General features: G+C 38.6%; 1 long non-coding RNA gene across 1 annotated transcript; it reads right to left on the bottom strand.

Annotated features, from left to right (window-relative positions):
• Window positions 1-16557: 16557 nt before the first annotated feature.
• LOC115275166 lies at window positions 16558-58193 on the bottom strand. Its single transcript, XR_003901416.1, has 4 exons — window positions 57886-58193; window positions 26275-26378; window positions 25670-25735; window positions 16558-16788 (listed from the first exon to the last, which is right to left on the bottom strand). It is a non-coding gene; the product is annotated as an uncharacterized LOC115275166 (long non-coding RNA).
• Window positions 58194-72089: the final 13896 nt, after the last annotated feature.

Genomic DNA, 72089 nt, shown 5'->3' with positions numbered 1-72089 from the left:
AATATACACAGGGTCTTGGAGCCTTATTATTTTAAGAGGGCTTGTAAATATTTTTTATTTCCGTTTTCTCTTTGATACCATGATGTCCAGTATTATGATCACCTGGTTCATATCGCTACCCAGGCATCTTGTAAAGTGCCTGACACAAAGTAGTTTTCAGTGAACATTTTTTTTCAGTGAACATTTTTAGTCTTAATTGCTCATGATATTCATCAGAGTAAGTAACTTCTGTGCATTTGGCAGATGGTTCTTGGGAGTGGATACATTGCTCAAAGAAATAGGTGTGTGTGTGTGTGTGTGTGTGTGTGTGTGTAACATGTGTAACTATTTTGATGGATGGACAACCTTGCCCTCATCTTATGATATCCTGGCTTTCACTGATTCTGAATGATCATAAAGGTGAGCATGTCTAGCACTATTTTTCACATGAACTGATCCAAACCACTTTGGACCTACACAGAGCATAAATAAAACAACTGAAGTCACAAGTCAGTCCAGACTGAAGCTGAGAAGCTACAGCTAGATGACAAACTGGCCAATTTCATGAACAAATTGAATAACAATAAATGAGAGCCCACTGCATACGAGACCCAGTTTCTACACTAGATATACAATCTCTAACTCCTACCACAATGCCACAAGCAAGAATCGTTATCCTCATTACTCAAGTCACTCAACTTACAAGGAGAATAAGGGAGTGGTTGTCCAAGACCACCTAGCTAATAAGTGACAGGGCTGAATATAAACTCGGTCTGTTTGATTCCAAACCACTTGCTATTACTGCTATATCTCAGTGCCCCACAATTATTTATTTAGTGTCAGGATAGAAAATTAGGAGGAAAAAACAAAGCATAACAAAATGTTGAGACTTTTAAGACTGAGCAGGGATGGAGAATACAATGCAAGGTTTCTCCCAGGTGAGTAGGCCAGCTAGCAACCCTATCGTGGTACCATGGCAACATGCAGCATCCTTAGCAGAAGCACCTTAGCTGATAAACGCCTGCTTTCTGGTTTGTGGCATTTTTTAAACCAGATTTAAAAGAAAAAAAATTTTAGCATTGGTGTCTTTATTTGAAAATCACGCTGCACATGGACCTCTGGGGAAATGCTGCTCCATCTTCCAAAGGCAAATTTGCATTTTTTCACATGGACAAGGGTTCTTTTTTTGTGATTTACTTTTTCCATGGGAGCTCTCCAAGGCCCCTTCCTTATTTGAAGTTTTAAAATGCTATGATTCTACATCTCATCAAATATAATAGAAAAGTTCAAGTTTAATATATCTTACAAAAATTGCCTTCCTGTAGATTATGCCCTTCAGCTATCATTTTACATTGTAATTTGCAGTTTTGAAATTTTCCCATAAAAGAAGATGTTTTCTTTAGTCAAAATAGAAGTAACTTGATTTTTATTGTCTGGCTAAATTGATCCACTTTTCTTCTTTTGTTTGAGAGGGTTGTCATGAATTTGTAGAGTTGCCCCATTTTCCAGGGAAATATATGGACTATTTGGGTCTCAAAAAATAAAAGAAATGTGACTTTTAAAAGCACTTAGGATAAAATAGCTATAATTCTACTGTAGTTTTATTATTGAATCCAGGTTTTAAGGGACAAAAGATAATAATTAGTTCAGTCAGCTTTCAGTACTATCCAATATATATTTTGGAGTATGTAATAAATATGAGGTTCTGGAGACATAGAAATAAATATTTTTTAAAAAGGACTAGTCCCTTAAAGGGCTTACAGAGGAGCTAAATTATTTTTGAAAGCCAGTTAGACCAAAAAAAAGGGCCAAGGAGGGGTTGCTTTGAGGCAAATTAAATGAGTACACTGAAAATTGCATAAATTGCCTACCATGGTTCTGTAAACTCAGTTCGGTATCAGTGCTTAAAAACTGTATTGAAAAAATAGATGACCTTGTGACAAGTACCTGGAGACTACTTTATTTCATTTATGCCTTAGTAAGCTCTAGAAAACCTAAAAATTATGTATGTCTCATATGTACCTTCTTCAGATCGTCTCTTCTTCTTAGATGAATGTCAAAGACATTATGGAATTAAAAGACCAAAGCTTTTCCTGTGATATTGCAAAGTCCTTGTAAAAATACTTTTAAGTGGTATTTAAATGGCAACTCTAAAAGGCAACAAAATCATTTTCAGTTTGAAGAAAAGTAAGGCAGATAGGCAACTCATATAGATCAATGTAAATGATGTGCAATGAAATTAAATTGAGAGGAGAAAGATACTTGTCAGACAGAATTTACATCGTTCATTTTAAAATTCACCCAAAGGTAGTTAGAGTTTCACTCACTTGTCTTGAAACATTTTTGACTGACTGACAGAAGAATGCTCAACGATACTAGCATGTGACAAGGCACATGAAATAGCCATGCTCAAATTTGAGAATTGTTGCTGTGTGGGAATATTGGTCTTCTCAAACTGCCACAACAAAATGCTGCATTTATTGTCTCACAATTCTGGAGGCAGGACATCCAGGATCAAGGTGCCAGCAGGACTGATTTCTTGTGAGACTCTCTTCCTGCATTTTCTCCATTACTACCTCGCCTTCTCCTGTGCAGGTAGACTCCTAGTGTCTCTTCCTCTTCTTCTAAGAAGAGGTCACCAATTCTATTGGATTCGGGCCCCACCCTTATGATCTCATTTAAACTTAATTACTTAAATTACTATCTCCAAATATGGAACACTAGGGACCTCAACACAGGGATTTTAGAGGACACAATTCAGTCAATAAAAGTGGGGTTCACTCTCAATCTCAGCATTGAAATCTCTAACATCTTACAAAATCAACTTTGTAAATTAGCCAAAGTGCCTGGGGGCTCAGAACCTTGAGAAAGAAAACTTTCTTTTTTAATTTTTTGTTTATTTATTTATTTTGCAAAACAGACAGCATGAGTGGGGGAGGGGCAGAGAGATTGGGAGACCAAGAATCCAACAGGCTCTGCACTGTCAGCTTGGAGCTCAATGTGGGGCTTGAACCTATTAAACCATGAGCTCATGACTTGAGCCAAAATGATGAGTTGAATGCTTAATGGACTGGGCCACCCAGGCACCCCAGAGAAAGGAAACTTTGAATAAAAAGTGTTAATCCAAAAGGTTAGCCTCTCTCATATACCAGCACAATTTCAAATGTAACGGTAACATTGTAGGAGCAAATCTGCTGAGTAAGGCTCTATTTACTGTACCCATTAAAAACTGGTTTAATTTACATTTAGACATAATTGGTTTTCTTCATTATCATCCAATTCATAAGACTCACCTAAATTGTTCCCCCTTTCACTGGAACAATTCCAGCTTCAGCAATGCTTTTCTGTTAAAATGGAAGCTCATAGGGATGCAGGTATGGCTCAGTAGGTTAAGCTTCTGACTTCAGTTCAAGTAATGATCTCATGGCTCATGAGTGCATGATCTTATGGTTCATAAGTTCAAGTCCCATGTTGGGCTCTGTGCTGACAGCTCAGAGCCTGGAGCCTGCTTTGAATTCTGTGTCTCCCTCTCTCTCTTCACCCTCCCCCACTCACCCTCTGTTTCTCTCAAAAATAAACATTAAAAAAATATTTTTTTAAATAAAATCAAAGCTCACATAAGCAATTATCAACATTTTAGCTTTTGACAGTAACTTCCTTTTTTCACTGGGTACATAAATAGGAAGCAATTATTACTTCTGCTACAAACTATTTACAATACTGTACATCAGTATTAGTATACACTGCACACTAAATTATCACACTGCTAACCTTATGAGTCAGGTTTCTTTTGGACTCTTTGTGCCCTTTTCTCACAGAAAAATTTCCACCCACCCAGTTTTCTCAGTGTGATTGTATGAGCCCTGGTAACATACTAGCACACTTTTTCCTTTGATGTCTCTTGTTGTTGATGTTTATGGGCCTTTGCTCACTGTAAATTCATATGCAGACATTTTGAAGGTGCAAGTAAGAAATGTGTTTCTGAAGGTACATGAGAGTCATACATTTTAGATGAAGAAGGACCCAGTTCCAATTCTGGTTCTGCCAAAGACTAGGTGTGTGCCCTTAGGAAAGCTATGTCTTATTTTCTCATCTACTAAGTGTAGAGAATAAAAGCAGCCTTGAAGAGTTGTTGTAAATGCCATCAATTAAAAAAATATACTACATCTTGGGTGTATAAAAGGGGCTCAAAAAATGGTCATTATCATCACATCTTCAGTCCTCATCAGAGTGTAGGTAATAAAGCTGGCCTGTTCATAGCAATAATACAGATTTCCCTGATGGAAACATGATGGCATAACGTTGGTCTTAAATTCCTCCCCTGAGCCTCAGATAGTTATTTCCGGTCTTCCCTAGGGTGGGTCTCACTTGAATTCACACACCACTTCTTTCAGTATTCCCTGTTAATCCTCCTGGGTTGATAGCCTCCATCTGAGAAGCAGTTGCCCTCATTATTCTCTGCCATGCAGAGAGGACAGTACTGACTGAGCTTCCTCTGTGAGCGCCCCAAGCTCAAAATTGTGGGTGGAGCTACTCAGCCTTCCTTGAGCGCCCCCGCCCCCGCCCCAGGCTGCAGAGGGAAGACAATGCTTCTCTTGCAACCTTCACCACATGGGCACCTAGGCAGGGCCCCTGGGTCATGATATTAAGTTGGCCTAGGCATCCTTATAAAACGCCACCCTTTTCCACTTCTCTCCAAACAAAAATAAAATAAAAATCCATTATGCAGGTTGGCTCCTGGCAGCATAGCCCACCATTTTCCAAGACTGTCCTTCTGGGTCTAAATCCTGGTATCAACAAATGTGGGACTTGCATCCCCCTGATAAATATAGACACCCAGCTTTGTATTATTTAATCCTTATGACTACTGGATCTTTCACCCATCGTTTTTACATCAGTTTGTCATGGGTTATCAAGAGCTTTTGTTATTTCAGGCAATTTTGTATTCTTTCAAAAATTAAAACATTGTTTCTATATCCTGCTCCAAAGGACACTTCTATGCACCTCCCTACAGGTGTTTCCCCTCATAGAGATCATGATACCCGGTTCAAAATTTTCTGTTCTACATAGAATGGGCAGCTATTTTCCATATATAAGATGTAGATAAAATGACATAATTCAGGAGGCTTCTAATGTCCTCCTATCTCACTGCTAATCAAAATAAACTCCCATTAGCCACTTGACTATGGACAGCCACAATTTCCAGAAATAGGGTTTACTATTTTTAATGCTTATTCATTTTTTGAGAGAGAGACACACACAGAGTGTGAGCAGCGGAGGGGCAGAGATAGAGGGTGACACAGAATCCAAAGTAGGTTCCAGGCTCTGAGCTGTCTGCACAGATCCAACATGGGGCTCGAATCCACAAGTCTCAAAATCATGACCTGAGCCAAAGTCAGACGTTTAACCAGCTGAGCCACCCAGGCACCCTTAGAAACAGGGTTTAGAAAGAAAAACAAAATCAGAAATTTTCCACTCAGTTAGGTTTTTAAAAGTAACTTTTTTTTAATTTAAAAAGGTTAAATAGAAGGATGGAGACACCCTAAGTACACCATAGCACTTTGTTTTTACAATAACTTTCTTTCCAGTCACTGCTTATAAGCTAACCCGTTTTACTCCTAGGCTTGAGTAGAAGCTATCCACTAGCTTGGGGTTTGAAAGTCAGCACTGGTTATTAGTTACTGTGTTAAATCTCTGAAAATACATCTTTAATATTTTCCTCAGTTATCAATGGCTTCATAGAGTCACAGGTTCAAATAGTCTTCTATACACTGTGCTTCAAACATTGAAGCCAAACACAAAAGGTGCTCTTAGGGATCAAAGGAAAATAACCATAATAAAAGCTAACACCTATATACTTACATGCTTATAATACTTACAGTGTATGCCCACACTCTTTGCATTTTAAGCACAGTGATTTACAACATGGGTGTTTTACTTTTGAGACACCTGAGTCTGATTAAGACTCTGTAGCTGAGGGGCACCTGGGTGGCTCAGTCGATTGCAGTGTCTGACTTTGGCTCGGGTCACGGTCTCATGGTTTGTGGGTTCGGCCCCGCATTGGGTTCTGTGCTGACAGCTCAGAGCCTGAAGCCTGCTTCAGATTCTGTGTCTCCCTCTCTCTCTCTGCTCCTCCCTAACTCACGCCATTTCTCTCAAAAATAAGATAAACATTAAAAAAATTTTTAAGTAAAAAACCTCTCTAGCTGAAATGGTGAAGCATGGATTTCAGTGAACCCACTCTCCCACAAATAATGAAAATACAAGAAAAACAAAGTGAACAGTTTCAGAACTCTGCAATTTAACCAAGGGCATAGAACAAACTAAATCTACTCAAGAACTCTACCGAATCTCATTAAAAAACAGTGGAGCCTGTGTCATTTTCACTCTGGGATATTCCCAATCCCGATCACTTCCCAGATCAGGGGAGAGGTGCACGTGAGATGCCTGCAGTCTCACAGCCCGTGGAGAACACAACCTCTTTGGAGCTCCAGAAAAAGTTCCATCTGCAAAGGACACTAGATCTTTCTTTCGATCAAATCAGCTGCTCTCTGAAACTTTCTCATGCTCAGGTTGGTGTTTTTATTTGATTTGACTTAAAGCGCAGATCGGGTGAAACACGTTCTCATTCCAGGCCATTAATAAAAACAATAGCAATCTTCTAAAATGACTTTAAAAATTAAAACCTTCTGTTTCTATATCCTGCTCCAAAAGGCACCTCTAGCTGCCTCCCCACAGGTGTTTCCCCTTGCAGGGATCACCTACTCAAAGACCCTGGAACATCAAAGCTGCCTAAGGCTGACTTCAGTGGAGGCCAAGAGAGCCTGGGCAGCAATTTAAAAGAAAGATTTGGAGAACCAGAGGACCATAAGAAACTTTGCAAATCTCTGGCCTATTCCTGAGGATCCAGAAGATTCTGTACAGGTGCAGGGCTATATGCCCATGACAGCAGCAGTCCCTGAGCCCAGGATACACATAAGGAAGAAGGAAGCAGGAAGCCCAGTCTGTCACCTCTGACTGACCGTGAAGCCCTAAGCAAGCAGGGAATGAGAGCTAAGGCCAACTCCTATAGGGTCTGGGGTCTGAAGATGTACTTCAAACAATTCCCCTTCACAAAAGATGAAAAGAGCATGTACTGGCTTCAGGCAATTATAAAAACCTGACCCTTCTGTGACCCATCTGACCTCTAAAGTATACCGACCCAGGGGCAAGCACTGTGTCCCAGTCTTCAATATAAAAACAAGCAGGGGCACCTGGGTGGCTCAAATGGTTAAGTGTCGACTTCGGCTCAGGGCTTGGTTTCACGGTTCTTGATTTCAAGTATTGGGCTCTGTGCTGACAGCTCTGAGCCTGGAGCCTGTTTTGAATTCTGTGTCTCCCTCTCTCTCTGCCCCTCCCCTGCTTGTTCTCTCTTTTTCTCTCTCATCCCTCTAAAAAATAAATAAACATTTTAAAAACTTTTAAAAAGAAAGAAAGGTAGCAGGGAACTCAGAGAACGCATTGCAAGGAATATAGAATCTACAGATTTAGTATAGGAAAGCTGCCAAACAAAAAGTAGCAAGAAAAACAAGAACAACAAATAGGAGTGGAAGGGGGAGGGAAGAAATGTGTTGCTACGGTTGTTATATTATCTGCAATGTCCAGATTTCAACAACAAATTATGAGACATGCAAAGAAACAGGAAGGTATGGATTGCCTATGTAAATGAAGTAAATGCCCAGCAGAAAATGTCTCTGAAACAGCCCAGATGTGGGCTTAGCAGATAAGGACTTCAAGTCAACTATTGTAAATATACTCAGAGAACTAAAGGAAATCATGTTTAAAGAATTAAAGGAAAGTGTGACAATGGTGTCTCTCCAAATAGAGTCTATCAATAAAGAGAAAGGGTTATAAAAAGGAACCAATAGAAATTCTCGAGTTGAAAAGTTCAACAGGAAAATTCCCCTAGCGAGGCTCAACCACAGATATGAGTTCAGTTGATAACATCTAGCCTGAAAACAACAGTGTGGCAGCTCCTCAAAAGTCAAACAGAGGCTTACAATATGACTCAACAGTTCCACAGAAGTATGCCCATGGATGTTGAGTGGAGTACTATTCCTAGCAGCCAAAATGTGGAAACAACCCTAATGTCCAAAAACTGGTGAAGAAATAAAATGAGGCATGTTCACACAGTGGAATATTATTTAGTCACAAAGAAGAATGAAGTACTTACACATGCCACAACATGGGTGAACCTTGCACACACTGTGCTAAGCAGCCAGTCACAAAATCATATTGTGTGATTCTGTGAAATGTGCAGGATAATCTAATCCAAAGACAGAAAGTAGATTACTGGTTGCTTGGGGCTGGAGGGGAAGGGAGAATGGAATTTTCTGCTGATGGGGATGGGGTTTCTTCTTGGATGATACAAGTGTTCTCAAGTTTGATTCTGGCAATAGTTGTACAACTCTGTGAGTATACTAGAAACTGATGAATTGCGTGTATGCTTTAAATGGGAGAGATTTATAGCATGTAAATTGTACCTTAATGAAGATGGTTAAAATGTTTTTACTTAACCTCTCTGAACCTGGAATCTGGCATCTGTATAATACTATGTCATGTAGTGAGAGTAAATCAGATCGTGAATAAAGTCTCTGAAACAGCCCAAGATATAGCAAGGAATTTAGACCAGTAAGTTTTCTACCAATTTCCTATGAAAGGTAAAACGAAGAAAAGAACAGCAATATAATGGATATGTTTTGTTGTGGTTTTTACTGTGGATTCAACTAGAAAAAGTCATAGTTCCTTCTTAAGTGAGAAACTATCTCCCTTCAGTATATGTAAAAGACTGATATTCAGCTGAGATCATTCACAAGATAAAATTCCACTTTACGTTCATATAAACAGCTTTATGATAAATAGGTTTCTTTAAGAATTTACAGTTGGGGGCACCTCAGTGGCTCAGTCAGTTAAGCACCTGACTCTTGATTTTGGCTCAGGTCATGATCTCACAGTTCAGGAGATTGAACCCCAGTCAGGCGCTGACAGCATCGAGACTGCTTGAAATTCTCTCTCTCCTCTCTCTGCCCCTCCTCTGCTCATGCTCTTTCTCTTTCAAAAATAAATTAATAAACTTCAAAAACTAATTTACAGTTTAAAATTTTCACAACACGTGTGACTTCAACAAACATTTAAATCAAAGAAATATACTGTTACAGATCTGCAATGTATCCATACAAATGCACAAATAATGAATCTACAGTCAGCATTGGAGTTTGGTAATTTTTAACTATCAAGTAAATTTGGTCAAGCCTTATAATATAAACAATAGAACAATGTGCATTAAGAAACTCCAAAAGTACATATAGTAGGATATGTTTCCCATGACTCCACGACAGAATCCCTTATCTCTTGAAGATGCTTTTGGGACTGTTGTTCTCAGAACACGTTTTGGGAAATTGGTATGTAAGCAATATATACAAAATCACTCTTCTTCTCCGCAAGTGGACTTTTATGTATCTGCTAAGGCACTAGCTATTCTCTCAGATGCTGATGAAAGATATGTTTCTTCTCTACAGGAAAAAAGCAAGTAAATTTTACCTGCAATTTCAGGATGTCGATAGCCCCTTTCTAAGGGACAATACTTGGTATTAAATTCTTCCAAACAGTGAAGAATCCTCATGAACCATGTGAGCTAACTTTTGCCATGGAAATTATTAATCTTCACAGTTCCTTCCAATTTTTCATATTCCAGACATGAAAGATGAAAGCGTTTTAGACGCAACATTGCTATCTGAATAAGAGCAGCCTTTGTCTCTTCTTTTGAAAACAGAAAACATAAAATTACTCTCTTCTGAAGAATATGAAACACTATGAAAATTACTTGATCAAAAATAGCACTCCCAGTAATACTGAAGTGTCTGAGTTCAGAAAACAATGCAGAGTAATTACACTTAGAATCCATGGCACCTTTCATCTAAGGTGCTCAATTCTCCCTGAAGATAACCAAAGCCTTACATTTTCTTTTTTATTTAATAAAATTGTTTTTGTCTTTATTTTATTTTTTGAGAGCCAGAGACAGTGAGTGGGTGAGGGGCAGAGAGAGAAGGAGATACAGAATCCAAAGCAGACTATAGGCTCTGTGCTGACAGCCCAGAGCCTGAAGCAGGGCTCGAACCCACAGACTGTGAGATCATGACCTGAGCCAAAGTTGGACACTCAATTGACTGAGCCGCCCAGGAGCCCCTATTTTTTCTGTGACTATCTTCATTTCAAATATTCGATTGCTCAAATACACTGGTATTTGTCCATATGTTCTAAACTTTCATTTGTAAAACAGAGTCCTTGTGGTCACATTCATTTTAAAACAAAGGATAAATCTACATGCATCTTCCTTGATTCAAATGAGGAAAAAGGAATATATCAGGAAGAGGAGAATGAGCCTCATGTTTCTAAGGGGCTGGAGGATGAGCTTGAAAAGGATAGTAGGGCACAATGCCAGCAAACTTTCTAATTCATATATGAGTCTAGTGAATGTGAGACAGGTTACCATGTCTCACATCAGCCACTCTGCTAGATGCTCAGGATAAAAAAGGTGTTCTTTACTTTTGAGATGGTCTAGACCAGTGCTGTCCAATAGAAATACACCGTGAGCCATATATGCAATTTTAAAAGTCTTCAATTTTTAAAAATTTACATGAAATAGGGGCACCTGTGTGACTCAGTCAGTTAAGCATCTGACTTCAGCTCAGGGCATGATTTCTCAGTTCATGAGTTCAAGCCCCAAGTCAGAGTCTGTGCTGACAGCTAAAATCATTCCCAAGATTCTGTGTCTTCCCTCTCTCTCTAACCACCCCCCACATTTGATCTGTGTGTGTGTGTGTGTGTGTGTGTGTGTGTGTGTGTGTGTGAAACATAAATAAACGTTAAAGAAAATTACATGAAATAAAATTCACTTCTTTTGATACTCCAGTCTATAAGTTTTGGCAAAGGAATGCTGCATTAGTTATCTACTGCTATCATAACAAATTACCACAAAATTAGTAGATTAAAAAACACAAATGTCTTCTGTAGGTCAGACAGCTGGCATGATTCTCACTAGGCGAAAATCAAGGTATTGACAGGGCTGCATTCCTTTCTGAAGGCTCTGGGTAAGATCCCTTCCCTTGCCTCTTCCAGCTTTTAGAGGCGTCTTTGGCCTGTGGACTTCTTGCTCATCTCCACAGTTAGCAAAGGCAAGCTGAGTCCTAAAAGCACAATATTGTGACCTCCTTTTCCATCTCCCTCTTCCACTGTTAAAGATACTTGGTGATTATACTGAGTCCACCTGGATAATCCAGGATAATCTCCCTATTTTAAGATCAACTGATTAGAACCGTTAATTCTGTGCACAACTTTAACTGCCCTTGTCATGTAACCTAACCTGTTTACTTGTTCTGAGGATTACCAGGGAGACTTCTTTGAGGGCTAATATTCTGCCTATCACAAATGCATAGAGTCATGGAAACACCACCATTACCAAGACACTGATCAGTCACCGCCCCCCAAAAACAACTTTGCTGTGTCTTCCTTTGTACTCATATATGCCTCCTACTCTAACCCCCGGCAAATACCGATGTATTATCCATACTCATTATTTGCCTTTTTCGGATGTCATACACATGGAATCATTCAGTAGTAAACTTACGAGCCTGGCTTCTGTAAATTAGCAAAATAAAGTCATTATCCCTTGTGGCAAGGATCCCCAGTCTTCTCCCTTTTTATTGCTGAGTTGTCTTTCTTGTAGGGATTTCCCTTTTATTCTTTTACCACTTGAAGGACATTTGGTCATGTCCAATTTTGGAGATTATGAATAAAGCTGCTTATAAACATTTGTGTACATTCATGTGTGAATATAACTTTTCAATCCTCTTGGGTAAATACCCAGTTGTGAAATTTGGTCTATATGTTTAGAGAGCAAATACATGGTCTAACTTTGTAAGAAATTTCCAGGCTGTTTCTCAAAGTGGCTGTACCATTTCACATTCACATGAGCAATGTATCTGTTCCAGTTCTGGGACATCTTCATCGGCATTTGGTATTGTTTTTAGTTATGGTAGTTATTCCAATAGGTATGTAATGGTATCCTATGATGGTTTCAGTTTGCGTATTCCTAATGGCTAAAGATGTTAGACATCTTTTCATGTGCTTACGTCCCATTTACAGATCTTCTTTAGTGAACTATCTGTTCAAATATCTTTGCAAATTTTATTGTCTGGATTCTTATTAATGATATTTCAGTTTTCTTTATATATTGTGAATAAAATGTTCATTGTGAGATACCCAATTTACAAACATTTTCTCCTAGCCCATAATATCTCATCTCTATCAGGGTCATTCAGAGACCAAAAGTTTAATTTTGAAGAAGTAGTTACAGATTGTACTTTTGTTGATGTATCTGAGAACTCTTTGCTTAACTATAAGTCACAAAGATTTTTCTTTATTTATTTGCTTTTTAATATGGTGAACTAAATTCACTGACTTTTGAATGTTAAATCAATTCCTGAAATACGTTCCACACGATCATGAGGTATTACTTTCATCTTATATTTATTCTCTTTTTAAAAGATAAAAATGACATGTAACATTATATTAGTTTCCAATGTACAACATAATGATTTGATATTTGTATATTTGATGACATGATCACCACAATAAGTCTAATTAATATCCATATAGAGTCACAAATTTTTTCTTGTGATAAAAACTTTTTACATCTATTCTCTTGGCACACATACACACACACACAATACACACACATGCACGTGCACGCACATACATACACACATACACACATATAAATGTTTACTTATTTTTGAGAGAGAGACACAGCGTGAGCAGGGTAGGGGGCAGAGAGATGGAAACACAGAACTGGAAGTGCACTCTAGACTCTGTGCTGTCAGCACAGAACCTGAGATGGAGCTCAAACCCACAAGCTATGAGATCATGACCTGAGCCAAAGTCAGAGGATTAACTGACTGAGCCACCCAGGTGCCCCAGCTCTTGGCAATTTTTAATATATACTTCAGTCTTGTTAGGTAATCCTTGTGCTGTACATTACATCCCCCAAACTTACATATTTTATAGTTAGGAGTTCGTAGTTTTTTAACTTCTTTCATTCATTTTGCCCACTCCCTACCCCTACTCCTGTCCCATCTCTGGTAACCACCAATCTTCTATGTACCCAGGAGCTAGGCTGTTTGCTTATTTTTGGTTTTGTTTTTTTAGATTCTATCTGTAAATGGGATCATACAATATTTGTCTTTCTCTGAATTATTTCACTTAGCATGATGTGCTCAAGGTTGATCCATGTTGTCACAAATGGCAAGATTTCCTTGTTTTTATGGCTAGATAGTATTTCATTGTATAAATATACGTATATAAAATAGTATTACACTGCATATATATTCACATATATTTGTCATTGTATATATGTTCATTGTGTTTATATATATATGTAGATATACATATATTTCTGTATACAATTATATACGCTCTCTACCAAAATAAGTAAACTTAAAAAATCATAATAAAATAAAATGTTTTCTGTGGGCAGCTTGTAATTGGGTGTTGGCTTTCTCAGCAATCTGAAAATCGGTGCCTTTTAATAGAGTGGCAGTATTCATCCACATTTAATGTAGCTACTAATAATGACTAAGTTTAAATCTATTACCTTCCTATTTGTTCCATTAAATCTGTTTCCCTTTTCTGCTTTTTCTACCTTTAACCCATGCATTTTTTAGAAGTGTGTTGTTTAATTTCAAAATTAAATTGTTTGAGATTTTTCTGATATCTCCCTGTTATTGATTTCTAATTTACTTCCAAATAGTGAGGCAATGAAATTCATATTATTTCAATTCTTTCAAATTTGTCAGAGTTTATTTTATGACCCAGAATATGATCCATCTTGGTGAATATTTCATGAGCACTGGGAAACAATGTGTATTCTTCCATTAGGTGGAATGTTCTGTATGTCAATAAGTTAAGGTTGATTGATAATATTTTTCAGTTTTCTTTATCCTTGCTGTTTGCTTTTTGTTTAATAGCTCTATCAAATCCTAAAAATGGGGTGTTGCCAAGAACAGTTGTGAATGTCTATTTCTCTTTTTCGTTTTATCATTTTCTGCTCAATGTATTTTGGAGCTTCTTGCTAGGTACAAACATATTTAGGATGTCTTCTTGGTGAACCAAACTACTTATTTAATGTGATAATTTCCCTCCCCCCACCCCGCAAATACTTTGCCTGATATTAAAATAAGCCTTGCAGTTTTCTTTTGAATAGGGTTTGCAGGTACCTTTTTTCCTTTTTTTTAACCTAACTTTATCATAAGATTTAAAGTGAGTTTCTTGTGTACAGCATTTAGTTGGGTCTTAATTTTTTATCTGATCTGGCTATATTTGATTGGATTAGTTCTATCATTTTATCATCTGTTTTTCATTCTCTCGCTCCCCTTTCTTATTTTGGAATATTTGAACAATTTTAATATTATCTATTGACTTGTTAAGGTATACATCTGTATCATTTTAAAATGGTTCCTCTAGAAATATATATATTTATTTATAATTATATATATTTATAATTTATTTTGGGATATTTGAATAATTTTAATACTATTTATTGACTTTTTAAGGTATATCTCTGTATCATTTTTAAATTGTTCCTCTAGAAATATATATATACATATTTACAATTATAAATACATATACATATATATAATTTCCAAAGTCCCCTTAGAGTTAATGTTTTACCACTTCAATTATGGATAGAAACCTTACAACCATATGGGACTCTTTACTATATTCCCCTTTTAAAATAATTTTCATATATTACATCTGATTACATTCAAGACTAGGCAATGTTATAAATTTGCTTTCAACAGTCATACATGTTTTAAAGAGTTTTAAGAGGGGAAAAATAGTCTCTTACCTTTGTGCAAGTATCTCTATTCCTTTTCCTTCTCCTTTATTCCTTTTGTCTCAGGTTCCCTTCTGGTACCATTTCCTATCAGCCTGGAGAATCTCCTTTAGCATCCCTTCATAGATAGTAAGTCTACTGGTGTCAACATGTCTTAGTCTTCCTTCATAGGAAAATGTAATTATTTTGTCTTCATTCCTGAAGGATATTTTCTCTGGATACAGATTTTCTAAGTAGGCAGGTTTTTGTTTGCTCGTTCTTGTTTTTGTTTGATTGAATTCTTTCAGTACCAGCAGAATGTTATTCCCATTCACTGGCTTCCATGGTTTCTGATGAGAAATCTGTTGTCATTTGAATCATTGTTACTTATGTCATGTAGCTTTACTCAAGCTACATCAAGCTTTTGTCTAACTTTGGTTTTCAACAGTTTGATTGTTATGTATCTGAGAACTTCTTTCTTTGAGTTTACCTTTTTTTGGACTCATTGAGCATCTTGAATTTGAATATTTATGACTTTTGACAAATTTGGAAAGTATTTATTTTTTTTATTTCTTTGAATACTTTTTTCTGTATCAAACTCTTTCTCCTTCTCTTCTGGGACTCCAATGGCATGAATGCTAGACCTGTTGATATCTTACATGGTCTCAAGAGACTGTGAAGTTCTGCTCATTTTTTAAGATCTTTTTCCTGCGTTCTTCATATTGTTTAATTTCCTTTGGACTCTTTGTTTTCTACGTCCATTCTCTTGTTGAGCCACTCCAGTGTATTTTTGAATTTCAGATATCACAAATTTCCAATTGGTACTTTTGTGTTATTATTTCTTTTACTCTGCTGAGAAATCTTTCAAGAATGTTAACTTTATCTCACTGAAAATGGTTATAATGGCTTCTTTTTAGTCTTTGACTGACAATTCCAAGACTAGGTCATGTTATGTTTGGCATCTATTTTTTTTTGTCTTTTCTCTTGAGTGAGTATTTATCAGATTTTTGAGATTCTTAGTAGGGCACATAATTTTGTATTGTATCCAGGACATTTTTTATCTTGCAAGTTTTTAGGTCCTGATAAAATCCTTTGGAGAACGTTGATTCTTATTTAAAAAAAATGGTAATCAACATGATTGGCATCAGACTGCCAAGAAGTTTCACCTTAAGTGGTGATAGTCCCAATGTCATCTCTGTTTCCGAATTCTTTGTGCTGTTATTTGAGTTTGCCTGGTGCATGCTCTGCTCAGAGTACAGCCTCAGATTTGGGTTGTGATTTATATTGTAGTTGGGTGCTCAAAATCTTTACTATGCTATGCTGGAAAATTCCATGCATACCCAACTCAGGAGTGATTCCAAGAGTTATGTCATTACAAGCCCGGTAGTCAGAGATCCATTTCTCCAGCTTTCTTTCTCTGGGTCTTCTCCCACACTCTCTAATTCCCAGAGGCTCCTTTTCCTAGTTAATTGGGCCAGAAAGATAGAGGCTTCGCAGATATTTAGCTCCCCCTCAATGTTGTGTACTTTTGTGTAAATAGAGTTACTTTGGGGTTAAGTGGTAAAAGAAAAGAGAAAAAGAAAAATAACATGGATTGTGCATACTTTTTGGACAACAAAAGATTCTTTTCAGGTACTTCCAGCTAGAAATACAATGTGTCTCTCAAGGTTTCAGGACCCTGCACCTCACCACACAGTTACAGCTCAGTCACCAGGCTAGCCCTGGACAGGGTTGAGAGAAAAAGGGGAGAAAAAAAAAGGATGGGAGGATTCGTCCAACAATCCCAGCATATGGGGGTCCCTATAGTCGGTTAGTCATTAACAGGGAATTTGCTTTGAAGTTTTTGCTTTCAGAATGTGCCATGCAATTCTAGGATTCAATCTTTCCTCAGGTCACAGCTAGGAGGCAAAGATATAAAAAGAAAAAATGAAATTCACATGCCACATCCCATATATGAGCTCTACCCCCATAGGTGGGTCATTACTCATGTTTTGACTTCAATCCCCAATCCATTTGTGTATTCTTACTTCACACAGGCCTCAATTAATTATTTCTCATATTTGGCCCAGAGTTTCAGTTGTAATCAGTAGGAGAGAGGCTATAGTAACTTTATTCATCTTGGCCAGCCAACATATGTAACCAAATCAAACAACTAAAAAATGAATAGATAAATTTGGTTGTACAAAATACATTTCATTTGACCCAATATATTCAGCATATTATCATTTCAATATGCAAAATTCAATATGTAAAAATTTTTGAGATATTTTACATTGTTTTTCCTATACCAAGTCTTTGAAATTCACTGTTTATTTTTCACTTACAGCCTATTTCTATTTTATGGGCCACATTCCAAGTGCTAATAGCCACAGGTGACTAGTGGCTACTCTGTTGGACAGTAGAGGTCTAGACTCTAGGACAATGCTTCTCAAACTTTAGGGCGCAGAGGGTATCTTTTTAAAAATCAGATTAAGATTCAGTAGATCTGGGGAGGGACTCAGGAGATTCTAGAACTGCTGCTTGTACGCTTTGAGTCACAAGGCTCTAGAGCCAAATCTGTTACTTCTAAAACTAATTTTTTAAGAATTTACTTTAAGTAATCTCTACACCTAAGGGCTTGAACTTAAAACCCTGAGATCATGAGTCACATGCTCTGCCTGCTAAGTCAGCACCTCTTCTTCTTCTTTTTTTTTTTTAATAAAAAGCTTATTTATTTATTTTGAGAAGGTGGGCAGGGAAGAAGCAGAAAGAGGGAGAAACAGAAACCCAAGCACAGAGTCCAAAGCAGGGCTTGAACCCACAAACTGCAAGATCATGGCCTGAACTGAGGTTATTATTTGAGCTGAGATCAAGAATCAGAGGTTCTGGGTGCCTGAGTGGCTCAGTTGGTGAAGCATCCGACTTTGGCTCAGGTCATGATCTCGCAGTCTGTTAGTTCAAGCCCCACATCGGGCTCTGGGCTGACAGCTCAGAGCCTGAAGCCTGCTTTGGATTCTCTCTCCCTCTCTCTGTGCCCCTTGGCCATTCATGCTCTTTCTCCCTCTCTCTCAAAAATAAATAAATATTTTTTTAAAAACTTTTTTAAAAGAATCAGAGGCTCAACCAACTGAGCCACCCAGGCACCTCACCAGGTACCCCTCTTTAAACTAATTCTATATTCCAGACATCTATACAGGCAAATAGGATATATCCTGTATAAGGGTTCTTTTTCTACATTTCTGCCCTGACAATATCACATTACTATCCACCCCACAGCATTCCCCATCATGGAATATGCTACTCTGGTATTGGCCACAAGTATTTACTTTTGTACTTTTTTTTATGCTATTAAAATCATTCCTGAAGTAACAAATTAGAGAAATGGTCTCTGGGGATGCCTATATTTAATCATTGGCAATTCCATCTCCACAACCTGGGTGGCCACTGATAACTTAGTAGAAGGAAGAGATGACTAATATTTGGATTTTGTAGGACCTATAAGTCCTAGTTCTGTTCTACAAAGGGCGGGTTAATCATCTTACTTTTTGTTCTCTATGATAGCTGGTCATCCAGACTCATTTGGAATGCTTCTTGGGCACCCACATCTTAGGTGGTGGCCATAAAAGGAGAACTAAAAGTGAGCTACATTTGGATAAGAAATTAGCCTCCTTGTTAATCCCTGCCTTCATCCCACTAGCTTCTCTTACTTAGAGTATGTCAATCACTTCTACAAATTCCAAAATACAAGAAAACTTACATCAGAAGGGAATAGACCCTTCTCCAGGCAAATATCATCAATTATGAGCTTTGGTGGGGTCCCTCATACATGCAGGACCAGTTATCAAAAGCTGTACACTAATTATTTCCATGAAGGAAAAAAGAAAACTATTATTATATCACTGTTCATAGATCAATTATTTAAAAATTGTTCACACATTCTTTTAACCAGAGTATGTATGTGTCAATATCTTGGATATTTTTGACTACAGATAGCTTACTGAATTTCTGTATGTGATACCTTTCACTACCAAGATTTAGGAAACCATATAAAGATTCCTTCCTTAAACTACAAAGGCACAATGTTAACCAATGTTGCCCTCCTTTTGAGTAAGCCCTACAGAAAGATTATTAACCACACAAGGTAATGGACTGACCCATTTGGCCCATAGGAGACTCAAGCACGAGGCCTTCACCAATGACTTGAACACTGGCACTGGTTTCCCTTTCTCCTTGTGCTGTTTGAGGGGAAATAAGGACCTAACCACCTTAAACTAAGCCAGGTGCCATCAGGCTACTTGATACCCAAACTGTTGGGAGGTTGTGTGTCCCAGGGACTGGGAAGGAAATTTTGGTCAGTACAACCTGAACTTTAATCCTATCTGTATGACCCGGGATACTTTACCTAACCTCCAAATTGTAAAGCAAGTGGTCTAGTTAACCCCATAAAAGGGAGAGTTTGAGTAGACCATATGGGGTTTGAGGACAGACTATGTTGACCTAACCAACTTGACCTGGTTTAAAAAAAAAAAAAGCAATATGAGAATGTTAAGCAATATTCAAACTCATGCAGGAAATAATCTGAACTGGCTGTGAATACTGCTTTGAGGAAAAAAGATACAGACAATTAAAGAGGTCAGAGAGCTCTTTTAAATCTAAAACACTAAACTTTTCAGTAATGATAACACTAGTATATGAGTACCAGTAGTTTACTGGGGGATGGGGAAAGGATTCCAGGAAACACCAGGACGAGTGGATAAGAAGACAAGGCAAGGAAGGAAGCTAATACGGGGTGCATCACAGGCAGGTAATCATTATGAGCAACCGGAGCTCCCTCCTCCCAGCTGAGGCCACTGGGGGAGAATGCAGACAATCTGACTCAGAGTTGTCTCATCTGAATGGTTGAGGACAGCTCCCATCAACAGGGACTTCCCTGTCCCTCTTACCTGCCTTTGAATGAGCAGAGCCTGGTTTACACTGCCAAAGTCTCAGGAACAGGGTCACAGGTGCCTACACTGAGATGCAGGTAGCATTCAGGAGATGATGAGGGCCAGAGAATATGGGCAGGGCATCAGGAACTTTGCTACTGTCCTCTTGCTCTTTGAGCATCCATGACAATTAGAGAAAGTTGCTTGGCCCTCCGAACAGGCCACAAAGAGACGGATAGGAGGAAAGGGGAGGAAGGACAATCATTTAAATGACTTTTCAATGTAATCTCATTGAATATGAAATCAACCCTGAATATTGGATCACCCATCTTTTCTGTTTTAATATATGCATTGCCAATAACTGACCCAGTTAACTAAAGGACTTTTTATTTCTTTTTCCTTTTTCAGTGTATATTTTCACTGTGGTTCACTTGTTTAAGAGTATCATTTACCATGTTTCTATTCTATCTCAAGCAAGAAAAAGAGCAGTTTGCTGACTCTTTGATCTCTATTATATTGGTTAAAAAGATCATCCCTCTCTACACCCTACAGTTTCTCTTAGTTCTATATTTCTCGGAAGCAACCAACCCCAGTGGTGGTCTATTTAACACCAGTACAAAACCCATAAAGTTTAATTGAAAGCACTGGCATTCAAACTGTGCTTAGCAGCTTTCAGGGGGAGAAAACTGTGTATTTAAGACCAGTATTGAGTGGAACCCCATGTGTCTCAGGGCACAGAGCCCAGGGAGCAAAATTTGAAAGAGCTGAGAGAGGATGCCCAGTAATCAACAACTACAATTGGTGACTTAACCTAATAATATACAGGAGAAATCATTAATAGTTTAGGTAAAAGACTGCCAAATTAAGATTAAAATGTTTCTCTTCCAGTTAATAACAGAAAGGGATTATAGCACCAAACTGTTCTTTTTCCTTAATAACTGGCAATTAGTCAAAGAAACAAAGAAGATCAGTGAGGTAATTTTTCTGGCACTGTACTGCTTGACAACAGTTCTCAATTATTATCCATTTTTTAAGATTAATGTCATTCTTCTCTTCATAATACACAGGGTTAGAAGGTTTTCATTGCTATAATTTCCATCACTATGAAACTGAAACAAAGCCAGTACATTTTTATATAATTATACTTTCAATACTTAGCATGTCCATTTCTAAGTTGCTAAGGAGATATTATCTATTAAAAATACAATTAAGCACACCAAATAAGAGCCTCATAGGAGGCATAGAAAAAGGTATCACTATGTCTACCTTCAGTAAACCAGATGACTGTTACAGTGTTGACATTCCATTTGGAGGCTAATCTTTTATAAAATTACTTTTTGTAGGGAGGCACCTTATATATACATAGATATCAAAATGTTAACCCTTCTTCCTCAAAATAACTCTCCAGAGGGATTACTATTTACTTCTGATTGATGACTTTACTGATTGCAACAGTCAACATGTGGAGCTTCTAAAAGTTCTTAGTGAGTAAATAAGCAAGCCATTACAATAATAAGGGACACACAATGCTCTACAGAGACCTAGTACACTAATTGGGTGGTCACTGATGTATATTAAACAGCCAGTGAATAATAATATGGACAGTAATTCTCTCTATTTAAACATGTAGTCATGACATTAACAAACACTTATTGATCCCTTACTTTGTGTGTAGAACTGTGATAAGGCTTTTTGGGACTACAAAGATGTATCCTACTCAAAGATGTATCCTACTTTCCTTCTTTATTTATCTCCATTGTACTTATGACCATCATATATACTGTATATTATATTTATTTATTTTCCTTATTGTTAGTTTTTCCCCACTAGAGTACAGGCTCTTCAAAGCAGAGATTACATCAGAGCTGTCAGCACCCCACTTTTATCACCTATTATGGTTAAATTGTGTCTCCCCTCAAAAAAGTTATGTTGAAGCCCTTACCCCTTGTACCTCAGAATATGTCTCTATTTTGAAATAGGGTCTTTACCAAGATAATCTATTAAAAATAATGTCATTACTGTGGGCCATAATTCAGTATGACTGGTATCCTTATAAAAAGGGGCAATTTAAGCACAGAGGTAGGAATGCAGAGAGGGAAGACAAAATGAGTACATGGGGAGAAAGCCATATGTACACAGAGGATTGGAGTGATATATCTATAAGCCAGGGAATGTCCAAGATTGCCAGGAAACCACCCGAAATTAGGAGGGGCAACAAACCATTTCCCCATGGGTGTCAGAAGCAACACTCCTTACCTTCACCTTAATTTCAGACTTCAAGCCTCCAGAAATTTGAGACAATAAATTTCTGTTGTCCTAAGCCATCCAGTTTATGGTACTTTACTACAGTAGCCCTAGAAAACGAGTGCACCCACTCAACCATTATTTCAGTCCATACTGGCCCACCTTTTATCACAATTATTTGCCCAAGAGCTTTCTCTTGTTGTTGGGATCTGCTTTTGCAGAGGGGCCCAGGAACTAATGTGGCTCCCTTCTGGAGAGCAGCCCTGATGGGAACTGGTGGGAGTATAAACATCCCAGCTTCTTCACCCATTGAAGGGGGTGACTCTGAGGAATGTATTCTGCACTGTTTCCCAGGGTTTCCCAGTGGAATCAGACTCCTGTTGTCTACAGTGTTTAACTCACTGGAAAACATACCCTTGTTGGCTCTCGCCTTTGCTGTGCCACTACTCCCTCTTCTACTCGTGATTCCTGACATCGACCCCCAAATAAACTACTTATACATGAATCCATGTCTCCTGATCTGCTTCTGGGGGAGTCAGCCCAAGACAGGGAGTTTCTATATCTCACTGTAAATTCCTAGCATTGAGAACAGTGTCTGGCCAGTAGTAAGCTTAATATATATTTGTGGATGAAAAAAATTAGTGAAGTAGAGTATACACCAATTGTCCTCAAAGACTAGACAAGCTTTCCATGAAATGCAATGAAACGTAGAGCTAAAGAGTAAGATCAGATGAACGGTTGAAAGACAACCGTCCAAGAGAGGCCACTGGAGAGTTTGAAGTTTCATGGTAAATGAGAAGCACAGAAAGCAAACTCCATCAGGGCAATCAATGAACTCAGCCTTCAGTGAAGGGCAGGGGTCTCCTGTTGGAGGGCACATGCCACACACTCGCCACTACTGAAAGAGAGTTTTGCCTACAATCCTAAACAACAGATCTTCCACAATGGAAGGGGTCAACCCTAAGGCAATGGTATTTTGGGGCAAAATGCACAAAGCTTACCAGTGCCAAGTTCCATAAGTAATGGACTTCACTTGGTGAAGTTTTCACTTGGTTCAACTGTCTGAACCAAGAACAAAACTGAAGTATTAATTTTAGAGATAACTTGATTTGATTCTGTTTAATTCAAACCAATGTGCATTCATTAGATACACTTGAGCTTCTAAGCACTAATGTTTATAAGCTTGGGAGGTATGAAACTGAGAGAAGCCTACTAAGTGTGGGATTTAGGGGAGCAGCAGAAGAAAATCTATAGAGATGATTCAAAATAGACATCTTAAAAGTACTTCACTGCTATTACTACTCCTATAATTTCTATCTCTACCACCCCGTAGCTATATGGGTAGGTATTCTGCTCAGGGTTTATATGAACCATCTTATTTTAACACTTCTAGTACCCTGACATAGAAATTCCCAACTTTTTGACAGATGAAGAAACCTGAGTTTAAAATGGCAGAGCTGTCAGGGCACCTAGGTGGCTCAGTTGGTTAAGCATCTGACATCAGCTCAGGACATGATCTCGTAGTTCATGAGTTCAAACCCCATGCCGGGCTCTGTGCTGACAGCTCAGAGCCTGGAGCCTGCTTCAGATTCTGTGTCTCCCTGTGTCTGCCCCTCCTCCACTCACACCCTCTCTCTCTTTCTCTCTCAAAAATAAACATTAAAAAATTTTTAATGTTTATAATGATAGTGAGATTGAATTATAGGTCTGCAGTTCAGCACATGTTAGAAAAGCAAAAGCAAAATATGGCAGAGAGTATTTTTAAAAGATGGCCAAAGCAGCGTATATCATATTCCACATGCTCTTCTTAGAACTTAACATTGACACTCCTTCACTGATAGTTGGGATCTATGTCTCTTTCCTTGAACCTGGGTGGATAGTAGACTTTGGCAGAGTTGTGTGATTTCTGAGGCCAAGTCATAAAAGGCAAAATGGCTTTACAATCCTTTGGGATATGTACTTTGAAAACCCTCAGCTAATAAGTAAGAAGTAGTAGCCTTCGGCTACACTGAAGAGGTGATAAGGGGAGTTCACGTGGAGACCTCCTGTAGAGATAGAAAGCCGTGCCAGAGAAGGCCTGGTCTCGCCAGCCCCATTTATTTTCATCTTCCCAACACCAGTGACTAAACAAATGAAGGAATAGACCTAAAGATGATTCCAGCATCCAGTCCCCTTTCCAGCTGAAGCCAAGCAAGGCAGGGACAGCTTTTCCCCACTGAGTCCTCCCCAAATTAATGATTTGTGAGATAAATATATGCTTTCATTTTTTAAAGTTATTATGCTTTGGGGGTAATTTGTTATGCATACATGATAAGAGGAACTCAAAAACAAAGGTATAGAAACCAAGAGAAAGCTGGCCTAATGCAAATGAATTAACTCTTCTTAAATATTTTATTCCTGAAAATACATGTAAGGAAGGTGCCAATATGGGCTTATTATATTTGTATTTTTTTTCTCTTGTTTATGTCTAACTTTTTTCCAGCTTTATGGAGATATAATTGACCTATAACATTGTGTGAGTTTAAGTTGTACTGTGTGATGTTTTGATACATGTATATACTGCAAAATATTTACCATAATATGGTTTATTAATACATCCTTCACCTCACATAATTGCCATTTTGTTCTTGTTGTTTTGGTGAGAACATTAAAGCTTTACTCTTACAGCAACTTTTAAATATATATTACAGTACTGGTAACAGTATAGAGCCACCATGCTATACTAGAACTTGAATTCATCTTATAACTAAAAGTTTTTATCTTTTGACCAACACCTCTCCACTTTCCTTACCTCCCCCCCCCAGCTCCTTGCAGCCACCATGCTACTCTCGGTTTCTATGAGTTTATTGTTTTTCAGCTTTCACATATAAATGATGTCATATAGTATTTGTCTTCTTATTTCTGGTTTATTTCACTTAACACAAAATGCCGTCAAGATCCATCTATGTTGTTGCAAATGGCAGAATTTCGTTCCTTTTTATGGTGGCATAATTGTTCGTTGCGCACATGTGTGTGTGTGTGTGTGTGTGCGCGTGCGCGTGTGGGTGTCACATCTTCTTGATCCATTGATCTGTTAATGGACACTTGGGTTGTTTCCATGTCTTGGCTATTGGGAATAATGCTGCAATGAACATGGGAGTGCAGTTATCTATTCAATATCTTGTTTTCATTGCCTCTGGATATATACCCAGATGTGGAAATGCTTGATCATATGGCAATTTTTTTAGTTTTTAATTTTTTGAGGAACCTCCATACTGTTTTCCATAGTGGCTCCACTAATTTACTTTCCCACCAATAGTGCACAAGGGTTCCTTTTTCTCCACAACCTCGCAGCATTTGCTTTCTCTCATCTTTTTGATAATAGCCATTCTCACAGGTGTGAGGGGAATGTCTCATTGTGCTTTCGATTTGTATTTCCCTGGTGATTAGTGATGTTTAGCACCTTTTCATGTTCATGGCATAGCTCAAATACTGAAGGTGTACCTTTAATCAGAAGCGAAATGGTTTGGACACCACTCAACTTAATCTCCAGGGAATGTTCTGTCTCTCAAAGTCACAGAGTCTTACAGGCTTTCATCAATTCTGAAACACATTGCAATGTCTCAGGTCAAGAATTAAATTTATTTCTTACCTCTGCAGAAAAGGTTCATGGCCTCTGGTCTCAGATCCAGCTGGTTGGGGTTAATGCCCTTATTCCCTGGTGTGGGGAAGATTTATGTCAAAATCTAGTTGTTTCATTTTTGACAAGTATGTCTAACCAAAGTCCAATGACTAGTACATCATGGTCTGAAAATGGCTATTATCTCTGCACAATTCACAGACTGTCATTTTGACCCCTCCACTATACCTAACCCAACACATGTGCTGACTTCGTATCTATTTAATGAATAAATACATAAACTGGAACCTTGTTCATGCATCCAATTTTCTCTTTAACAGGAAGATCCTAAGGTTTCTAATTAGTTTGACTGTATATTAATAACCATAATATACCAAGAGAAATGGTCTGTGTACATTGATAATATATTTAGGATCCATTAGACATTGGTGATATTAATGAGAAATATTACATTTCCAAAGTCATTAGGCCAAAGAACTTCTCTTCAGCCCACTTGTTCTCACCTTCACCCTCATTCCTTATTTGCAGAAGGGAAAGGTTGCAATGTTCTTACATAAAATCATCTAAAGCTCTAGTCATTTTTACTCTGGCCTACTTTATCCCAGTCTTACTCACACCTTATTGTTCCTTGCACACACCAACAAAATGTTAGCTGCATGGTCATTGCACTTTTCTCTCTGCTGGGACATCCTCTTGGTTTGCTCTCTCTTCAGTTTCCTGCCTGCAAGAAATTTTCTCTTTAGTAAGACAGACCATAGATGTGTGGGTTACTGTTAATTATAGTAGAAGGTAATACTTGTAGCCTACTTTTGGGTTCCCCCAAAAGCAGAATTTGAGACACTTATTCGAGTTCATTCAGGAGGAACCTTGGAAGAAATCAGTAAGAAAGTGAGACAAAGAAGGTAGCCAATAAAAAGTGCTATCCAGCCAGCTATCACTGTGGGCAGCTGGAGATTAATCCCAATTGGGAACCTTGGGCAATCAACAATCCCAAGTAAGGGGTGAAACAGTTGAGATGTTAATTCACCATTGGTTGAGGGCTACTCCCAACACTTCTGCCCTGAGAAAGCAGCCTCTGGAAGCCAGAGAACGCCTCAGTGAGAACGCCTCACTCAACCACAGGCAGGAGTGGTTGCTGATACAGAAGCCAATGCACAAAGAAATGCTAAGTGCCATATGGATAGGGCACCAACATCATCTACCAGGGTGCCACTGGAAGCTATTTTTAAAACATATTGTGCCCATTTAAAGGAATAATGATTATGTATATTTGGTAAGAAAGTCAAGGCATCCTGGAAGATCTGTTGTTTGATCTGAGTCCATTAGGAATTTGAAGTGACATCAGTAACCACTACATAATGGAGACCAAGGGTCTATGAAGTGGCTTTCCAGGTAGAACAGAAAAGATGAGCAACATAACAAAGGTGAGAAAGCAGAGGCTCTCTGGACACAGGCATGAAGAACTGCTCATCACTAGCAGAAATAAAACCTGTAGATGCTGAAATAGGGGGAAATATTTTGTTATTTTAAGAAGAAGCTAACAATATTGAGAGAAGTGATTAGGTAAAAAGCAAAAATAAAGAGAACAAAATGAAGGAGAAAAATATGAAAGATATTTCACTGAAGAGACTATGAATGGCAAATAAGCACATGAAAAGTGTTCAACTACACTAGCCATTAGGGAACTTAAAATTAAGACCATGATGAGACATCACTACATACCTACTAGAAGAGCTAAAACCTAAAAATGGTGGTAATACTAAATGCTGGTGAAGATGTGGAGAAACGGGATCTCTCTACACTGCTGGTAAGAATGTAAAATGGCAGAGCCACTGTGGAAAATAGTTTGGCAGTTTCTTATTAAAAAAAAAAAAACACTAAACAAGTATGTACCATATAACCCAGCAACTGCACTCCTGAGAATTTATTCCAGAGAAATAAAAATTTATGTTTGCACAAAAACCTATACATTATTATTCACAGCAGCCTTATTTGTCATATCCAAAAGCCAGAAACAACCAAAATGTCCTTCACTAAGTGAATGGTTAAACAAACAGGGGTATATCATACCATGAAATACTTTTTGGTGAGAAAAGTAATATACATGTAACCACTTGTGGCTCTCTAAGGCAAAAAAAAAAAGCCAATCTGAGAGGGTCCCATATTATATGATTCCATTTATAACATTCCAAAAGGCAAATTAATAAAGATGGAAAACAGAGCAAGCATTAGCAGGGGTTAGGAGGAGGGGTTTGTGTGTGGCTATGACTGGGTAAAATGAAAGATGCTTGTGATCGTGGAATGGCTCTGTCTCTGTGTGGTGGTCATTACAGGAACCTACCCACGTGATTAAAGTGATATAAAACTATATTGGGATACCTCAGGGGCTCCGTCCGTTAAGTATCTGACTCTTGATTTAGTTCAGGTCATCTCACATTTCATGAGATCAAGCTCTTGCATTGGGTACTGACAGCACGGAACCTGCTTGGGATTCTCTCTCTCTTCCTCTCTCTTCCCCTCTCCCGCTTGTGCATGTATGCTCTTTCTCTCTCTCCCCCAAAATAAATAATAAACATTTCGTTAAATGAAGTAGAACTATATATACACATGTACCCAGGTCCATTTCCTGGTTTCAGCATATAAAATATAACCACTCAGGGAAACTGGGTAAAGGTTATATAGAATCTCTCTGTACTATCTTTTGCAACTTCCCGTGTATTTATAATGATCTCAAAATTAAAGGTTTAAAAAAAGATAATACCAGCAGTCATCAGCTACTTCATACCATGGGACCTAAAAATGAACAGCATTGTTCAAACATGCCTATAAATTTGATAGTCTTATTATCAAAGTTTCCAAAAGTACACAAGACTTAGAGACCTTGCTAAATCTTCACAAACCACTGTAAACAGCACTCGGATCAAGATACAGAATGTGAATCTTACCTGTTCCCTTCTTGCTACTATCCACCATCCCAAGGGGTGCCACTTTCCTTACTTCTAAGAGTATAATTAAGCTTTGACTATTTTTGTGTTTTGTATAAATGGTACAATTTATTTTGTTTTTGAGTATGCCAATTCTTTTCAATGTACTGATTACATTTTTGCATAACACAGTTAATCTTCTTCCTTGCCCTAAACCCATATTTTAAGAAAAGAAGCAAGATGCTTACTCCAGAATTAGGTATTGAGTGCTTCAATTGCACTTAATGATGTAAGTCATTTTCACCCTCAAATGCATGTAAAATGCATCCTATGCATTTTCCTTGTGGGCAGTCAGGGGAAGATGGGTAGAGTATCAAGCCATTGTGAGATGAAGGAGAGGGGGAATTCTGTGAAGCTGCATTCTAGAAATGACTTTCAACTCAGTCTAATGCTGCTTTTCGAGATAATTATGTGTGAAGTGTGCTTATTTGTGCCTTCACTTTTTTTGTTCAGTGACAAGAAGTGAATCACCAAAGATGTTTTGATTGCCTAAACAAGATCCAATTTCAAGCTCATCTTGGTAATATGTACATGCGAGATGTAGACAGAATTCCTTTTTGAGAACTGACTGCTGAAGGAAGTTCTCCAACTTGACAGGAGGAAACGTTCTGTTTATCTCTCAAACGGAAGTAGAGGCTAATGGTGTAGCCCCTTATCTAACCTAGTGCCCTGATGTAAGCCCTCTTGGTTAGGTGCCCCACCTCAGCCTTCACGGGGTTCAGGTACAACTCATTTTGGGATGAAGGACCCTCCAAGGATCCATTTTGTCCTGAAGGCTGCTGCTATTCAGCAAAAAAATCCTTTCCCTTCGAGCTAATATTAAATCAGGGAAGGTGACTTTATAAACATAAAACATTTCTAAGCACATGAGAGGTTTTTGTCAACGTATGCAAACAGCTATTAGTGAAACAGGATGAAGGTTTTGATAGCTTTTTCTCTCATAGCCTGTAAATGAGAGATACATTTTATACCCACTATAACTCTCTTCCACATTTGGGCTGCATTTGTTTTACGGGAATAAAGAATAACAGGAAATTGTAACTCAAGGTATACACCCACATGGTATAGTAAGTGCATCAAGGAGATAAGCTTCCAACTGAATCTTAGTCATGAAATCAAAACATCTTTGATGATTCACTTCCTCCCCCTGCCTCCACTGTACTCATGTTATAAATAGATACATTTGTATATAAGAGTGTTGGAAAGCAGTATTCCAATGCCGAATTTATATTCTGATTTTAACGTTGCTGTGATATACTCATAGAAAAGAATTAGTAATTATCCTTTGTAAGTCACAGCCTCTTTTAATATCTTTAACAGATTAGTCTATTTATTTTATTGCACTGAATATAATTTTGCACACGCTTGCCCCTCCTCCCCAACCCCTTCCAACCCACCATGTGATAAATCGTTATGGCCTTTTGAGTGACAGAGTCTATGCAGTTGACAAGCCTGGATTCCTGTCTTTGCTTTTTCCTTATTTTTCCTCCTTGATGTTTTGAGATAAATTTAATGAAAACAAGCAAAAGGAAATCCCATAGCAATGGATTAACTGCTGCTAACCTTTCCTTACTCTCAGGTAGATAACCAAGAGCACATTAGGAGCAACCACAAATAGCACAAAGAAAAGGAGTCCTGTAGAATACATTTTTTCACTACTTATCAAGGGGAAAAGTCTATTTTCAAAAAAAGAGAAAAGCAAATCAAGGTCAGTTCTGCTTTTTACTGCTGCACTCTAATTTGAGCAGTGGCAAAGACAGGTTGGCCTTTTAGGACCATTGATTTCATTCCGAAGTACTACTGTGTATAATATTAGCTACCTTCCAAATTCCAATAAAAAAATGACAGTCAGTGGGATGATAATTGTGATTCAAAAGGTCTTCCAATTGAGGAAACAGAGTAATAGTTGAGGAAACAGTAGTAGTCATTATCTTTTTATGACTATAATATGTTTAATCATTGCTTTGTGGGGGAAAAAAAATCCCTCACACCTTCTCCAGGTTCCTTATAGGTGCTTCCCTGCAACAGGGCTCAAAGGAAAATAGGGGCTCCTTTAAGGAGTAAGTGACCTGGTCAGACAGTCACCCAAAATGCAAGATATTTTCAGGATCCATTTTCAATTAAATGCAGAATAGAAATTCCAAACGAATGACTGGTTTGGACCAATAAGCACACTGATGGTTCGGTTTTGTTTCTGTTCAATAGATTTTAGAGAATATATAATTTGTTCCAGTATTTTCATCCCCATTCAATGCATTTGGGTTTCCTTTCAGATTCAATTAGTGAACTTTACAACACCGTTAGCTGATACTTTGATTTCATTATCTGCTCAAAATATAAGTTCAAACAACCTTTCTAAAAGTTTGCATTTTTATCAACATCTGAAGGAAGAATTTTATTTTAACCTAGCCATCTCTGAAATGTGTGTGTGTGTGTGTGTGTGTGTGTGTGTGTGTGAGGAGAGAGAGAGAGAGAGAGAGAGAGAGAGAGAAGAGAGAGGGAGAAAGGAAGAGAGAGAGAATTTATGTGCACAAAAAGTTTTTATCAGTGAAAATTTGTTTATTCTTAGATAATGTCAGAATGAGGCTTTCAGGCTCCATCACAAAGTATTATGGCCTCAAACACTTTATTTTAATCCATTAGATCTCACAGCTTATTTACACTACTTAGGAACATTTTCTCTGCCTTATGCAGAGCTGTGAGGACAAAAGAACCACAATAAAAATAGCTGGACCCAGTGATGGCTCTTCTTGTGTACAAAGAAGAGAGCCGTAACCCTCCCACGCAGCCCGAAAGACTGCTGGGCTTGATACAAAACTACTGTATTCTGAGGTTTCTCGAAAGCGTTATTAATGTTTCGGTAACTTTTCAACTTTCCTTTCCCTTTTCCCTGTATTCCAGTCTTTATTGTTGGGCTGTTCCATTCAGTGACATGAAAGGAAAATGAAGTTGTAAGCTTTGTGATACATAGCTTAGCTTAAAATAGCTCTTCCACTTTCAAATTGTATACACAGGTTTATCTTATTTTTGACAAGATTTCACAAACATTCTTGCTCCTATTTGTGTGACATTGGATTTTCAATCTTTCTTCTGGAGGTTATGTTAGGACAGTACACAGTATGTGAAACTAATTGAAATTAAGATTTAATGCCCTGGCCTTTCAGTGTACTGTAACAATGTTAACATTTAAAAGCATTAGATAATCTATACTTATTTTTTTAAGCATGCACCATACGTTGTTACTAAGTTTATCACCAAACCTTGTGTCAAAAAATGTTATTATTATTATTTTTTCTTTAGGACTAAAGTGTTCCAACTCAAGGAATAGTCTGCTTTTTGATGAAGCACTTGAGAGGTGGTATATTGACCATGCCCCGTTTAAAGGAGATAGTTCATTAACTACTTAATAATGCCAATAATTCTTTGTGCATAAGGATCTCCTTTTAGAGAAAAATCCATTGAGTGTCCTGTACATAATAGTGTAATCCTTCAACATTTATTGATTGATAAAATTGAGGATGACTAAAAGATATCAATTCATCCAACAAAAATAATTTGTTTTACTGATCAAAAAAGTGTAATTTTGAACCCTAACATGCAAGTAGTTTATTTATTGATTTCATGAATGATGTTTGTGGTACTCAAGTACTCAAACTTCTGTAAACATGTTCAAAGTTTTCTTCTCCCATTTGTCTAGGATCCATTCCAGAGTATGACTCTGGGATGTTACTCTAGACATGTTACTCTAGGCATTAAAAATATAATGAGCTACTCAGAAGTAACAAGTGATTAAAAATAGAACAACCGTATGATCTAGCTGAAATCCTTAGAAGATACCTGCAGCCCCATGTTCAAAGCAGCATTATTCACAATGGCCAAGTTATAGAGACAACTTAAACATCCTCTGATGAAGGAATTAAAATATGGGATGCATACAGACATACACAGTGAAATATTTTTTTAAGTTTATTTAATTTGAGACAGAGAGAAAGAAAGAAAGAGAGATAGCAGGGGAGGGGTAAAGAGCAGGAGATGGAGAATCCCAAGCAGGTTTCATAATGTCAGTACAGAGTCCCATGTGGGACTCGATCTCATGAACTGTGAGATCATGACCTGAGCCAAAATCAAAAGTCAGACACTTAACTGACTAAGCCACCCAGATCCCCCCATGAAATATTTAGTAGCCTTAAGAAAGAAGGAAGTCCTACCATTTGTGAAAACATGGATGAGACTACAGGGCACTATGCTAAGTGACATAAGCCAGACAGATAAAGACAAACACTGTGCAGCATCAATTATATGTGGAATCTTTTTTTTTTAAGCTCATTTTATGTAAACAGAATATAATAGTGGTTGCCAGGGCCTGGGGAGAAAAGAGATGGGGTCATGTAGGTCAAAGGGTACAAATCTTCAGTTATAAAAAGAATAAATTCTAAGGTTCTAATACACATGGTGACTGTAGCTAACCATTCAGTATTACACACTTGATAGTTGCTGAGAGTAGATTGTAAGCATTCTCAACACACACATAAAGAGTCAACTATGTGAAGTCATGAATGTGGTAATTATCTTTCCACGATGCATATGTTTATCAAACTATCATGTTGTACACTTCAAATACGTATAATTATATTTGTCAATTATTCTTCAATAAAATTTAAATGAAAAGAAAGAAGTGACCTTATTCCACTGTTAGCTCAAAAGTCAGAAAAAAACCCAGGCTGGAGCCTCAAAAAGAGTCAGATGGATAGAGAAGGGGCATCCATTATTCTGTTTTCAAATCCCAAAAAGTTACACAGCTATCTTAGAGCCTCATAACACAAATATTTTCAATTTCAAGGAGCTGTAGTAATTACTAAGTACTTATTCATATGAAATGCAAATCATTAAGCTACTGGATCACTCTTTAGATTCTTAAATGTCAAGTCAGAGGTGGTTCTGAATTTGATAGACAAACTGTGTTCACTTGGGTAGATGCTAAGGGTGCAGCAGCTACATCTGGACCTTCCCTGGAATAAAGGCCTTTATATACACTAGCTGTTTAAAGCCAGAGATGTAGACAGCATTGGAAAACAGTCTCCGAAACAGTCTTACAAAAGCATCAGATTACCTCTCATATCTCTTTAGAAGCAAAGACAAAGAAAGTGACTGCTATTTCTAGAAGCCGGAAAAAAAAAGAATAACTTCTTTTTGGAGAATGAAGACACAATAAAACTAAAGGCAATGTGTGAAGCTGGATTGGACCTCAGACCAGGAAAAACAGTACAATAAAGGACATTATTGGTATGATTGAAGATATTTGGATAAAACTTGTTGATTGGATGTTAGTATTCTATTGATACTAAATTTCCTGAATTTGGGGCACCTGGGTGGCTCAGTCAGTTAAGCATCTGATGTCAGCTCAGGTCATGATCTCACAGTTTGTGAGTTTGAGCCCCCTATTGGGCTCTGTGCTGACAGCTCAGGGTCTGGAGCCTGCTTTGGATTCCGTTCCATCTCTCTCTGTTCCTCCCTTGCTCGCACTCTGTCTCCGTCTCTCTCAAAAGTAAGCAAACATTTAAAAAATAAATTTTCTGAATTTGATAATGTACTGTGGTTAGTGATGTGAGTGTCCTCATTCTTGAGCAACATAACCTTAAGATTATAGGCATAGCTTCTGTAACTTATCCTTGGTGGTTCAGAAAAAAAAAAAAGGATGTGTGTGTTTGTGCATGTGCAGGGGGAGAGAAAGATAAAGCAAATGTGGCAAAATATTACTAATTGGTAAATTTGAATGAAGGGTATATGGGATTTCTTGTACATGTCTTACAACTTTCTGTAAGTTTGTAATTCTATAAAAATGGTAAAATTTAAAAAAGAATACCTCTACCTTCAAAAATAGTTATGTCAAAATACCCTCAGCATTATATGCTTATCTACTATTTGTTGTTCCAGCGGTTGAGAGCATCAATTATTATCTCCAAACTAAAACACACACACACACACACACACACACACACACACACACACACAGTAATTAACTGCTCCCCAGCTGAAGTGCAAGCCTGACCTTTATTCTCACAGTAGGAGATGAGACTGGCTATCCACCAAAGTGAAGGGAGGTATATGAGTTGAGCAACTCTTTTGTTTTAGTTAGTACTGTTCATGACAAATCACTTTACAATTTAGTGTTTTAAAACAATACCAATAAATTTATTATCTCTCATGGTTTTTGTGGACAGGAACTCAGAAACGACTCATCTGGGTGTTTGTGGTTTGGGATCTCTGGAACAGCCAGAGATTGGAGCAGCTGGGCACTCACTGCATGGGCATCTCTCTTTCCTAATGTTGGCTCAGGGACTTTCCATGTGATCTCTCCACATGGATAGACTGCCCTTCCTCACAAGGTGGCCTCAAGGCAGCTGCACTGCTTACATAGGAGCGCAGAATTCTAAGACACCGTCCTAGGAGAACCAAGTGGAAGCTGCCATCACTTTTTGTTAAACATCAAATCCATGGGCATTCATTCCTTCTGACATAGTCACAAGCCTGCCCAGATCAAGAGGAAATACAGACCCTGCTTTTTGATGTTAGGAGTATCAGGTTCACCTTGTAAAAAGAGCATGTGGGATGAGAGATTTTATTATGGCCATCTTAAAAACTATACTCCGTCACATCTTTCTAACATACACTTGAGAAATCACATGAATACAGATGAGCTCTAACACTTGTTCTCATAGAAGAGCTCCAGAAAACCATGACCTAGGCCTTAACTGTCTAAAGTTCTAGGCCTACAGAGGGATAAAAGGTATCTGTCTTTATATCAGAGTGCCTAAACCACTCTTTTCAGAGTCTTTTGCTTCCATAATTTCTAAATTTCTAGTCCAAATATCATAGCCATTCTGTTTAAAACTGAAAGTGATATCTTTGAATCACAAAAGCTCTTTTAGCAGAGCAATACAAGAAGGTAAGGATGGTCAGTGACTTCATCAAGAGTCCTCTTGAAAACAGCCAACAGGGTCTTGGATGTAGGTAGTTTATTGGGAGGATTTTCTCAGATATCAGGAGTGAGGGGAACAGAGAATGTTAACATGGATAGGGGGATACTCAATCCAACTTTCCATTATGGAATTGGCCACAGGGTAGGAAATTGGAACTTTTGGTAAATGAGTATTAATAGAGAGAAATAATGATCCATCACCTTCCTTTCCCATCAGCTAAAGGTTGCTCCAATGGGTATAGTTCACCCCCACAATTCCAATTAGGCTAAAAAAAGTGATGAATATAAATCAAAACACAAAACAAGTGTCATGAGGGGCACCTGGGTAGCTCAGTTGGTTAAGCAGTTGACTTCAGCTCAGGTCATGATCTCACAGTTTTTGAGTTAGAGCTCTGCATCAGGCTCTGTGCTAACAGCTCAGAGCCTGGAGCCTGCTTTGGATTTTGTATCACCCTCTCTGCCCTTCCTTCACTCTTGTTCTATCTCTTTCTCTCTCAAAATTAAACAAACACTAAAAGATTCTTTTTAAATAAAAAAAAGTGTCATGATTTATATAAGTTCTTATATACTTTGGATATCAACCCCTTATCAGATATATCACTTCCAAATATCTTCTCCCATTCAGTAGGTTGCCTTTTGGTTTTGTTGATGGTTTCCTGAACTGTGCAAAATGGTAAAAACCCAAATAATCTGATTAGAAAAATGAGCAGAAGACCTAAACAGACATTTTTTCCAAAAACAACATAAAGAAAGCCAACAAATACATGAAAAGATGCTCAATACCACTCATCATCAGGGAAATACAAATCAAAACTACCAGGAGAAACCACCTTACACCTGTCAGAATAATCAAAAGAAATAACAGTTGTCAGAGCACCTGGGTGGCTCTGTCAGTTGAGTGACTCATGATTTCAGATCAGGTCATGATCTCACAGTTGTGGGATCAAGCCCTGTGTCAGGCTTCCTGCTAAGCATGGAGTCTGCTTGGAATTCTGTCTCTCCTTCTCTCTCTGTCCCCCCCGCCCCCAGTTCGTGCTTTCTCTGTCTCTCAAAATAAATAAATAAACATTTTTTTAAAAAGGGAAATAACAAGTATTGGTGAGGATGTTGAGAAAAGGAACCCATGTGCACTGTTGGCGGGAACATAAACCAGTACAGCCACTGTGGAGAACAGTATGGAGGAGGTTCTTCAAAAAATTAAAAATAGAAAACACCATATGGTCCAATAGCTCCACCATTGGGTATTAACCGAAAGAAAATAAAAACACTAATTCAAAAAGATATATGCATCCCTATGTTTATTGCAGCATTATTTACAATAGCCAAGATACAGAAGCAACCCAAGTATCCATCGATTAATGAATGGATAAGGGAGACTATATATATAAATGCATATACACACACACGTATATACACACACATATATTATATACATATATATACACATACATCCATAAAAAAATGAGATCTTGCTATTTGTGACAATGTGGAGGGACTTAGAGGTTAATATGGTAAGTGAAATAAGTCAGAGAAAAACAAATAACATATGAGTAGAATCAGACCTATAAATACAGAGAACAAACTGATAATTGCCAGACTGAAGGGGGTGGGGGATGGGCAAAATAGGTGAAGGGGAGTAAGAGTGACAGGCTTCCAACCATGGAATGAATAAGTCATGGGAATAAAAGTTACAGCGTAGGGAATACAGTCAATGATATTATAAAAGAACTGTTTGGTAACAGATGGTAGATACACTTGTGGTGAGAGCATCCAATAATATATAGCCATGTCTAATCACTATGTTGTACACCTGAAATTAGTGTTATATTTTGTATCAACCATACTCACATTAAAAATAAAAACCAAGTGTCATGAGCTTGATAACAACAGCTGCATCACAAGTGATTGTAAAGGATGTGAGGTGAAGCCCAGAGACATCCAAAACACTTAATAGCAACCCATTCAACACTGAGCTACAAAAGGCTGTTTTCTTTGGGTCAGGAAAATAGTTATAAATTATTAACAATTGCATTAAAAATATTAACAAGTGTGGTGTGCTGTAAGCCTGATTGCTAAATTTTCAGGAATTTTGTGAGACCATTAAAACCATTATTAAACATTAAATTATATAAACTTCCAACTAAATAAATTATTTTAAAAACAAGGTTAATAAGCACTCATAATTCATCATTTTCTAATTAGTTTGCTACATTTGTTCTTATATATACTCTTGAGATTATTTGTCTTTTGTGTCTATATGGCTAAAATAATGGTGCACTACTGCCTATCTTTTCCCAATGACATGGTCAGTGGTGTCACACTGGCAACTTGAAATCAGCCATAGCAGGACTACTTACACCATGACAACCAGCCACCACTATAAATCAAGGCTTTTGTCTTGAAAAACTAATAAAAATTAAAAAAACCCAGATAGTTAAACATTTTCCAGTATCCCAAAAAACAATCATTTTTGCTTGTGTTTTCATTTCTGCTACTTCTTGTTAATGCCTATTTCCTCCCTTCACCCACATTCCAGCAATATCAAGTTTATGTTCATTCCCTCAAGAAATAAAAGATGTAAGGAAAGAAACAACTGTTTTCCAGACTTTTGAGTTTTCAAAGTTTAGACCTTGTAAGGAAAAAAAAAAGAGCTTGTGTGTGCAGATAATAAAATGGATTCACCAGAAGGGAAGATGTATAAAAGCAAAGCTCATAGCTTACCCACTCCTCTAACCAAATAAGGGACTTTAAGAAGAAGGAGGAGCCTCACTGTGGTTATCTAAGAAAGGAAAACCTTGAGATCTTAGGCTCAAAAAACAAAAGCAAAAACAAACAAACAAATAGGAGATTTGAAGGAGTGAAGTAGGGAAACAGGTAGACCTCCTTTGGTAAAATCTCAGCTATCCAGCAAGACCCCAGGATAGAATAAAAGCAGATTATGTCTAGACAACTGGCCCTGATCAACCTCATAAAGACTGCTTTCAATCCCATTATGGAATAAGGCTGTAGAATGTCTCCTGCAGACCCAGAATGGCAGGCCAATAATGAAGGGATTCCAATATCTCCTGCAGGCTGCCTGCTGCTGCCTGCTGCTGTGGCACAGGAACCCATTTGTCTAGCATGCCTGAGGTGGGAGAGAGAAAGCCCCATCCAGAATCTTGCAGACAGAACCTTAGGACTCTTCTGCAATAGTCTATAGAACCAAAGACTGAGAACCACAGTGAAGGATGGCTCAACAGATGTCAGCATGATAGGGGACTCACTATCTCTAATCCACATCACTTAAGCTATGACACAGTGAAAGCCCCAGCTGACATGAGCCCTAGGCAAGCATGTGGAAACCTTGAATTAACAAAACTCATATTTATGCTTTATTGTGGCACAGGGTCTTACAATGGTAATTAACTGGAGTTATAGGAGAGAAAAACAGCTGACTTTCTTACATACCTTAGTTTGTGAACTTGGACTGGTACCTGCTACACCTTGATGGGATAAGAAACCAAGTTTTGAAAACATATCTATTTTCTGAGTTCTTTTTAGGAAAGAATCTGGTTTGGCTGAGGACATGCTTTGGCCAACAGAATAGAAGCAATGATACGCTATTTTATAATCTAATTTGCAGGGTGGCATCCACTCACTGTCTAGGGCTCTTACACTGTCATGTGAACAAACCTGGGTTAACCTGTCGAAGAATAAGAAAGAAGGATGAATAAAAATGAAGAATGGGAATGAAGAATGAGGGGACAACAGATTGGCTGTCCCAGCTGAGAGAATCCTAGACCAGCTGACTACAAGTCAATCACAAGATATGTGAGTGAGATGACCTGAGATGAACTGAGCCTAACCTAGATGCAGACGTAGCAGAAAATGTAAGTGTTTATTTCTGAATACTGTTTAAGTTTTGTGGTGGTTTGAAACTGTAGCATTAATGTGCCAAGAGATAACTAGTACACAGATTGAAGATGCTTTGTCTGGACCTCAAGGTATAGAAGAAGTGAAACAAAGCTATAGCCAGCACATAAGGGGCATAAAGTATTAAGAAGAAAGAAGCCATTTTTTATTGTAAGCCCTGTTATGGTCCATTTGCTATTCAGAATATTTCAGCCCATGTTGAATGATACACATTCCTAACTGTACTTGATTCCTCCCAACTTCTGACTAGTTTTTTCCCACTGGTTTATTTCTATGTTTCCCATTCCACAGAAACTGGGTTTTCACATATCATCTATGACATGAATATCCAGGGGCGTCTTTCATGAGCATTCATCCTGAATTTTTCCTAACTTTGGGCCTTCAGATTTATTCCAAGATCTCTGGGCCATAAGACACGCTTTTACCAAATTAGAAAGTAGTGCACTTTGTTTACTGATAAGTTTGTAAGACAAAGGCCAAGGTCATGCTTTTTGAAGTCATCTGTGAATTAACTTTAGTATTCATTTACTTTCATTTTTATTCACAAGAACATTTAAGGTACAGCATCCAACAACTAACAAAGCACAGTTCTTCTGCTATTTTTCAAGTTGACAGAAATTGGTGAATGCTATTGTGATATTCCAAATAGTTCCTGAGCTAAATTCAAAAAACCCCATTCATCTTCTCTAGAAAAATATAGGTCCCATCAGAGCACTGTATAAGATTCTTTATTTAAACCAGGGCATGCTTACATTCAGCCTATAAAGAGTAGGAAAAATAGAAAATTTTTAAAGGAATTGTCACCCCACTGTATTCATTCATGTGAAGTGTCATTATTGCTTTTGAAAATCTGCTTCAACATCAACATTTTCCTCACTAATTGCAGAAGTTAGCCAGTCCTCCCCTGAGTTCTCCTATGTCAACTTTCCATGCTCTGGAGGGTAATGGTTACAATGGATGCCATTGACTGGGTAACCCCTACTGCTGGGGAGAAAGACAAGGACAAACACAGGGATGTGCCTGGTTCAAAACCATTGCAGACTAAAGTCCCATGCTGGTGGGAGTGCAAAGTGGTACAACCACCTCAGAAAACTGGCACTATTGGTGGAAGTTCAACTTTTGCACCCCTATGACTCAGCAACTTTATTCCTATGTATATACTCAATAGAAAATATGCATCTCTTTACTGAAAGACATGTAATAGAATATTTATATCAGCATTATTCCTAATAGTCTCAAGTTGGAAACTACCCAAATTCCCAACAGATGTAAAATGGAAATTGTGGTATATTCATACAACAGAATACTATCCAGCAGTGAGCCCCAAAAACCTACAACTACATGCACAACACTCACTCAATATCAGACACAACACTGAAGGAAAAATACTCAGATGCAAATGAGTACATACCATTATGAGTCAATGAGTTATGAAGTTTCAACATAGGCAAAACTAAGTTATGGTGTTAGAAGCCAGACTGTCATTTGTAGTGGACAGTGACGTGGAGGGGGCATGAGAAGGGCTTCTGTGACGTTTCTGTGATTCTGATCTGGGTATTGATAACGTGTGTGTTCACATGAGAAAATTCTTCAAGTCGTACGTGTTATGTTTTGTGCATTCCTCTGCATGTCTGCTATCTTTCACTAGAAAGTTAATGGGGGGAAAGACAAGAAAGAAAACAAACAAAAATTACTGCAAGTTCTTCTTTTTCCCCTCCTAGTGACAGCCCATGATCTTCCCAACTACTCCTATTATAAAGTTCCCTCACATTGTTGACTTCTCTTTGTTGTATTTGTTCCAGCTAAAATTTTATATTCATTTATGTGTCAACCTTGTACATGCCAATGGCAGTGCCTGGAACATAATGGATATTCAATAAATATTTTCTAGCGAATGAATGGATAGATGAATGAATATCCACAGTCTCATAACAATATAAGGTAAAGGACTGTGTCTGGTTTTCCTCAGCAATAAAACATGTCTGGAACAATGCCTGGGACATAGTGAGTCCTCAGCATATTTTTTTATTTTTAAAGGAAGGAAGGAAAGAAGGGAGGGTGGGGAGGTGGAAAAGGAAGAGAAAAAAAGTCTAATTTCCCAAGAGGAGAGAGGGCACTTTGCAGGGCCATAGAATTCTATTTCCACCATCCTGCCCATGAATTTTTCATAGAGAATTTATTTTTTTCAATGGTAACTTTTATGCTGATATTTTGTAGTCACTGACCTCTCAAGTGAAGAAACTGACCAGATTATTAGCAGATTTCAGAATGGGGGGGGGCTCAAGCCCAGTGAATTGGATACCTCCCCACTTTGCTGCTTGTTCCCCAAAAGGTAAGTATGGTCCTTGGGTCTCTGCATAGAGCTCTATAGCTTTGGCTGTATTTAGTGAGAATAATTATAAATGACATTAATATAATGGTAATATTTTGGGGTGCTTGTGTCCCAGACATCATGCTAAACCCTTCACATTTTTATAAAATCCCCAGCAGATAGTTGCTAGTATCATACTTATTTTAGAGATGATGCAGCTGAACTCTGAAGTACTCTGCCTCTGGCCTGAGAGCTAACATGGATTGGAATCTGCATTTAAATCCAAAGGTCTTAACACACTGAACACCCCCACCCACTAGAAAATAGCCAGTATTTACTAAGCTAAGTACTTTAATGATGATGCAGGCAATCTTTCTGGTGCCAGATCCTGTTGTAAGTGATAACATACCTCTTATTTCACTATTCACCATTATACAAATGAGGAAAAAGAGACACCGAGTCTCGGGGAATGTCCCAAGATTGTCCAGCTTTCAGATGAGGAGGCAGCCTGGCTCCTGTGCCTGAATTCCTAATCACCACACTCTGCCACTTCTGAAGTGCTATAACATTTAATCTGCGGCTTCTCCCACATGAGCCTGCAAGGCTTGTTAAACAGATTAGAAGACCCCATCCATAGTGATTCTGATTCCAACTAGGTCTGGAATAGTCAAGGCTCAGAATTTCTAGCGAGCACCCAGTCTTTGCAAATGTTGCTTGTCCGAGGACCACACTTTTAAAGAGAGGCATTTTATCCTTGAAGGACCCGCCCCCCACTGCCAAGAAAGACGCCATCACCTTCCTGTTTTAAAAGCAGGCTTAGGGGCGCCTGGGTGGCTCAATCGGTTAAGCGACCGGATTCGGCTCAGATCATGATCTCACGGTTTGTGGGTTCGAGCTCCGCGTGGGGCTCTGTGCTGGCAGCTAGCTCAGAGCCTGGAGCCTGCTTCGGATTCTGTATCGTCCTCTCTCTCTGACCCTCCCCCGCTCCACTGTCTCTCTGTCTCTCAAAAATTTAAAAAAAAAAAAAACATTAAAAGGAGGCTTAGAAGGTGCTGGGTGGCCCAGTAGGTTAAGCGACCGACGTCTGCTCAGGTCATGATCTCACAGTTTGTGAGTTTGAGCCCTGCTTTGGTTGGGCTCTGTGCTGACAGCCAGAGCCTGGAGCCTGCTTCGGATTCTGTGTCTCTCTCTGCTCCTCTCCAACCCGTGCTCTGTCTCTCTCTCTCTCTCTCTCTCTCTCTCTCAAATAAACATTAAAAAAATTTTTTTGAAAGGAGGCTTAAGATTACATTATCCATGGCGCTTGACATATGGTAGGTGTCAATGTATGGGTTTTGAATACAGCACTGAAATGACCTACCCAAGATCACATAGCTTAATGGCACTATGAAGAGTTACATTTCCTGTCTTAGTTCAGAGACAGAACTTGTAAGGACTTTCCAGTTTTCTTTTTAAGAATGTACTCTCAGAGAACCTGGGTGGCTCAGTCAGTTAAGTGTCCAACACTTGATTTCAGCTCAGATCATGATCTCACAGTTCATGAGTTTGAGCCCCATCTTGGACTCTGCACTGACAGCATAGAGCCTACTTGGGATTCTCTCTCTCCTTCTCTCTCTCTCTCTCTCTCTCTCTCTCTCTCTCTGTCTCTCTCAAAATAAATAAATAAACTTAAAAAAATAAGAATGTACCTCTCACATATTGAACAAGAAAGCCATCCAGGGAGCCAAGGCTCACACATTCTCCATCTCCCGCAAGATCCAACATAGCTTCCTGCATATAAAAAGTACTCAGGAATCATTTGCTGAATTGCACTGATGTTAGAACGGGGTACTCTCCTCCACATTTCTCCCTGGAGTTAAGATTCCAGTAATTATGTTAGATTAGGAAATATTTATTTGTTATTTCCTTCAAGTGCCTGGTCCATTCCCTCATCTGTCACAATTTAGTTTGCTTGTTCCAGTTTGCTCTTGTGTATATTCTAACTGACAGCAGTTGCTTTTTTCATTTAGACTAACCCTGGAGGCCAGAGAAAATGCATAATGGTTTCTTGTTCATTCCTGTTTAACTTGAACAATATATTGTGATCAATATCTAGTTCAACTTTCATCATTAGTAGCAATAAAACAATGGCATCCAATTATACATTTCCTGAGAGTAAGTGTAAGCATTTAATAATGTTTTCTTTTGATCACCCTCATGTGTGAAAATTAGGTAGACATTTTTTGGAAAATGAAATCAATGCACTGAGGTAGGAAACAGTTATAGGAGCCTTGAGTCATACAATTTACAAAGTTTTAGGGCCTTTGCACCAGTTGGAAACTGAGCTGCGCCTCTGGTGTTCTAAATCATGGGTTTATGAAAAATATAGTCTTGTACATTCTATGTCCAAAACAGATCCTACCATCTTCCATTTTCCTCACTTGACCATTTTCCTTCCAGATATTTCAATTCCTATTCCTGGTACCACCATTCTCCCAAGGCAAAGGGCTGAGGAACTGGTACTGTTCTCACTTCCCTTCCACCTTGTTCGCCAGCATATCTCAACTGCCTTGTCCTCAAGCTGCACCATTTCCATCAGTGATGCTGTTGGTGAGCTCCCAGACTCACTGGCTTTCTTTTTATCATTTCTCTGTGCCCATTTTATCAGTTCTCTGTACTGGTTTGTGTTGCTTTGCTCCCAGTGGTTTATACCTGAGGCATTCTTTGGAGAGCTGCCCCGTACCAGAGCTCTATACTCTTGATGCATAGAAATTTATATCACTCTAGAAGGTCTATAGCCAATGAGTGACTAGTGCAGATATATGAAAGCCCAGTTTCCTTGCCTTCAAACAAAACAAATTCTAAGATGGAGTTTATGCTCCAGAGCTTCTTGTGGGATCAGGCTGAGGCTGGGACTTGCCCTGAAAGCTCCCTCTATTTAGTCTCTCCTCCTTCCTTGTCCTGCTTCTTTCACCCCCTTACTGGTTTCTCCTGAGAGCAATGCCTTGGGAAATTACTTCCCATGGGCCCTTGCCTCAGGGTCTGCTGCTAGACAGCTTGACCCAAGAGAGTCTCACTTGGGTGGCTGGCCACCTTTCCATTCTCAAAGATACCATTTTAGTTCACTACCAATAATAGTGTAAGCACTTCCAATCACCATCTTGGCTTGTGACTCTTCCCATTTAGCCTACTGTCAGATGACCCCCCACCCCCCAGGAGTCATTCCTCATTTGGTGTGGAATTAAGGATAAACTCCTTAGCATGAAGTTTAAAGTCCTCCACATTGTGACTCCAGTCTATCAGTCATTAACCCCCGATATTGTATGGAATTCTCCTCTGACAAACCCACTTTCTCACCTCCCTCCTTAGCTCAGAGCTGTTCTTCCATCTTAAATGTCCTCCCATTTAATCAAAGTAACAAAGTCCTGTCTGTCAGTCAAGTCTATGTCAAGTGCCTTTTCTGTTATGAACACTTTACTGATCCTCCTTTTTATTAGTTTCCTATTGCTGCCATAATAAATTGCTGCCACAAACTAATGGCTTTAAACAACACACAGTTTATCTCACTGTTCTATAGGTTAGAAGTCTACACAGCCTCACTTGGGTCCTCTGCTGAGGATTCACAAGGACGAATTCAAGGTGTTGATCATCTGGGCTTTTACCAGGAAGCTCTTGGGAAAAAATCTACTTTAAAGCTCCTTTGAGTTATTGGCAGAATTCAATTCTTTATGGTTGAAGTACTGAGATCTCTGGTCCCCTCTATTATCACAGTCAGTCTGTATTGAGCTTTGATTCTCTTTGATTTCCCTTTCTGTCACATTTCTTCTGCTGCCTCCAACTGAGGTTCTCTGCTCTTAAAGAATCATGTGATTAGACAGAGCCCACCCAGATAATCCAGTGTAACTCCCCATCTCAAAATCCATAATGTTAATTACATCTGCAGTCTTTTTTGCCATGTAACATAACATATTCATAGCTTATGTGGTTTAAGATATGGATGTTTTGGGGGGCTATTCTGCCAACTACAGTTCCCCCTACAATAAAAATGGTTTCTTCCTACTCTGAAATCCTATAGCCTTTTATATCTACCTTATAGTAATTTTCTTTACATGCAAAGTTGGAATAGCTAACTTACTTCACTCGTGCCTACTATGTATGAGACACTCTCCTGAGCACTTTACATATATTGACTCACTTAACCTTTCGTTAACAACCCTTTGAGGTCAGTACTATTATTACTACCTCCATTTTACAAATGAGGAAACTGACACATAGAGAGTTTATACCTAGTAAATTAGAAAGTCCATTATGGCAAAGATGATGCTATGTATTTGTTAAGCTGTTTAATTTTCCTTCCAGGGCCACAGGAAGACTGCCCATCCCCAAAGTGAGGCCATGTGACTGCTTCCAGCCTATAGAATATGATCAAAAGTGATGACAGTCACATTTTTGGCCTAGGCCCCTGCAATGTGTGGCATGGTTTTCCATGCTCAGTCTCTCTCTTTGGCTAGAAGTGAATGATGTAAAGATGGCAGAGCCATACCATAAAAAGAACCTGAACCTCTGGGTCACCTCCTGTAGGAGAGAAGGCCAGTCAGTCCTCCTGATTCATACTGGACAGTGGCATGTGAGTAAAGTGACACTGTGTTAAATCACTGGGATTTCAGGGATCTCTGTTACAGCAGCTAGTATCACTTACTTTGATGAATACCCTAAATTTCAAATGTAGAAAATCTGTCTCTGGAGTCTATACCCTTATCTGCAATGTAATCCTTTCCTCCTTCCTTTTCTGAATAATACTACTTGCAGAATTGTTGGGAAGCCACCATTCATGGAGAATAATACAAGTGTGGTTTAATGAGTTCATAGTACAGCTTATATTGTGGTGACTCAAAAACTTGTATTCTGTCTGGGATTCTGCAGTCTGATGTCACGTCCTTATCTACCCCCTGCCATACTTTTGCACTGTTTAAGATACAGATAACTAAGATTTGCTGAATTAAATGTTAAAAAATGATATTTCTATAAAATATATTTCAGAGAAAATGTTCCGTGTGCTTGAAAAAGTTAGTCACTTTCAAACATTAAGAAAGCATCCTTCTGACACAGAATCTGCACAAAGCTAGCAGGCCCTTACCTGTTTACACCTGCCAGGTGGTACCTACTTGTAATAAGTTTCTCAGGAAGAAACTTAGGTTACATTGGAAATATCAAAATATAGTAAAGACCTATTTTACCTAAGGATATATGTGGTTATGTATTACAAATTTCAGTGTCTTCTCCAAGCAGTGAAATAAAGTAGGTCTCTTCCCTAATACACAAAGGCAGAAGGAAGAGCCCTTTTTTCCTCTACCAGGAGAGCACTCAAATAAAACATTTATATATATTTCACTTTAGACTTTCCATCAATTTAAATATAATCTAGTGAGATTCATTTGGCAGGAAAACCAGCAGAGAAGAGGGGGATGACTGAACTAATCTCACCCTAATCCCCTGGCTTAATACAACAGACTCTCAGAAGGACCAAGAAATGGACATAAAACCAAAGGAACAAAAATACAAACTGTTTGTTATGGTACCAAATGTTAGAAGTCTGGCATAAATATATTCTGGAAGTAGGTTAAAAGTAATATGCTCCTAAATGATTCTAAAACCCTCCAAAATTCATAAATCTTTTGTTCCATCTATCTGGCCTTCCCCAATTTGATGCTGTCCTAGAATGTGAAGCCCTTTTACATTTGTATTTATGAAACACATGTTTGCATATAAACACATATGTATATCTATAAATATATTTATACTTCAAATGTTTATAAGCATACAAGTTATCACGGGTTGCCAAATTATAATATTTGCACAAATGTTTATCTGTAATGATGATGACTAAGGCTCTGCCTCCAGCCCTCCCATCTGTAATGATGATGACTAAGGCTCTGCCTCCAGCCCTCCCATCTGTAATGATGATGACTAAGGCTCTGCCTCCAGCCCTCCCCTCTTTTCTGAGTTTCAGACACAAATTTTGATCGTGCAGTAGACCTCTTCCCAAGTAGCCTGAAGGATATAAGACTCTTCATGCCCCAAATCAACTTCAATACATTCCCTCCAAAATGCACTCTTCTGAAGATAGTCCTGACCTGGCTGATAGCCCTGTCATCCACCCTGTAGCCTGCCTTTAACAAGAAATCTAGGACTTACCCTTCATCCTGCCGGGAGCCAAAGAAAGAGTTAAAGAACTCTGGTGGAAAAGTTAAAACAGTATTGACTAACTCTGGTGGAATGTTACAGCTAAATAAGCAGCAAGCAGGTTGTAAATAGCTGTTAGTTCCTGAAGAGTCGTAAATACCTGTTGGTCCCAGGAAGATTACCATCTGTCAACATTTGTTAACAGGTCCCTGGTACCGTGTGCCTTCCCCCACATTCTTTCCCCCTTTCCCACTTTTTTCTTTCCCCCTGGTTGTGTATATAAACCACCCCCTTTTGAATAAACGTTGGAGCTTGATCAGATCTCTGTCTTGCTCCAATTCTTTGTGTCTCTTGTCCCATCCATTCACCCGTTCCCTCCTCCAAGGTTCCCTGTTGAAGGACCCCGCGAGCCGGGGCATCATCCTTCTATTTCTCCATTCTCCCACACTCAATCTGTTGCCATAGCCTATAGAATCAACCTCAGAAATGTCTCTCTAAACTCTTCATTCATCCCTCCAAAAACTGCTCATTGAATGTCTACTAGGTCCCTACCCCTGTTGCGTGCAGATTACATTGTTGTGATAAAAGCCAAAAAATAAACTACAGCAGAGGAAAGAGACAGAAAGAGAGAGAAAGGAGGGAGGGGGAGAAAAAGAAGGGATGTAATAAATGCTATGAAGGAAATTTATGATGGAACATGCCTCAGGAAGGAAAGAGAAGAAAGGCCTCTCTGAACAGATTGGTGTCTGAACTGAGACCAGAAGGTAGAAGAGAGACAATCCTGGGGCTGCAAGTAGAAGAGTTCTCGGCTGAGGGAAGAGCCAGCACAGAGCTCAGAGCAGGACACTCCTTAGTGAGCTCAGGAAACGGGAAACCCAGTCTGGATGAAGGACAAATACTAAGCGGGAAGGAAGTGAAGAATGACCCAACGGAAGTAGGCAGAGTCAGCTCATGGACAAGCTTCCTTTTTAGCTTTATCACCAGGGGATTTATTAGAGAGCTTTTAGCAGGGTGCAAGATGGTCTGGATTGTTTTTTTTAAAAATGACTCTGACTGCTCTCTGGATAAAACAACCTCTAATCTACCCTTGATTTCTATGGATTTGCCTTATCTGTGAAGTAAATGTGAGAACAGAGAAAGCTGGAGCCTATTACTACCATTAAGGCTAGGAATGGTTTTGGCTGAGATGAGGATTTCTGCAGCAGAGGTAGTGAAACATTGCCAGATTTGACATTTCTGCATGGAGACCTGAGAGTACTTGTTAATGGAATTGCTATCTCTGTGTATTCTTGGGTAAGTTGGTGGAGGTACAGAGACAGAGAGAAAAGGGAGACTCAAGGATGACTCCTTTATTTGGAGCCTGATTAAATAAATGCTCTCTCTCCCCCATGGCCCTGGATTTATTTTTTTTAATGTTTATTTATTTTTCAGAGAGAGAGAGAGACAGAGTGCAAGCAGGGGAGGGGCAGAGAAAGAGAGACATAGAATCCTAAGCAGGCTCCAGGCTCTGAGTTGTCAGCACAGAGCCAGATGTGGGCCTTGAACCCAGGAACCGTGAGATCTTGACCTGAGCTGAAGTTGGAGGTTTGAGCTGAAGCTGGAGGCTTAATCAACTGAACCACCCAGTGCCCGGCTTTAGTTCATATTCTCTATAACTCTAACCTGGACAAAACTACAGTAGTGTCCTGGTCTCCATTTTTTTCCAGTGTTGCATCCTCCCCACCCAATCCTCTTCAAAATATCCTCTCTGTTATCCTGTAAATCTCAGAATCATCTCCCTGAAAACTTGGATCAATCAAGATATGGTTAGGAAAAAAGAATCCATGCTAAGTATTCTCAGAGAGGATTCAACAAAGAGAACTTTTTACTCAGATCACAAAGGGGACAAAGTCACTTCGAGGGAGAGGGCAATCTAGATCATTCATACCTGAACATTGCAGTTGCTACCCTGAAGGCTGGGACACAGAGGGAAATGGGAGTCTCAGAACCCAAGAGCTTGGAGAAGTTCATAAATATCCTAGAGCACAGCTTTAATATTCTCTAAATCCATCAGGTTTTTAGAACCTAGTCACCTCTGCATGTGGTGACTCTAATTGGAATCTCATTCCTGCTACACAGAAAATAACTCTCCAACCCAAGTACATTGCTCTCTTCTTTGACAGCCTTGTAACACCTTAGCTCTAATGTCAACATGGATCATACTGAATTACCATGCATCTATTCACACCTATTTCACCCACAGGACTAAAGATTTCTTGCAGAAAAGAATTATGTCTTGAAGACTTCTTAGCACTCTTCCAGAGACGTTTATCAAATTAATAGTAGCCACAGTCAAGCTAGAGGATCTACACTGATATTTAGACAATGTTTTGAAGTTCCAATTGGAGTCAAAGATTAAATAAATACTACTTACCTCACCACAAAGGGATACAGAATAAATGGGGGTCATTTATATGTATGACATCTATATCAGTTCGTTTTTGTGCCATTAGAAAAAAAGAAAACCACCTCCTAGGGGTACCTGGGTGGCTCATTCAGTTGAGCATCCAACTTCAGTTCAGGTCACGATCCCATGATTCCAGGGTTTAAGCCCTGTGTCAGGCTTTGTGCTGTCAGCACTGAGCTTGCTTTGGATTCTCAGTCTCTGTCCCTCTCTGACCCTTCCCCCAAAGACAAATGAATAAACATTTAGAAAAATAACTCTCCTAAACTTTGTGGTTAGCTTAGCATTCTATGGTTTGAAAGTTTGGGCTGGGCTAAGCTAGATGGTTCTTCTGGCCACACGAGGCTCACCCACACATCTCTGGTCACCTCTGGGTGGGTGAGGGGCTGGGCAGACTAGGATAGCTTGTGTCTGCTCCATATGGCATCTAACCTCTAGTTGGTTAGCCTGGGCACAGCTACAGGACTAGGTCCCCTTCACTTCTGCTGCAATCTATTGTCCAAAGGAAATCACAAGGATAGACAAAACTCAAGAAGTAAAGAAATAACCCCATCTTTTAGTGGGAGGAGATTCAGTCCTGATTATGGTGTGCTTATGGAGTGCCATTTGTAAGCCTTACCCTCAAAAGGCTTTGAATATCCCTGCCCACTATCTCCATTGAGACCTTGCCACTACCATGAGAAAAAGCCTGCTTTAACCTGCGAGAGAAAGAATGACCAAATGGAAGAGAGTCCAGTTGCCTCTGCTAAGACCAGCCTAGATGAGTCCCCAGTCTGCCAACTCTCAAAGTGCAGCAAAGACCAGCAGAATCGCTGTCAAACCCCAGCTAACCACAGCCACATGAGTGAGCTAAGACCTGAGTGTAATAATAAATCCTTATTATTTTCAGCCACTGAGTTTTGAGGTGGTTTGTTACATATTGATAGCTAACTGATAGGAGAGTTTATTAACAATATGCCACAATACTAATCTCTATGCTGTCCTAAAGTTATCTTTTAGTTGTTGTTTTTAATTTATTATCAAAGATATTTCCTTGAGTCACTCATTCATATACACAGTCTCTTTCTTTGTCTGCCTTCCAATATCCAGTGGCAGATTTTTGTTTCCATGATTTTTGAAAGGGAATATTGCCTACAGGTAGGGTCAGCTATGCTACCGGTTTTCAGGACAATCAGTGGACAGAGCACAGGTTTAATCAAAAGGTTTACTCCTGGTGCTGACACTCACTAGTATTATATCACTGGGCAAGTTTCTTTATCTGTACAATGAAGATAATGAGGCAAACCTATCACCCCCAAATGAAGCTGTCCAGGTGTGCACTACACAATTCCAATGGTCACCAATTGCTGCTCCCTAGTACATATGCTTCATGGCTGGACATGGCAACAATAGATTGTTTGGGGTAAATACATACATATTAAGGGTTAGCTCCCCTTCCTTCCATCTCCTAACTTCCAGACATAACACTGAAACCTTAAAGAACTGGCACTCCATCCCCTAACCCAGGGATTAGCAAACCATGGCCCATGGGCCATTTCTGGCCCATTGTGTCTTTTTTGTAAATAACATTTTATTGGACACATCCAAACTCATGTCTATGGCTGCTTCTGCTTTACTGTGGCAGATATGCGGGGTTATAACAGCTCATACAACCCACAAAGCCAAAGTATTAATGATCTATGATCCGGCCCTTTATGGAAAAAAGTTTGCTGACCCCAGAAATAACCTCCTTCCATCTCAAATATTTGTTGCACATAAGAAGCACGTGGAAATCTTATTTAAAACAATTGGAAATTGTGACCCAAGATTCATGGGTCCCACCTGCCAGAGATTCTGATCTATAGATCTATCTGGCTGAGGCCTGAGTAGCAACATGTCTAACAAGCACCCAACTGCTGATGCTGCCAGTTTAGGCTACTTTAAGTAGTACTGTCCTAATCATCTGAGCTAATGTTATAGTACCAAATCTATATTCTTAAAATGGCAAGGCAGGGACACTTGGGCTCAGTCAGTTAAGCGTCTGACTTCAGCTCAGGTCATGATCTCGTGGTCCATGAGTTCGAGCCCCGCATCAGGCACTGTGCCGACAGCTAGCTCAGAGCCTGGAGCCTGCTTCAGATTCTGTATCTCCCTCTCTCTATGCCCCTCTCGCACTTCATGCTCTGTTTCTCAAAAATAAATAAACGTTAATAAATAAAAAAAATAAAATGGCAAGGCATTAACAAAGTAAAAAGATGTACAAAACTGAACCCATTTTGTGAAAAAGCTCAAAATTGTGCCGTAGGACTTGACCAATTAACAACTGCAAGTCATTTTAAGGATAAGGTTCCTTACAGATAATTCATGTTTATTCGCAAGAGGAAAAAGTTAATCTGGGCCAAAGACATTAATCACCAGTCAAAGTCAGAAATCAAAACACATGCACAAAAATAAGGAATATATACATCAGGCTTTAATTATTAGGCTATGTACAAAATGAAAACTCCATCTTGAGGTTTTCCTAAATTAGAAGGTTTCCTCCTCCTGATTGTGCCATTTGTCCAATTCTCTCAAAAATATCTAATAATGGTGTGCTCAGTGACAACCACATACTCCATGGCTCAAAATAATTTATATTTTCCACACTAATAACAGATTGCTGATGCTCTTCTGGCAGTCCTCAAGCGTTCAGAGTGATCACTAATGAAGCAGCTTACTTAAGATGTACCAGGTCAGATCTGTTGTGAGCCAATGAACAATATTTGAAAATCATCCTACAATGAGGCTTTATAAATTATTACAATTAAGCTGGTTGTTATTAGCCTGCTCTTCATTGATCCCTAATTCAATTTCCTTCAATGATTTCTTCCTTCTACCCATCTTTCTACTTCAGTGCTTAAAATAAAAAGAGCAAATCACTTCCTTTTAAAAATTGCATAATGTGCCTTCATTTTATCTTGATCACTAAGATCATATTCTTTTTACTAGCAGAAAAATGACCTGAGTATTATTTTGAGTCTGTTTTAAATATGGAGTCAGCCTCAAAGAGGAAGAGATTGTTAAATGGCTATGGGAGAGTTTACAGTCACTTAGGTGTCCAGTTCAAAGGTATAAAGTTAAAAGTAAATGCTAGCTTCCATAATGTGGGGCCTTAGAGGACAGACTAGAACAAAAATCCCACACACTCCATGTGCAGATTCAAAGATTTATGAGCTCTTACAACTAAACACATACCCACACATTCCAACGGAATTATCCTTAGATCTCAAAATGTGTTCCTGAAAAAAATCCCTTATGCCAACTGGAGTATTACAGTAAAATGCTTTGGATAGAAAAAAACCTGGTTTACATCCTGGTTCTACCTATGTCTTTCCCCTCCTTCCCTCTCTTCTTCGTTTCTTTTTGCCGTAGTTCCTTGAGTAGCTTTTCTAATTTATGAGAGTCAGAGCTCTCCCAACTTTAAAGCAGAGATAGAGAATTCCTACTGCAATAAATTCCACAAAGTCTGCTGGGATCCTGGTTTGGACTGAAACAACTGTCTGCAAGTTTACTTTTCTCCTTTCTGCCTTTCCCCATTTTCCAAATTTTCTACCACGGTTGTACATTCCTAGAAAAAATTTGAGAGGCGACAGCATAGTATTAAGGAGCATGGACTTCTTCAGAGTCAGGGTTCAAATTTTGCTCCACTGTTTACTAGTTGTGTGACATTAGGCACCTAAGTAATCTATCCATGCCTTAGTGTGTCAATCTGAAAAATGGGAATAAAATAAGCACCCAAACTCAGTGGAGTTTTTGAGGGTTAATTAAATTTAGTGAAAAGTGAATGGAAAATGCTCAAGATGTGTAAATCATCATCATCATTTCGCTACTTTGTTGACTATAAAATAGGATGCTATTCATTTCATCTTCTGTGTCATTGGCATATATCTTACTATGATGTAGAACCCACATCTTATTGACTATATTCTCTACTTCTTAAACATTCACATTTACATATTTTCATAATGCAGAGTTTGGGCGTATGGATGATCCAGCTCTCTGGGATCACCTCCCAAATAATTGCTTGTCTTTGGATCCTTGTCTCAGGGTCTGCTTATGGGAGTTCTCACGCTAAGACATACATTTAATGCTGAGAATGCTAACCCTAAAATTCATAGCGGACTACCAAGGAAATAAAGAAGAGTCCAGTGGAATGAAACAAATACTACTTAACTCTGAAAAGCAGGACTTGAAGGCAAGAATGCTCGTTCAACAAGTCCCTGTGTGCAGAGAAAGGTGGGGGTGGTGTCAATTTTGATTTTACTAGTGGTTCTGGGATATAAACAAGCCACCAGAGATCACAGTGAGTGGAAGGAAATACCATCAGGACATTTCTTGGAGAACATTTGGTACTACTGTCCAGTTACAAAAACAGATGTGAATGGGAAAATCATAAAAGCAGAATGAGATGAGTTCTCTGTGGAAGTCATGAGAAACACATAAATTCATCACAAATTTAAATTCCTCTAAAAACAAATGCCTGGTTCTTCTTCTGGCAGTATTGAAATTTACAAAACCACACTGACCTTCTTACTGAAAACAATTTAAAATGCTAGCTAAAATATAAATAACATATTTTTAAATGTAAGCATGAGTGGGAGAGAAAGTATGGAATTCTCAGAGGCCAAACTCTGATGAGAGAAATCCAAGCAGACCAGCAGAGAGTCAAGGCCAGCTTCAAGCTAAGGGCATTTGCAAGTCCAAGGGAACTTGACAGTTGGCAGTTTTCACAGCCTGTTTTGGGACAGGGTTGGCTGGGCTCAAGAGATGCCAGAGCTCACACACATAAAACAGGGTCTACAAAGGGCTACTCTCAGAGTAAAGATAAATGCAGAAAAACTGTCCTTGCTGCCTACCTCCTCCAAACTTCCCCATGCTTCACACCACATGGACCAACAAGGTCAGTTGATTATCTCAGACCTTAGCATCAGATAGAAGAGACAAGACATCACTTGAGAGACTAGAGTCACAAAATGTTCCTCGTAAAGGTCTGCAATCTAACTCACATTACCTGTATGGTCTGAAAAACCCCAGGCTGAAAAATTAGCTTACAGTTCTACTTTTAGGGTAAGATTAGCTGTTGTAATGAACCCTGAAATATCAGTGGTTTACTACAACCCACTTGATTTCTTAGTTACATCATGTTCAGTTGCCAGAGAATGGGAGCTGGAGGTGAGGAGCTTTCCAACGGAGCACCTCTGTCTTCATTACATGGCTTAAAAGGGCTCCCTGAACATCTACATCTACCTGTCATGGGAAGTGGGAGAGGATCCTGTGTGGGAGTGATCAGGGGTGATATGGCAGAATATTAAAAATGGCTCCCAATGAAGTATGTCTCCTTTTGCCTTTACCCCTTCACATTGTGATGTTGGAGTTCCTCCCATGAACAGCTGGCATCTACTTTTCCACTCTCAAATCAGAGATGGACTTAAGACATGTGTTAGCCAACAAAATGTAGTGAAAGCAACAGCCTAAGACTTCGGAGTTCAAGCCTTAACAGGGCTAGGAACATCCACATTTTCTCTCTTGGTAGCCCAATTGTCATGTTAAAAGGAGGTCCAGGCAATCCTGCTGAAAGGAGAGGCCACATAAGGACCATGAAAAATTGGACATCACATGGAAAGAAAGGCCACAGAGGGCAAAATCATGACAACCCTGGCTGACAATGAGTGATGAGGCCTCTGACATGTGATAGAGACCATCTTGGGCTTTCCAAAACCAAGCAAGCGCACAGCTTAACATAGCCACATAACTGAGCCTAGCCAAGACTAGAAAAATACTGCCCAGTCAACAGACAAGCTCATGAGAAGCAATAAGATGGCTGTTGTTTTAAGATTTAAAAAAATTTTTTTCACGTTTATTTAGTTTTGAGAGACAGAGATAGATACAGCATGAGCAGTGGAAGGGCAGAGAGAGGAGACACAGAATCTGAAGCAGGCTCCAGGCTCTGAGCTGTCAGCACAGTCTGATGCAGGACTCAAACTCAAGAACCATGAAATCATGACCTGATCTGAAGTTGAATGCTTAAATGACTGAGCCACCCAGGCATCCCAAGATGGTTGTTGCTTTAAAGCAGTAGGTCTTGGGGGTTCTTTGTGACACAGCAATAGGTAATTGAAATGGGTGTTCATTCATTGGCAAGGTGTTTATTGGCCAGATTTGGAAATGGATGCCTGACTCCACTCACATTCTACTGGTAAAAACTTAGGCTCAAGGCCATACCCAATGCCAAGGACAGTTGGGAAATAGAATCTAGCTACATACCTAAAATGAGAAAGAAAATATTTTGGTGGACAACTAGCTTGTTTCTACCACAGACATTGCCCCTGTTCCATAGTTCCCAAGCATTTAGCATAGGCAGAAACAGATAGTCTGAAGGAAAGAATTTACTTTTACTTTAGACTTCAAAGTTTGAAATAAGCCTAAAAACAAAAAGGGAGATATAACTCTGGCTATTACAGTTTTTAATAAGAACATAAAAGAATGTTATACCTCACCATCTTTAAATTAAACAATTCCCCCAAATAATGATGCATCAGCACTGACTCAAGAGCAATAGGAAATCTGAGTGGTTCTATGACCAATAAAGATAAGGAATCAGCACTTAAAAGCTTCTTCTCAGGGGTGCCTGGCCAGCTGGCTCAGTTGGTTAAGCCTCTGACTTTGGCTCAGGTCATGGCCTCACAGTCTGTGGGTTCAAGCCCACTCGGGGCCCTGTCCTGATAGTTCAGAGCTTCAAGACTGCTTCCAATTCTGTGACTCCCTCTCTCTCTTTGCCTCTTCCCAATAGCACTCTGTTTCTCTATCTCTCTCAAAAATAAACATTAAACTTTTTAAAAAAATGTTTTTTATTTATTTTTGAGAGACAGAGAGAGACAGCACGAGCCGGGGAGGGTCAGAGAGAGAGAGAGAGGGAGATACAGAATCGGAAGCAGGCTCCAGGCTCTGAGCTAGCTGTAAACATAGAGCCCAATGTGGGGCTTGAACCCACAAACCGTGAGATCATGACCTGAGCCGAAGTCAGACGCTTAACTGACTGAGCCACCCAGGTGCCCCTAAAAAATTTTTTTTTAAATCTTCTCCACAAAGAAATTCTCAAATTCTGACAGATTAGTGGGCAAGTTCTAAAAAGCATTTAAAGAAATGATAAACATTATTCATAATCTTCTAAAAACAGCAAAGGGAAGAATATTCCCTAACATTTCATGAGGTGAGTATAATCGTGTCACAAAAATTAAACAAGAAGTTTATGAAATAGAAATTTACAGCACATGTTCACTCATGAAAATATGTATAAAAGTCTGAAAGAAAATTTTAGCAAGCTGCATTGAGCAGTTTAGAAAAGATAATATATCATGACCAAGTTAGATTTATCTTATGAATGTGAGGTTAGCTGAAATTATTTATTTATTTACTTACTTACTTACTTCTGTACATTGACCAATTAAGAGAGTCTAGTTTTCAGTCTGGCACGTAAGGAGCTTGGAAGTCATTGCTTTGCCCTAACAGTAAGTAAAAAGTTGAATGAACTGAAAATCAACAACTCTTCCTAGATCCATCAGAGAATTGAGGTCACAGGGCAAACTGCTGCCCTCAATACTGAAGACACAGATAGGAAGGTAGAAAGAATCACAACGTACAGGAGCAGAAACCTCAAACCAGTTCAGGGATAGGAAAACCTCAATTGTAATTGATGAGTTGTTAGAGGCTCAGTGTGGATAAAACTGAGAGTTAGGAACTCCAGGGATACAGTTTTGTTTTTTGTGTGTGGGGGGTGGGGTAGTGGGTTATTATGACATAATAAACATATTTCTGTCCAAATTTTGTGAGTTTTACTTCCTGGAGTAACCGGTTCTCAAGAGAAGACAGGAGAAAAATTTTCTGGGGCTTCCATGGGGGGCATGGGGTGGGGGAGTAACCATTTTGAAATAACACCAGAATCATCTTGTTCTGCCCTCAAGAGGAACTGTTCAACTACAGCCGAAATACACATCCCCAATCCACTCTAGCCATCTTGTCCCATCTAGATGGGGAAAAAACCTGAGAAGCACTTGTGAAGTTCACAGCTCAGGGCACAGTCTCATTAAAAGACAGAGGTATTGGAGCACCCTATAGGCTTAGTTGCTTAAGCCTCTGACTCTTGATTTCAGCTCAGGTCCTAATTTCTCAGTCCTGAGATGGAGCCCTGCCTCTGGCTCTGTGCTAGCAGTGTGGAATCTGCTTGGGATTCTCTCTCTCCTTCTCGCTCCCCATGTTTTATCCATCACCAAGTTCTAGAGTTTGTACTATGTCTGCTGGCTCCTTGCTCCTCAAATCTCTAGCATATAAACTCACTTCTTTTTTTATCACTTTAAAAAAATTTTATTTATATTTGAGAGATAGAGAGAGACAGAACACAAGTCGGGGAGGGACAAAGAGAGAAGAAACATGGAATCTGAAGTAGGCTCCCGTCTCTGAGTTGTCAGCACAGAGCCCCATGCAGGGCTTGAACTCACAAACCATAAGATCATGACCTGAGCCAAAGTCAGATGCTTAACCGACTAAGCCACCCAGGCGCCCCTAAACTCACTTCTTTGAGTGACAAAGTCGAGGGACCCTGAAGCCCTCTTTTGAGTTCCTACCTTATCAACAAATCTAGAAGCAAAGGAGCCCATGTATCCTGCATTCCTTTCTGTTAATCACTACTGACATTTCTCCTCCTCCTATCTAAGGTAAACCCTCTGCTTGTTCACTGGGTGGCCATATTTGCCACTCTTTCCAGTGGATCCTATCTTTCTCCCTCTCTCTATTGAATCATTCTCTTCAGCATTCAAATGTTTAATTTCTCCCAACTTAAAAACATTTTCTTGGCTGTATTTCTCCTCCAGGTAGCACTTTTGTTTTGTTCCCTTTCAGGGTAAAACTTTGTGGAAAAATTGTCTATTTTTCCTTTACACTGCCTTCAACTTCTCCTTTCTTCCTTGAACCATCAGAGTTAGATATTCACCCCCACCATGCCAGCACTACTGCTATTTTAAAAGTCACTTCTAATGTAAAGTTTAGACAGCAGATCAACAGTCAGAAAAGGAGAATGAGAAAGACATGCCAATGAAGTGGGAAGAAAACCTAGACTATGTGCTGTCCTTGAAACCAAAGAAAAAAGTAATGCAAAAGGAAGAAAATAGGCATGCCTGGGTGGCTCAATCAGCTAAGTGTCCTGACTTTGGCTCAGGTTATGATATCACGGTTTGTGAATTCGAGCCCCACATTGTGCTCTGTGCTGACAGCAAAGAGCCTGCTTCAGATCCTGTGTCTCCCTCTTCTGCCCCTCTCCAGTTTGCACCCTTTCTCTTTCTCTCTCTCAAAAAAATAATCATTAAAAAAATACTAAAAACATCAAGAAGAAAAAAAATAATGACTTGATTCAAAAAGCTGCTGAGAAACAGAAATGACCTTTAGACTTTGCAACCAGTGGATCTCATGGAGACACTAGAATGAAAATCCTAAAGGAGGAGTTCAAAAGAGAATGGGAATTGGGGATAGCTGCAGAGAGTACCTAAGACTACCCCTAGGTTTGACAATTTGCTGGGAGAACGCACAGAACTTAGCACAGAGTTGTACTCACATCTGAGATTTATTGCAGTAGTGACAGAAAACACAATCAGCAAAGGGAAAAGGTGCAAGGGGAGAAGTCTGGGAGAAACCAGGCATAGGCTTCCAAGGGTACTCTCCCAGGGGTATTACACAGAATGCACTTAATTCCCCCACCAACAAGCTATGACAACATGAGTGAACCTGGGCCAGCCTGAGAATCTCATGAGAGACTCAAACCCCAAGGTTTTGATTGGAGGCTAGTCATGTAGACAGCCTCTGCCTGGCATGTACCAAAATTCCAGACTCCCAGAGTGGCCATTCGACATAAGCCATATTGTTTATGCAAACGGTTTAGGCACAGTGAGCCACTCCTTTTTTTTTTCCTCAGTAAAATTAAATTTAATCATTAACCAATCTACTCATCACCACCTAGATTTTCAAACTATAAAGGAATTATGTCAGCTTTTTTTTGTTAGTATATCTCTCAACTTAAAATATGATCTCCAGGTCTGATATTATATTCTGTCTTTATGGTTCTTGAATCAGCCACTCTTGAAATTAGTGGTGCAAAATTCAAGTTCCCTTGTAAGCAGGCCTTTTAAAAGCAGACCTGCTACATTAATTATTTTCTGCACAGGGAGAATTTCAGCAAATAGAGACTTCTCCTTTTATGAATTTTGATTTAAAGATAAGAAAAATCAGATAGCAGTTGGAGGGAACATAAGACATAAAAGGATCTTATTTTATTTTTTAAATTTTTTAAATGTTTATTTATTTATTTATTTATTTATTTATTTTTGAGAGACAGAGACAGCGCGAGCAGGGGAGGGTCAGAGAGAGAGGGAGACACAGAATCCGAAGAGGCTCCAGGCTCTGGGCTGTCAGCACAGAGCTCGATCCAGGGCTCGGACCCACAAACCGTGAGATCATGACCTGAGCTGAAGCCAGACGCTTAACTGACTGAGCCACGCAGGCACCCCTTATTTTATTTTTATAGGTGCTGTTACAGAATGTTTGAATAATAAAGTTCCAGTGGGGAGAGAAAATGTGAAGGAGCAAGAAAGAAAGGATACTTAAATGTAAAAGAACAAGATTCTGCACACAACTGAAATATAAGCCTTATAATGCAACATGAGAAGTTCACCCATCATATGAGAGATCATGATTGTTGATTGACATGATAAATATATATCTGTCCTACTTTTAAATTTTATTGACAACAGAGTTCAGTATGATGACAACTTAAAAGATTAAATATACAAAATCAATAGCTGTCATATTTCAAAAATCTAGTGAGGAAGGAAAACTTCTATTCATAGTACTAATAGGAAAATACATCTGGACAGAATATATGAAGCACTTTTATGCAAAACACTATAAAATGTTACTAAATGGTATCAAAGTAGACAAGGATAAATGCAGAGACATATCAATCGCTATTCTTTGAAAGAAACACTAAATATTGTAGTATTTTCCCCTCAAATTGATTTAATCCAATGGATTCAGTCAAATGAAAACCATCTTCCTTCCTCGGAGGGAAGAAATTTAAAAGAATAATTTTTTTAAAATAGTTTATTGTCAAATTGGTTTCCATACAACACCCAGTGCTCTTCCCCACAAGTGCCCTCCTCCATTACCACCAGCTCTTTTCCCCCTCCCCCTCCCCCTTCAACCCTCCGTTCGTTTTCAGTATTCAATAGTCTCTCAGGTTTTGAGTCCCTCTCTCTCCCCAACTCTCCTTCCCAAAAGAATAATTTTTAAACTTTTTATTAACTGAATTATCCTCAAGTTATCTGAACCAAATTAATTTTGATTCACATCAATGCAAAACCTTGATTTGCATGGTGCTATCAGGTAAAACTCTGTTACCATGGTTCAGTTATAACTCAATGCCCCAACAAAATGGTTCAAAGTTCAGTCCTTATGTCATATTAGCTGTGAATAATTGTATAAAATGCAAGCTTTTCTTCTAGTTTTGTGGTCCACCAGTCATTTCCCAAGTAACAGATAAACATCATGATTGGTGACCAATTGCATTATTTCTTTCTCAGTCTGTCAGTAATTGGTCATTGCACATTGTTATTCTGTTCATATACAGCAAAACTTGTCGCTGGGATGCCTCCTTGTTTCCCACATGACATTCTAGAAAAATGAATAACTAACAGAGGAAATTGTCCAATAAAATGAAAGTTTAGGAAAAAAATCCTCAAAGTGTTCATGTTAAAGGTGAAATCTGAACAGAATGTAAATGGAGTTATAGAAGAAACTGCTGATATTCAGTATACTAACACTGATGCCGTTAGAGAGGAATTCAGGGAATGCAAACGAAGGATGTGAATGAGGAAAGGAGTTCTGAAATAAGGATGAAGATGTTTCAGGAACAGAATGTCAGTGGAAACCTTTCCATCAAAGAACCTCTCAGAGAGATTTCATGACTTTATCCGTACAAACGAGAAAGTGCTGGAAGAGGACCCAAAATTAAAAAGGGGTAAGACAATTCACCAAGGCACAGAAAAGATGTTTGTTCCATAAGTTATAGGATAGAAAGAAGGCAAGCATTATTAAAACCACTCTTGATAATGTTTTATTAAAAACTAAAAGAGCTTAACTTGAATGTTTCTAAAAATTCATATTAATGTATCAAATATTAATCTGCTATTTTTTTCATTTTTATAGACACATATAACAGACAGTAACAGCTTCCACAGTTCCACACCACAAGACAAGGGCTGCCTGTCTTTTTCTCATTTATTCATTCCCTTTTCTTCTCTTTCCTTCTGTTTCATATCACTACTTGTACTTTAACAAAAGTAGTACCATAATGGAAACATTTTGAGTCCTACTTTTTTGTTTCACGTACACTATTTTTAGGTCAACAAACAGAAATACACACCATTTCACATTTAGTGAGTGCAAAATATTCCACTGATTGGCTTTTTCAACATTTGTTCAATGATTTTCCTACTAAAGAACTTTTAAACTGTGGCTTCTGCTTTATGATTATAAACAGTCTATACTGCACTTCCTCAAGGTAGGATTGCTAAATCTAACTAATGGTAGGTGTCTGTATTTTTTAATTTGATAACATTATTGAACAGAGTTTCTGAAAGTTACACTGATTTATACTTCCTCTTGCAGTGACAGAGAACCCATACTCAGAATCCATATCAAAAGTGAGTATTTTTAATCTTTCTAATCTTTGCTAATCCAATAAGTAAAACGCTCCTTTGCATTTTTTTTTTTACTGGATTGAATTTGTATTAGAGCAAAATAAGAGATCATGGCAAATTTCTATTTTACATTAGGAAGTATACATTTTTTAGGTCAGATAATTTAGAGATAGTCTTATTCAAAGAGGCTTTTTTGTAGGTCTCCAAAGGCTTTAACTGTTGTATAACAATCAATGTTACCTCCATCTTCAAAGACTAGAAAACAGAGGTTGCACAGATAGAATACAAGTTTTAGAGTCTCTTTAATTGCTCTTTTCATTGGTCTTTTGGCCAAAGATGTTTAGATATTCATAGTGGTCTTTGTATGGACATCTCTGCATGCTAGAGATGCTTTTAACATTTGAATCTTCAGAAAAATGGAGCAGGGATTAACAAATATTGGTTAAGGGATCTGTTTTATATCAAAAATATTAATATGACATTGAAAATGAACACATGTGAGAAAAAATCAGTATTAAGTTAAAACTAAGCGAGAAATCAAACTTTTTAAAAAATTATTTTTAAGTAATCTTTACACCCAACATAGGGCTTCAATTCACAGCCCTGAGATCAAGTCGCATGTTCAACCAACTGAGCCAGCTAGGTGCACCCCTCAAACTTATTTCAATATCAAAACATTAAATTATAAACTTTAATATAATAATAACTGCAAAGTTAAGCAATAAGTTCATAGTTTATTCTGTTGTGGAATGATGTCCTTGCTATCTATGAAACTTGCCTAGCATAGTAGTTTTTTAATAATTGACAAAACTTTAATACTGGAAGTATTCATATTTCCAATTTTTTTCTGAATCCTCAGAAGGCCTGATAACAATGAGACCTCTCATTCCCACATGGCAACTATAGAAAAGAGCTCAAAAGTAGCAGGTTCCTTTACAAAGGGGCAAATTTCATAGTCTCTAGCTCACCTTCGTTATTCATTCATATTGCCTGCCTACCTTTTGCTCAAGAAAGTAAATCAATCTTGAATTTCCTTACAAATTTATATTACTAGAGGAAAAGAAATGAAAACTTATTATGGATTCTGATTAGCATATCCATTATACTTGAAAGGGACAGCAAATAATTTTATCAATCTTTTCAGACATTTTTTCCAGAAATTTATTTTTTCCTTAGTATTATTCTGTTAAGTTCTTTTGGACTACCTGTCCAAATAGATAACCTAATGCTGAAACACTGTGTGAGTTAATGCACCATTTAGGGGTTACGTAGATTTCCACTGAGTTTTCCACAGTCCTAATGGAAGCACTTATCAGACTTGGTGCCAGTGTGATCTGCTTTTGTAGCTGAGAAATCTAGTCCTTTCATTTATCATCCTCACTAATTCCAGGCCACTTTTTTCTAAGAAAAGGATATAATCTGTCTGAAGTCACTCTCTGTATTTTGTGGGCACATTTCAATGTCCTCTGAGAAGGGTTATATTCTTCTACTCTAACTGTAACTGATTTGCTTCAGAGCTGACTTGGCTAACATCAAAATTCTCAAAATATATGTTTTAGATAAGCAAGTGAATTTACTTACTTACATGTCCTTCAAACAGCCCTCACCTAGCAAAGATGTGCACTGTGCTGGCTCAGCCACTTCTGTAAAGATTCTAAAAGAACTTTTTTGAGTCTTATTCATTTTCAAACATTAGAAAGAGAGAATGAAAGACATTTAGCTGGTTTCCCATTAAAGGAATAGAATCTATTATGGCAAAGAATGGAGATATGAACAACCCATGCTTAGAATGATAATTATCAGCTCTCTAAAATAAAAGCTGACTAATCAGGGTCATTCATCCTTATCTTGATGGTATCATAGCACATTGACCTTTCTTTGATAGAAGCTTTTTTATTTTTATTCTGTGACTTACTACAGTTGCTTGTTCACTAATAGTCAGAGGTCTCTATCCTCCTCATCTTTATAGATGCACCACAGTGACTAGCTCCTTTCTCTGTCCAAAGTAAGTGCTCAGTAAATGTCAGTCTGTTGACTCACTAAGTGTCTGACTGAACACTCTTCATGCTCCTACTCTAGGTGGGTATATCCCTTTCATTCATGAAGTCAATCACAATATCCCATTTGCATTAGTGATTCTCTGTCATATCCATCCTGTTCTTCATTCCTTCCTCTATAGCCCAGGATCAGGGACTGGTCCTCTCTCACCTGGACTCTTGCAATATCATTGCTACTGCCCTTCCTGCTATTGTGGTCTTTCTAATAATAAATTCTGAAACTATCAGTCCCATTTAAGTTCATCAGTGCCTTCCTCTCCCTACAAAATGAAAATATGTGGGATAATATAAAAGGCCCTTCAGAAATGCTCTAACACCTGCCCACCTGTCTAACTTCATTTCCCACTACACCTATGATCCTATTACAAATTCCAGTATTACTAGACAATGTCCAAACATGCCATCTCTTTCAGACCCTTTCATTATATAGACTATTTCCTTGGCTTGGAATGTATACCTTTTGCCTGTGGGCCTGGGAAATCTGACTCATTCCTCTCAGATCCAAGAGCCTTCTCTGAAACTGGCCCTCCCTTTTCTAAAAAGACCTCACCTCATCTGGCACATAACCCTCAATACACTATCCCCCACATTGTAATAAAACTTATTTGGAAGTGTTTCTTATTCCTAATCTGTGAATGCCTCCAAGGGAGGCAGCTGTCTGTATTATTTGCAACCTGGTACTTGTTATTGACTAGTTATAGGAGGTATACACAGAGAAGATACTCAATTCATTTTGATTGAAGGCAAGAAAGGACAAGGCTGACTAGTCATTTCCTTGAAAACTAACTTCCTTCCTTCCTTCCTTCCTTCCTTCCTTCCTTCCTTCCTTCATTGGATGCTTCCTAAAAATGGACAGACTTTTGTAATGGAATCCCCTGGAAGGCTTACTAAGAAACGAGGCCAGGGGCACCTGGTCGCTCAGTCAGTTAAACATCCTAATTCAGCTCAGGTCATGATCTCAAGGTTCATAAGTTCGAGCCGTGTGTTGGGCTCTGTGCTGACAGCTTGGAGCCTAGAGCCTGCTTTGGATTCCGTCTCCCTCTCTCTCTAACCCTTCATCACTTGTTCTATCTCTCTCTCTCAAAAATAAATAATAAACATTAAAAAATAATAAATTAATTAATTAAACGAGATTATCCATTCATCAGGGCCAGAGGCATTGAAAGCCAAGTCATAATTCTGCTACGGGCCAACATATGCCAATTACTAGGGCCAATATGTAAACATAATAAAGAGAATAAAGTACACAATAATTAAGACATCTTGGTGCACACTTCACCAGTTTGTGAAGCACTTGGGTGTTTGCAAGTTATTTACCACATTTTAAATCATTACAAATATTTGAGAAGAGTGTTCTGAGTTGTGATCATCTCTAACTTATTGAGAACAGAACTGAGACTAAAAAAGATTAGGTGACTATCCACCCTGAGTAGTTCTGTGACTTCTCAGAGAGAGTGTATAGATACTTCTTTATGGCATGAGTGGCTCATGATTTTCTGACTTCCAAAATATCTTTCTTATGAAAAAAAAAAGATATTTGAATAGCACATTATCCCAGGCTAAGCTAAACTGTGATGTAGAGACCAGCTGTGACTGATCAGGAGGGCACCCATTCATGGGAGGCAGGGATATGTTAGATAGAAGTTGTTTATGTGAGTTCCTGGGTCAGAAATGGGAAAGATGAAGAGATGGGTGGAGAGGTCAATGCGGGGATGTTTTTTCCAAGCCCTCTCTAGCAATTAAGTATAATGACCCCACAGAGAGAGAGAGAGAGAGAGAGAGAGAAGAAGGTAATGAGACATAAGCTGGACTGTGGAATTGGGATGGGGTTTGGCCAGCTGGATCAAGGTAAGGTGATACAGCAGAAGCAGAGACAATGCTGTGAAGCCCAGATAAAGACTTTTACAGTGGAACATGGAAGAGGACTCACATGTAGGGAAAACAGAATGGAATGCAGCATATGCTCTTCAGTTGCCCTGAACTTTGGTAGCTTCTGAAATGCTGGGCAAAATCCCTCTTGGTAGAGACACAGTACTTACTTAAAGGGATTGGTATCCATGGTACTGATTAAACCATTTGCTATACACCTTGTGGGCACCAAACACTAATGAGTGGTTAGAGACAAAATCTAGAAGAAAGTTTCTCTGGGCTAAATGGACAATTGGAAATAATTGGATTGTTCTGAAGTGGGTGTTAAGGCCCTGCATTTATGTAGTTGGGGACAAGGGAAAACAAAGCAAATTTCAATGTTAAAAACAGTGTTTAACTTACAGGCTAGTACTAACAAGAGGCTCAGATTCCAACTATTAAAATTAAAATTGAGGGACAACTGGGTGGCTCATTCAGTTAAGCATCTGACTTTGGCTCTCAGATCTTGATCCAATGATTCAGGAGAACAAGACTCGCAACTGGCTCTGTGCTGTCAGCACAGACACCACTTCCGATCCTCTGTCCCCCTTTCTCTCTGCCTCTCCCCAGCCTGTCCTCTCCCCCCCTCAAAATAAATAAAACTTAAAAAAAATAAATTTAAAACTGAAATCTAGTATCCCAATGACGTAAAACCACACCTAAAAGAATGAGTAAGATGAAAAAGACAGTGTGAAGCTTTGGTGAGGATAAGAAATGACAAGAATTCACATGATGCTGGTGGGAGAGTAGATGCGTACAATGACTGTTGGGAGATGTGTAGCAGACCAGAGTGTATGCAAATCCTCTGTCCCAATAATCCTACATGTAGGTTTAAGTCCAAGAGGAATATGTACCTACATCCATCAAAAAACATGTAGAAGGAAGTTCAGAGCACCACTATTTGTAATAAGAAAAAACTAGAAAGGACCAAAATGCCCACCAACGATTATATGGATGATTAAATTTTGAAATACTTACAGACAGGATACTATACACTGATGAGAAGCACTGAAACTACAACCACACTGAAAAATCTGGATGAAGTTCACAAATTTAATATTGAGCAAAAGAAGACACAAAAGATACATACCATATGATTCCACTTATATAAAGTTCAGAACAAGCAAAAATAAATGAATGCTGTCAGAAAAGAGGATAGCATGATCCTGGGTGAAATGGTGCATGAAGTAGACTTTTGGAATGAGGGAGAGTCTTGAGTGCTGGTTACCTGGATATTTTTAAGTTGGGAAAATTCACTGAGTTGCATACTAATAATTTGCATGCTTTCTTATGTGTATGTTTTACTTTGATAAAAAATTTAAATGTTGATATTAAACATCAAATCAAAGCACTGTGAAGTGATATATATATACATATGTACATATATATATATATTTTTTTTTACAAACAGTGGACACTCTGTCTTCATAACTAAACCAGTAAATTATGGTCTCCAAGCTTTAGCTTCTTCATTTTAAAACTGGGAAAAACGTTATCTGTTCATAGGGTTGATTTTAAAATCTAGTGAGTTAGTGGGTATGAAAAGTAACTTTGTAAACTGTGAAAATGTATACATATTGAAGGTATTCTTGTCGGAACAAAGCAAAAGGATGTTTTAATTCTAATTTTTAAATTATTTTGCTCTGTTAAAGAATAACTCCCTTTGACAAATGATGGTAATTTTAAGTGTTTTGGGTCAAGTTTTAAAAAGCGGGTTTGTCAATCATATAATGGTCTTTAATGTACCCAGATTGTTGCTTTTGTTTCAGAAAACAGAAAATTACATGATAGCTTATAAATGGCACATTCAATTTCACACACTGAGAATGTTTGAAAAGCAAAAGGTCCACATATAATGCAGGAAATCAAATTTAATGGCATCAAATGATACATAATTTGATTCGTTCAACACATTTCCAGAAATTAATCACGGAGTGTCAGTATCTTTCCGTCCTTCATGACTTGGTTTGTCAAAAGAAAACTGCCCTTTTTGCCATAGCACTACTAATCAGTAGTAGTTGGTTCTCTGGGTTTAGCCTTTCAATCCTGTAGCTCAGCATCTGGAAACATTTTAAAAGGTCAGATTGCTACTCCCTTATTCAACTTAGCAAAGTTTCAGGAAACCTAATGAGCTTCCTTTCTATGCCTCCCAACATGCTTATCAACCAACACCTTTACAAATCAATGGAAACTGTCAGAGTAAAAATTGTGAGTAAAAAAGAGGAAAGGAAATTGGAAAGCATGCCCTATAGTGTCTTCCTTTCCCACTGATGTTTTTCTAGATCAGAGTGTCTGAACTGTGTCTCAACAGAACTCTTAGGATAGCTAATTCCTTGTGGGGTGGACCTCTAGCAGCATGGCTGACCTCTAACCACCCAAGGCCAACATTACCCTCCTCTCAAGTGGTGACAAGTAAAAATGTCTCCAGCCATTGCCAAACAGTGGGGTAAATTTTCCTCCAGTTGAGAATTACACTTCAGATGAACAGCTGCTAAACCTTCAGTCTTTGGGTCTTCTCAAAGATGTCTACACCATCATACAAGTTCTTCCAAACTTTCTAGATAGTTTGGATGTAAGGTGCACCAAGGATGCACAAATAGCCTAGGAGGCTGACAAACCCTATTGTCCTGTGGGCACAGTGGGTCACTGTGTGGTATGCATTTCTTTAAAGCATACCATTATTGAAGCTACTGAATTCTGAGAGGATCAGAGAGGACAAGAAAACAGAAAACATGGAAAAAGAGGCCATCATTGAAGGGGATGGCGAGGATATTTAGGTCTGCCTGGGAAGGAGGATATTTAGGACTGCATGATGCCACTTTGTGTCCCTCTGAACCTGGTGCATACTGGTGCTGTTCTGCTCATATTTCCTTACACTTACTGGTGCAAGATGCCTTACAATTGCTAGCAATTGACATTCTTCGCCTTTTTTTTCTGGCCACAGAACTACCATTAGCTTATGAGCAAGAGCTAAATCAAAGTGCAGGGAATAGTTTCTTTGGGATCAGCCCTTAGTCTCTGATAGACTATATGGGTAAATAATGTGGCCAGCTCTCTTGTCCCTTGATAAATGAACGTTACTTGACAATGGTCCCAGCTGCCTGGTTCCTTGAATGGAATATCCCTGAGATACATATTCCATGTTAACTCCCAGAGTTTTCCCTGGATGACTGTACTCCAGCCTCTAACTTGGCTGCCTCCCTTATCGCTTCTCGGCCTTTTGGCTAAGATCAAGCATATAACTTGGCTGCCTCCCCTTCATTGTTTTCCTTTCCTACTTCACAACCAGTGTTTCCTTGGATCACCTCCAAGTACTTGTACTGAATCCTGTTTGGAAGTTTGGTTCTAAAGAAAATCAGTGCAACAGAGTCTGGTCAGATATAGCTTAATGCTGTCACATTAGGTTTCAGAATATTCCAAACCCACAAAGCTAACCTTGGGAGAATTAGAATCCATAAGGCTTCCCCTGGTCCAAGAAAGAATACATTCTCCAGCTTTATGAGGAGTTACACAGTAATCATCCCTTTTAAAAGGGCAAACAGCGCAACATAAGTATGTGGTGTTTTCTTAGCCTATTTTTTGTCATTTACTCATGTAGGCACAAAATGTTGCATGGTAATTCAAAGCTCTATGAACTGTAATTTACTCTTACAAGGTTATAATCTAGTAACAAACAATTTATAATGCCTGTTTATGGGAAAAAGAAAAAAAAGGTTTCTATAGGACTCTGAACCTCCACCAAATAAGTAACCCCAGAGACAGTAATATACTTGTTTTATTTCTTAAAACATAGCTTAGTCCCATCCTCAATTGACAAAATGCAGTGGCTTTTATTTAATGTCTGGGTTTATGAAGCTCTCCATATATAACCTTTCAGTATATTTTCCTAAAAATTCAACCAGGAATGGTTTTACATGATGACTTAAATCATCTATTGTAAAGAAATGTAGTGGAAAATGCACATTGGGGCACCTGGGTGGCTCAGTTGGTTAAGTGTCTGACTTTGGCTTAGGTCATGATCTTACGGTTTGTGGGTTCAAGCCCTGCATCGGGCTCTGTGCACACAGCATGGAGCCCGGAGCCTGCTTCAGATACTGTGTCTCCCTCTCTCTCTCCCCCTCTCCTGCTCATGCTCTGTTTCTCTCTCTCCCAAAAATAAATAAAAACATTAAAAAATAAAAAAAAGAAAAATGCACATTGAATTACAAGTGTCAAGTGGACATTGGACAAGCAGGAAGTGAGCATCAATATTTTATCCATATGAACATTTCTTCACTTATTTAATTGTTCTGAAATCAGGTTTAGAATTTTGACAAAATATATAGCATTTAAAGCCTTTTCTGAACTCAAGATAATGCATGAAGTCTTTTAAACACATTGTATCTGTTTACTGATTGTGTAGTTGATCAAAGATCATATTTATTTTCATTATCCACACAATCACATTTATTTTTGTTAATGTTTTATTTATTTTTGAGAGAGAGAGAGCGTGCGCATGTGCAGGAGATGGGCAGAGAGAGAGGGAGATGAGAGGGAGACACAGACTCCGAAGACAGGCTCCAGGCTCTGAGCTAGCTGTCAGCACAAAGTTGGATGTGGGGCTTGAACCCATGAACCATGAGATCCTGACCTGAGCTGAAGTCGGATGCTTAACCAACTGAGCCACCCAGGCGCCCCAACACAATCACATTTAAAAGAAGCTTTAAAAGCGTAAAAATGACTAAACCATGAAGGAAAGTTCTGAAAGAGAGATACTAATAAAATTTTGAGAAAGAAAGATTTCTTTTACAACAGATAGAAACATTCAACACTGCAGCTAAGACAGTTAAAAAAAAAACACTGCAGAGTAAGGACAACTGGAAATAAACAGAATAACACATGATAGGACTAATCAAATAAAACACCAGACATGGCA

The sequence above is a fragment of the Suricata suricatta genome, chromosome 12 (assembly GCF_006229205.1).
Source record: "Suricata suricatta isolate VVHF042 chromosome 12, meerkat_22Aug2017_6uvM2_HiC, whole genome shotgun sequence".
Classification (NCBI taxonomy): Eukaryota; Metazoa; Chordata; class Mammalia; order Carnivora; family Herpestidae; genus Suricata; species Suricata suricatta.
This window is presented reverse-complemented; position numbering and strand designations above follow the sequence as displayed.